At 49.3% G+C, this 70,251-nt stretch overlaps 2 protein-coding genes and 1 long non-coding RNA gene across 11 annotated transcripts; 1 reads left to right on the top strand and 2 right to left on the bottom strand.

Annotated features, from left to right (window-relative positions):
- Window positions 1–18,222: 18,222 nt before the first annotated feature.
- Window positions 18,223–34,509, bottom strand: SLC52A3 (solute carrier family 52 member 3). 6 transcript variants are annotated; one of them, XM_033839501.2, is made up of 5 exons: window positions 34,432–34,509; window positions 24,238–24,850; window positions 22,076–22,581; window positions 19,919–20,042; window positions 18,223–19,413 (listed from the first exon to the last, which is right to left on the bottom strand). In XM_033839501.2, exons 2-5 carry the CDS (start codon window positions 24,802–24,804, stop codon window positions 19,201–19,203), a joined length of 1,410 nt encoding a protein of 469 aa, XP_033695392.1. In that variant the 5' UTR covers window positions 24,805–24,850; window positions 34,432–34,509; the 3' UTR covers window positions 18,223–19,200. The 6 variants fall into 6 exon arrangements, with proteins under 6 accessions (XP_033695392.1, XP_033695391.1, XP_033695394.1 ...); XM_033839500.2 differs by lacking the exon at window positions 34,432–34,509 and adding an exon at window positions 33,846–34,407; XM_033839503.2 differs by lacking the exon at window positions 34,432–34,509 and adding an exon at window positions 33,696–33,827 and having other exon boundaries at window positions 22,076–22,422.
- Window positions 34,510–35,164: 655 nt separating this feature from the next.
- LOC117308033 (uncharacterized) lies at window positions 35,165–60,219 on the bottom strand. 2 transcript variants are annotated; one of them, XR_004521994.2, is made up of 4 exons: window positions 60,098–60,219; window positions 46,746–46,973; window positions 38,476–38,556; window positions 35,165–37,098 (listed from the first exon to the last, which is right to left on the bottom strand). It is a non-coding gene; the product is annotated as an uncharacterized lncRNA (long non-coding RNA). The 2 variants fall into 2 exon arrangements; XR_012326257.1 differs by having other exon boundaries at window positions 35,165–38,556.
- FAM110A (family with sequence similarity 110 member A) lies at window positions 53,279–64,905 on the top strand. Of its 3 annotated transcripts, none has more exons than XM_033839221.2 (2): window positions 53,279–53,467; window positions 63,341–64,905. In XM_033839221.2, exon 2 carries the CDS (start codon window positions 63,437–63,439, stop codon window positions 64,322–64,324), a length of 888 nt encoding a protein of 295 aa, XP_033695112.1. In that variant the 5' UTR covers window positions 53,279–53,467; window positions 63,341–63,436; the 3' UTR covers window positions 64,325–64,905. The 3 variants fall into 3 exon arrangements, with proteins under 3 accessions (XP_033695112.1, XP_033695114.1, XP_033695113.1); XM_033839223.2 differs by lacking the exon at window positions 53,279–53,467 and adding an exon at window positions 58,305–59,996; XM_033839222.2 differs by lacking the exon at window positions 53,279–53,467 and adding an exon at window positions 60,028–60,328.
- The last annotated feature ends 5,346 nt before the right edge of the window (window positions 64,906–70,251 follow it).

Below are 70,251 nucleotides of genomic sequence, written 5' to 3'. Positions count from 1 at the left end.
ACCCCACAAAGGTCCGAAATTCTAACCCTGAATTTCATAAATGTACCCTTATTTGGAAAAAGGATCTTTGCAGATGTGATTAAATTAGGGGTCTTGAATTGAAGATTACCCTGGATTATTTAGGCAGACCCTAAATGCCATCACATGTCCTTATAAGAGAGAGGCAAACATGCAGAGGAAGAGCTGATGTGACCACAGAGGCAGAGATTGGAGTGATGTGGCCCCAGGCCAAGGAATGAGCCACAGAAGCTGGAAGGGGCAGGAACAGCCTGTCCTTGGGAAACTGTGGAGGGAGTGCAGCCCTGCCAACACCTTCATTTCAGACTTCTGGACTTGGAACTATTAGAGAACAAGTTTCTGTTGTTTCAAGCCACCCAGTTTGTGGTACTTTGTATTGCAGTAGTCCTCGGAAATGAATACGCCTAATAACCATGACCTGTGGTCTCTCTGTATAGTTTTGCCTTTGCAAGAATGTTGGATAAATGGAATCTTACAGTATGTAGCCTTTTGAGCCTGGCTTCTTTCACTCAGCATAATGCATTCGAGATTCACCCGTGCGGTTCCATCTGTCAGAAGTCTGTTCCTTTTTATTGCCGAGTAGTATTTCATTGTATGGATACACCATGACTTATTTCTGCATTCACCAGTTGAAAGGCATTCGGGTCAATTCCAATTGTTGGTGATTACCCATAAGGCTGCTATGAACACGTACATGCAGGTCTTTGTGTGGACATGAGTTGTCATTCCTCTAAGGTAGATACCTAGGAGTGCAATTAGTGGGTCATATTATAACTGTATTTGTAATTCTATAAGAAATTGAGAAACTGTTTTCCAACATGACTGTACCATTTTGCATTCCCACCAGCACTTAGTATTGTCAATTTTTTTTAAAAAAATTTAACCTTTTTAATAAGTACCTAGTGATCTTAGGGTCACAGGTTTATTGTGAGGATTACATGAGTATATTGCTGAGAACAATGTCTAGAATGTGAGCACGTGGTCCCTGTCTTGGAAGCATCAGCTCCTCCTTTTGTTATCACTGTGGGGAGGCCAGGACACAACCAAGGATGGAGAACTCAAATGCCAGGTGGGCTGGGCCAGGGCCTTGGGGAGCAGGCAAGCACATGCTTTTCTTGAAGGTTAGGGTTCCCAGGAAACAGACCATGAGATGGAAATTTGGGTGCAGGTGGTTTTCCAGGGAACGCTCTTCAGATATTGGGGGAGTGAAGGTAGCAGGGTTAGGCAGTTGCAACAGAGGCCTTGGGCAGTCCCATCAGGAGCTCTAGAGCGGGGACAGCCCTTCAGAGATGTCACAGTCTGAAACAGGCAGGTCAGGCCTCTGTGCTCTGCACTGACCAGTCTTTGGAGTGAGTGCCCCTGGGAAAGGCGAGCCATCAGTAGCCAACACTGTGGGCATAGGTGGGGGCTGGTACCTTGATCCCGGTGATGTTGGCCAGGTGGGAAAGCAGGCCCAAGTGGTCAGAACTTCCAGTTTTTCAAGAGTAGCAATAAATCTACATTTTGATGTTGTCTCCCAATTTTTAAAAATGCTGGAAACTCTTTCAGACTTTTAGAACGTGTTATGAGGAGCTGACATGCCAGGCGTAAGGGTTGAAAGGGGCCTGGGGCTGCCTGCTGCTGTCCCCTGAAATAAAAGCCACTCTGTCACCAGCTGACATCTCATGAGTGCCTGGTTCCCCGTGGAGTGAGCTCCATGGGGCAGGAAGCTTCGGGTTCTGCTCCCCACAGCATCCCCATCATATAGGGCAGGGCTTGGCATGGACTGAGAGTGAGTGGAAAAAGGCAGAGCCAAAATGTGTGATTTGCTGCAGCGTCCAGGGTATATACTTGCCAAGAAAGGAGAAAACAACAACAGAAACCAAACAACCCAATGAAAAAATGTCCGAAAGACTTTATTAGACGTTTTTCCAAAGAAGATATACAAATGGTCAATAAGCGTGTGAAAAGATGCTCAAAATTACTGATAATTAGGGAAATGCAAATCAAAATCACAATCAGTGAGATACCACTTCACACCCATGAGGATGATTATTATTAAAAAAGAAAAACACAGAAAATAACAAGTGTTGGTGAGGATATGGAGAAAATGTAATCCTCGTGCATTGCTGGTTGGAATAGAAAATGGTGCAGCTGTTGCTGAAAACAGTATGGCAGTTCCTCAAAAATATTAAACATAAAATTACCATATGATCCAGCAATTACACTTCTGGGTACATAGCTAAAGGACTGGAAGCAGAGACCTGAACAGATATTTGTACACCCTGTTCATAGTAGCATTATTCGAAACAGCCAAAAGGTGGCAGCAACGACAGCATCTCTCGACAGATAAACGGGTAAATAAAACGTGGTATATATAATGGAATGTTATTCAGCCTTTAAAAGGAAGGAATTTCTGACATATGTTGCAATATAGGTGAACACTGATGATGTTAGGCTAAGGGAAATGTGTCACAGAAAAGGCCAAAGTTGTATAATTTCGTTTACTTGGGGTACCTAGAGTAATCAAATTCATAGATATGAAAAGTAGAATCGTGGTTGCCAGGAACTCGGGGGAAGGGGAAATGGGACATTACTTTTTATCAGGTACAGAATTTCAGTTTGGGAAGACGCTAAAGTTCTGGAGATGATTGGTAGTGATGGTTGCACCACAATGTAAATGTATTTAGTGCCACCGAACTGTATACTTAAAAATGGTTAAAATGATAAATTTTATGTTATATATATTTTACCACAATTTAAAAAAATAAGACAAAAAAAAAAAGGACAGGAGAACAATTTCCTTCTTATGTGGTAGCCAGCTGCAAGATGGTGCCCAGGGGTCCATGCCTGCTGCCGTTCCTGCCTTGATGGCCACCTGTGAAGCCAACAGGTAGTGCAGGAAGGAGAGAGCGTGACTTCTGAGGCTAGGTCATAAAAGGCCCTGCATCTTCCATCTTGTTCGCTCGGTCACTGGCTGGGGGGCCGGCAGCCATCATGTCATGAGGACGCTCGAGCTGTCCATGGAGGGGAACTGAGACCCTTTGGCAACAGCCAGCACCCTGTGAGTGACCTACCTCGGAAGTGAATCCTTCAGCACCAATGAGCCTTCAGAGGACGGCAGCCTCATGAAAAATTCTGAGCCAGAGCCACCCAGCTAAGCCATTCCCGAATTCCTGACCCACAGAAACGGTTTGATATATAAACGTTTATTGTCACCCTAAGCCACTAAGTTTTGAGTTCATTTGCTGTGCAGCGCTTGATAACTAATGCCGTATTACAAAATGTATGCAATATATTTTATTACATATCATAACAACTTCTCTCACACCCATATATCAGATTCATCAAATTCTGTGAGCTCGTCCTTCAAAACAAATCCCGACTCCAAATCCTTCCTCCCACCTCCAAAGCTGCCACCGGGGTCCACCGCCACCACCTGGGTCATTGCCACGGCCTCCTCACTGTTCTCCCTGCTTCACTCCTGCTCTTTGCCAGCCTGGGCTGTGGCAGCAGCGAGAGAGATCTTGCCTTCAGCATAAGTGGAGCTGCCACAGGAGGGGTGACCTCCTGGTGTCGGGGGTGGGGGGGCTGCAGGAAAATTTCGCGGAGGAGCCTCCCTTGGGGAAGTGGGAGCATTTAACAGAGTCCTTCCAAGGGGAGGTCTCCCCCTCACCACCACAGAGGAGTGGCTCCTGCTGTGGCCAGACAGGGGAGGTGGTGTCATGGCCAGGTGAGGGGTGCGTTGTGGCCCTGTTCACTTCACAGCACCCAGGGACCTTGCACTCTGTACAGTGTGGCGCCGCCCTGGCTGAGAATGTGAGTAGGAGAGGAGGGTGTGTCCGTGCATCCCCTAGGCCTCAGCAGGCCAAGGAGTGCAGTGGTTTAAAGCAGAGACTACGGAGTTGAAATCCCAGCTCTTTAGCTTTGGCTGCGTGGCCTTGGGCAAGTTGCCCAATCTCTCAGTGCCTCCATTTCCTCCTCTGTAACCTGAAACTAAAAATGCTAATGCCTACCTCATAGGGCTGTTATGAGGATTCAGTGAGTTAATGTGTACAGAAGGCCTTGGGACAGTATTAACACATGTAGAAGGGTTGGCTGTTAATATTATTATGGGCAAAGATCAAATCCCAGCTCTGCCATGGACTTGCTGTGTGACCTAGCACAGTTCAGTTTGCTTCTCTGGGCTCATTTTTTCTTACCTGTAAAATGGAATCACGTTGGCACTACCCATAAGGCCGTTGTGAGGATTCAAGGAGATCTTGTATGGGAAGGCCTCCTTCCCATGCAAGGTCGATCCTTGGTTATGCACATATGTGAGGTGCTGGGTATGTCTGCCTGTGCGGGCGTGGGAGGCACTCGTGTGGTCTGGACTACTACCTTCCCTCTGAATGCCCCCCCACCCCCCATCTGCAGGACCCCAGCTGATCAACCCTCCAGGCACACCCTTTTCCTGCCCTTTCTCCTGCTTCTTGGGCTGCAGCGCCACCTGCTGGTTCAAAGTCATGCATCCAGAGCCCACCATCTTTACGGAGGGAAGGGAGTAAACACGAGAGCCCTTGCTGCGTGCAGAATACATACATATAATGTATGTACCATATACACATGTTGACGTAGGTGTCAACCTCTATCTATAGAGACTGAGCCCCAGGGAGGTCACACAGATCCAGCTGTGAAGCCGGGATTCTAATCCACAGGCCCTTTCTCCCCATTCCAAACACCCTCCTCGGGTGAGTTCAAGCTCTGCAGATGAACCCGTCCTCCCCTCCACTCAGAAAGGAGCCAGAAGTGGAGGTCGGGGTCTTTGGGAGAACGTCACTGTTGTCCCCCAGGGCCCAGATTGAAGAAGAAAGAGCACTGGACTGTAAGTCCTCAAGCTGGGGTCTCGCTCCAGCTCTCCCAACCACCAGCTGAATAGCCTTTGGAAAGTCCCCACTGTTTATTCCAGCGCTTATCATTTTGAAACGATAGTTACTGCAGGGAGAGCATTTAACGTGGGTGTTAGGTTCTAATGTGAGGAGAAAATTATAAAAATAAACAGATTTTTTAAAACTCTGAAAAATTCTTTCAATCTCTCATAAAGAAAGGTATTGGCAGTCTTCTGAATATAGTCCTTTGCAGTAATAAATACACTCTGAACATAAAAAGTGGCAGTGTGTGGTAGCCATTGCATTGGTTTGCACACTGTAATTTTAGATTCGGCTCTCACTCAGATGTGTGGAATTCTCTCCATGCCCCCAGCCTCTTGCTCACAGCTGGGCTCACGTCCAGGCGGAATCGCCCACGCCATGTACTCATTCTCCCTTCTCTCTTTCTGGGCACACAGAGTTGCATTTCTGAAGTTACATAATAAAAACAGCTAACATTTATTGAGCATTTATTATGCAGCAGGCACTGTTCTGAGGCCTTTGTCTGCGTTACTTCATATCATCCTCCTAACAATGCTATGAGGTAGGTACCATTACTACAGATGAGTAAACTGAGGAGCTGAGAGATAAGTAACTAGCCCAAGATCACACAGCTAGTAAATGGTAAAGCCTGGACTTGAGACCAGGGAGTCTGGGACCAGAACCCACCATCTTAACTGTCATGCTACCCATTTGAAGGGAGGCCCCATGGGAGCCACGTGTATGCGTCTGTGTGTCTGTTGTCAGTCCACAAGCTCCGTTAGGCAGGCTAGAACCTGGTCTGGGTCATCTCTGCATCCCCAGTACTGGTCCCGTTCATCTGGGGCCCACTCAGAATGTATGCTCAGTGACTGTTGAACCAATGCATCAGGCTCACTGAGCCCCAGCTTCTTCATCTGTAAGACAAGAATAAGAGTCAGCACTTCAGATTGCTGGAGGACCCAACGAGCTCCTCCGTGGGAAAGCTCTTTAAAGATCCTCTGTCCTCCCTTGCCCACCGCCCGTTGACCCCCTCCTTGGGCTTTCAGTCTGCACCAGCCTGGGAGAGCTGACTGTGTGCATTCTTTTCCCAATGCTGCTTTCAGTAACATATTTGTAGCTTGAAATCGGCAACAGTGAGAGTAATTACACCATGGAAATTGGCAATGGTACAAACAGGGGGATTTCCCTTTAGAGATGTTAACCATTTACCACTGCCAGGAGGAAATGGATCCTCTAATGACTACTTTCAGGGAGCGGCACAGTGGAGCGATCTCACCTGTTGGCTCTGGAGCCACACTACCTGCGCTCAGACTCTAACTATTACTTATCAGCTATGCGACCTGGTTCAGTTACTTAACTTCTCTGAGCCTCAGTAGTCTCACCCGTAAGATGATTACCTATTTCATTAGGGGTTTCATGAGAGCATCCATGTTACTCCATAATTATTGCTCTCTTTGAACAATAAATGTTACTTATTAATATTATAAATCTACTTATTAATATTATAAATAAGCCTAGGAGGTGGAGGAACTTTCTTGTCTCCCCACTGTAGGAAAGGGAGTGATGGGAATGGGACTTGCAGTGTCAAAGAGGGAACTTGACAGAGACTTCCCTGGTGGCGCAGTGGTTAAGAATCTGCCTGCCAATGCAGGGGACACAGGTTCAAGCCCTGGCCCGGGAAGATCCCACATGCTGCAGAGCAGCTAAGCCCATGCACCACAACTACTGAGCCTGAGCTCTAGAGCCCGCGGGCCACAACTATTGAGCCTGCGTGCCACAACTACTGAAGCCCACGCACCTAGAGCCTGTGCTCCGCAAAAAAGAAGCCCGCGCATCGCAACGAAGAGTAGCCCCCCCTTCTTGCCGCAACTAGAGAAAGCCCGAGCGCAGCAACGAAGACCCAACGCAGCCAAATAAATAAATAAATTTATTTTTTTTAAAAAGTGGGTGGGGGGGGAACTTGACCAGGGCAACGTGTATCCTCAGGTCAAGGTCCCTGTGGGTGAACCACACTGATTCCATTTGGCAGTTCTATCTTAGACCTGCAGTCCTACTCCCTCCCCTTTTGTGTGACTGACCTTTAACCTACTCACAAAGAATGTGCCCAAGCCAGAAAAGTTCCTTATCAACTTTTACCCTTTCCTTCATCTGATATGAAAACTGAAAGAATGCCTTTTGCTGACACAGATGGTTAATGGTCTGCAAGGAATAATGGCCATGAGACCCCCGGGGGCGGGGGGGAAGAAATAACCCCGGTTCCCATCAGTGCAGACGTACTTTTCCCTTGGTAGTCAGATTCTATTTTTAACTTTGGCGCCTTTAAATCCTCCTGTATCCCTTTTAGCTGCGCAGAGTGCCTCTGGACTGTTGTCTGCTCAGTTTTGCCTGTCTGTAAGTTACCCACAGTAAACTTCATAATTGCACTTTATGGAGTTGCCTGCTTCATTTTTAGGTCTCAAAGTTCCTTCTCAGTTTGGGGGATATTATTTAATGTTCCTGCTATCCAACAGCCCTAATGGAGGGTGTCTTGAGGCACCAGCAGGCCAGATCTTTATGAACCTTGTTGGCTGTGTGCATGGCAGTTGGGGGATAAGGAGCCTCCTCGAGTTCCTTGGAAGGAAAGCTGCTATTAGCTTTGGAGCCTGGAACAGATTTTGGGGGGAGCAGGTGATCTAACCAAATATTCCCTCCTCTTGCCTCCCTTCTTGCTAGTGAACACTCCTAGAGGGAATGTTGTGGGCTTTTTAAACATGAGATGTAATGCATATAACAAGAATAGTACAAAAAGGGGTGAAAAGAAATAGAGCAATAGAGGAGTAACACTTCTATATCTCACTGTAATTAAGTTAGTGTCAATCTGACATAGATTCTGATAAGATGTATATAGTAAACCTAGAGCAGTCATTTTAAAAAAGTGAAAAAACTATTAAAGAAGATAAAATGTTATAATAAAAATTACTCATTTAATATAAAAGAAAGCAGTAAGGAAGAATAGAGGAACAAAAAAGACATGAGACATATAGAAAACATAAAGTCAAATGGCAGATGTAAATCTAGTTCTATTCTTAATAGCATTAAATATGAATGGATTCGATCAAAAGGCAGAGATATTCTGACTGGATAAAAATACCAAGCTCTAACTATATACTGTCTACTGGAGACACATTCTAGATTCAAAGATACAGATAGGTTGAGAGTTAAAGGATGGAAAAATATATATCATGCAAACAGCAATATCAGAGGGTCAACTCATCAGGATGATTTTATAAAAACTATAAACACATACGCACCTAACAACAGAGACCCAAAATATATGAAGCAAAAATGGGGACTTCCTTGGTAGTCCAGTGGTTGGGAATCCGTCTTGCAATTCAGAGGATGCCAGTCCGATCCCTAGTCAGGGAACTGAGATCTCACATGCTGTGGTGCAACTAAACCCACGTGCCACAACTACAGAGCCTGTGTGCCACAAGTAATGAGCCTGTGTGCCACAACTAGAGAGAAGCCCATGCACCACAATGAAAGATCCTGCATGCCACAACTAAGACTTGATGCAGCCAATAAATAAATAAAATATCAAAACAAACAAAAAACCAAAAACAAAAATGGACAGAATTAAAAGGAGAAATAGACAATTCAATAATAATAGGTGGACACTTTAATGCCCCACTTTCAATAGTGGATAGAACAACTAGGCAGAAGATCAACAAGGAAATAGAAGACTTGGACAACACTATAAACTACCTAGACCTAAAAGACATTTGTAGAACATTCCACCCAACAACAGCAGAATACATTCTTCTTAAATGCACATCAGAAGTTCTCTAGGATAAACCATATGTCAGGCCACAAAATGAATCTCAATAAATTTTAAAAGATTGAAATCATACAAATATCTTCTTTGACCACCAACTCTAAGAAGTCTCTGAAATGGTTCCACATGAAGATTTAGCCAGAGGATTTCATGGTGGTTGTCTGAAAGCTGGAAGATTCTAGAAAACTTTCAGGGCATCTGTCTAAGCATTACCTCATGTCACCCTATTGCGAGCATTAAATTAGTTAACTCTTGAGAAGCACTTAGGAAAGTGCCTGGCATGCAGTAAGCCGTGATACATTTTAGATATTATCCTCACAATAATGTTACAGAGCAAGCTTCCTTATTTCCCCTGTTTTACAGGTGAGAAGATAGAGACTCAGAGATGCACGGTATGTTGCCTGAGGTCACACAGTGAATAAGCAGGGGAGCCAGATAAGAAGCTTCAAAGCTCCATTCGGTGCAGAGAGGTAGGTCTCAAGACTTTCATCACTGTGTTGTTTTCAGTAGCTTAAAATTGGAAACTGCAGAGGTCCATCAACAGAGCTTTTCTGTAAACCTGGCATGCCCAGCCAGGGAGTGCTTTGTGCTGGTTACAAGAAACGAGGCCACCCTACACATAGAGACATGGAACCATCTCCAAGACATTTTGTTCAGTAAAAAGAACATCTGAAAAAAAGTTCCACAACCCACAGGAAACAAAGCCAAATATTCTGTAAAATCTTATGTCCGTGTGTGTGTGTGTGTGTGTGTGTGTGTGTGTGTGTGTGACCTATGAAGGCTCATATGAAGCAAATGAAGGTGATTTAAACAATGGGATCTATTTATAGGATGCTCCCTTCTTTAGGCTTTTCTTTATTTTTGTCGAGTTTTGAAATAACACATGCTCAAAGAAAAAAATTCAGATTACAGCAAAGTGTCAAGAAGAAAAAAGAAATCACCAAGAAATCCTTTCCTCCAGAATTAACTAGGCTAACATTTCAGTGTATATCTTTCCAGGTCCTCGCCTCTTTCTGTGTGACTAACTGTGAGTGTGTGAGTGGATGTATGCACACACACACACACACACACACACATGCACACACACACACACACACACACAGAGAAACATACATATACAAACATGAGAATTCCACTGCTGTAACAAAATGTCCCCCACATTATAGAAGCTTAAAAAACAGAAATTATTTCTCTGTCACGTTAGATCTGGGTTCCAGGCAGAATGGTAGCTCCACAATCATGGTTTCAGCCTCCTTCTATATTCTTGCTGTATTATCCTCAACCTGTGGCTTCCTCCTCTTGGTCTAAGATAGGTGCTGCAGATCCAGGCATCACATCTGCATTTCTGCCAGCAGGAAGGGGGAAATGGGAATTGGAGGTCCTGCTCTGCCTTTTAAGTACACAATCTGGAAGTTATAAGCATTATTCTTGTACCATTTGTCTAAACTTAGTCACGTGGTCATTCCCAGCCACAAGGAAGCCTGGGAAATGTGGCCTTTATTCTGGGCCTTTATTCTATGTGCCCAGCTAAAATCAGGAGTTCTATGGACTCCCCTGGTGGTGCACTGGTTAAGAATCTGCCTACCAATGCAGGGGACACGGGTTTGAACCCTGGTCCGGGAAGATCCCACATGCTGCAGAGCAACTAAGCCCGTGCGCCACAACTACTGAGCCTGCGCGCTGCAGCTACTGAAGCCCGCATGCCTAGAGCCCCATGCTCTGCAACAAGAGAAGCCACCACAATGAGAAGCCTGCATACCACAACGAAGAGTAGCCCCCGCTCACTGCAACTAGAGAAAGCCTGCGTGCAGCAACAAAGACCCAATGCAGCCAAAAACAAATAAAAAATAAAAATAAATAAATAAATAAAAATCAGGGGTTCTATGACTATGAAAGAGACAGGAGAATGGACATTGTAGCAACTAGCAGTGCTATTTGTTGCTTATCTTTGTTCTCTTAATAAGAGTATCTTTCCTATCAAGAGAGAAAGCTATGTATCTTACACTCTAACCACTGAGCCCTGTGAGAAGACAGGGGTCTGGGCCAAATTGCAAGTTGTAATAGAGCAGCCTTTCTTTCTTAAGGCACACCCAGAAGCCAGCTGATCACCCACCAGTTTCCAAATGAAAGGCAGAGTCCTGGAAACACCAAAAATTGTCATGGCGGTTTCCCCAGGTTTTACCTCTATAAACATCATGAAGTGAATCAGGACAAGCCATGCCACGGCCAAATCGGAATTTCAAGGCGTTGTATGTGACAAAACTCTGGCAACTTGTAGCGCCTCTGCTACTCATTCTTAAAGGGATACCACTAGTCTCTGCATGTGTAAATCACATCCTGCCTACAAAAGCACTAATTTCTTCTTTTCACTTCCAGAGGAGTTTGAATGTGTGCGTGTGTGTGCGTGTGTGTGTGTGTGTGTGTGTGTGTGTGTTGGGGGGTGATGAAGTTGGAGTTTTCTGTTTCTATTTCAAACCAGATGACCATGACACCGGGAGGCGCTGTATCTCTCTGACGAGGCCCAGTTTCCTCGTCTGAAGCCAAGGTTTTCCTGGCGAGTTCACGTGTTTTGAGACTCATGTCGCTGACACAGAAAGATCATGTGATACAGAGCCTAGGCATTCTGGGTCCAGGTCCTGGTTCTGCCACTCACTGGCTGTGTGACCTCATGTAACTTAACCTTTCTGTGCCTCAGTTTCTTCATGTGCAAAATAGGACTGATAATAATAGAAAGTATTTCATAGTGCTTCTGTGAGTTTTTTTTTTTTTTTTTTTTTTGCGGTACGCGGGCCTCTCACTGTTGTGGCCTCTCCCGTTGCGGAGCACAGGCTCCGGACGTGCAGGCTCAGTGGCTGTGGCTCACGGGCCCAGCTGCTCTGCGGCATGCGGGATCTTCCCGGACCGGGGCATGAACCCATGTCCCCTGCATCAGCCACTCTCAACCACTGCGCCACCAGGGAAGCCCTTCTGTGAGATTTAAATCAGTAAAGGCTCAGGAGGAGCCCGGGGCATGTGGAGTCCCTTGGCAATGGCCCTGTGCCCTGGCATCTGGCCCACCAGGAAGGGCAGCAGTGGGAAGCTCTTTATAGCCACAAAGTTAATGGTCACCATGGTGGACATGAGTGGGGGTGACACGGTGGATGCTTCTTTTTCGGGGATTCCAGTGCTGACCAACCCCGAGGAAGCATGTTGGAATGCCTCTCAATTCCCTTTTAGATGACTCTGTGGGTCTCTCCTCAGAGCAGCCCTGATTTTATGCTTCCAAGTTCTTGGGACCACCTTCCTCCAGGATAAAGCTGAAGTGTGATACCTCAGTATTTATGCCAACAGCTCATTAGAAAGAACCCTAGATTCAGAGCCAGTGTCTGTGCCCTGTCTCTGCAGCCCATTTTCTGGGGCACTCTGGCTCGGTCACTCCCCATTTGGACCTCTGCTTCCACATCTGCAGTGTGATGTCAGACTCTGGGGGTGACTGTCAATGCACGTGAATGCATCTTACAAGCTTAAAGGGGCTGTGAGAACAAGAGAGGGAACACCATTGTAGCCGTTTTCTGTTGCTGCCGTAACAAATTGCCTCAAACAGCAGCTTAAAACAATACCAATTTATTATCTCACAAGTCTTAGGTTAGAAGCCGGAAACAGATCTCACAGGGCTAAAATCAAGGTGTCCACGGGGGAGAATCTGCTTCCGTGCCATTCAGGTCACTGGCAGAATCAAGTTCCTTGCAGTTGCAGGATCCTGCTTCCTCGATGGCTGTCAGCCAGGGCTGCGCTTGGTTTCTCAGGGCCTCTCTTGGCCTTTGCATGTGTGTTTTTCCTGAATCTCAGAGCCAGGACACTTGGCATCTCTCTGACTTCTGCCAAGTCTTTGTTTTTTCCTTCCTCTTTTCCTTCCTTTCTTCCTTCCTTCCTTCCTCCTCCTCCTTTTTCTCCCTCTTCTTTCTCTTTCCTTTTTTTCTTTTTCTTCCTCTCTCTTTCTTTTCTCCTTTCTCTTCCTTCCTTCCCTCCCTCCCTCCCTTTCTCTCCCTCTCTCCCTCTCTCTCTTCCTTTCTCCCTTCCTTTCTTCCTCTTTCTTTCTTTCTTTCTTTCTTTCTTTCTTTCTTTCTTTCTTTCTTTCTTTCTTTCTTTCTTTCTTTCTCCATTCCTCTCTTTCTTTCTGCTTCAGCTTTATTGAGATATAATTGACATATAACACTGTGTAAGTTTAAGGTGTATATTCTGATGATCTGATACATGTATAATATACGGTTACCACAATGAGGTTACTTAACACATTCATCACCTCAGATAGTTACTATTTTGTGTGTGGTGAGAATATTTAACAACTACTCTCTTAGTGACTTTCAAGCATATAATACAGTTTTTAAAAAAATAAATTTATTTATTTATTTTTGGCTGCATTGGGTCTTCGTTGCTGCGCGCCGGCTTTCTCTAGCTGCGGCGAGCGGGGGCTACTCTTCGTTGCGTTGCGCGGACTTCTCATTGTGGTGGCTTTTCTTTTGCAGAGCTTGGGCTCTAGGCGCGCGGGCTTCAGTAGTTGTGGCAGGAGAGCTCTAGAGTGTAGGCTCAGTAGTTGTGGCTTAGTTGCTCCGCGGCATGAGGGATCTTCACAGAGCAGGGATCAAACCCGTGTCCCTTGCATTGGCAGGCGGATTCTTATCCACTGTGCCACCAGGGAAGTCCCAGTACAGTTTTGTTTGTTTGTTTGTTTGTTTTTGCTGCACCGTGTAGCGTTGGAAGCATGGAGTCTTAACCGCTGGACTGCCAGGGAAGTCCTCAAGTATACAATACAGTATTATTGTTAACTATAGTCATCATGCTGTATATGACTTCCCCAGGACTTATTCATCTTGTAACTGGAAGTCTGTACTCTTTGACTAACATTTCCTCATTTCCTCCACCCCCAGCCCCTGGTGAAACAGGGGTGAAGTGGGCAGGGCACAACCTTTAAAAGAACGACATAGCCATATGACAAGACATAAATGGTTAGAACCAACTAGGTCCAGGATGGCAGACAAGACTTCCACTAGACCTTAAGCCTCAGTATACGCTGAGGCTTATACACATCAACACGCTAAATGACACACCCACAGGTGCCATGACCGTTCCAAGGCTGACCATAAAGGTCAAAAAGTGGGCGGTGGCCCAATTCCTGGAAATCCCCGCCCCTTCCCCCAAATATCTGGAATACTCCTCCCACTCATTAGCCTATGAAATTACCCACCCCTATAAAAACTGACAACCCCATACCCTGGTGTCACTCTCACCTTCTGAGACGGCTCACACTCTGTCTGTGGAGTGTGTTTCTCTCTAAGTAAACCCGCTTCTTACCTATCACTTTGTCTCTCACTGAATTCATTCTGTGATGAGACATCAAGAACCTGAGCTTCATTAAGTCCTGAGACCAGGTGTGTGATCACAGTTAAAAGACTGGGTTCAAGTCCCACTCTGAGATGCATGGTTTCACCGGCAACCACCAATCTACTCTGTTTCTATCAGTTCAGTTTTTTTTAAGATTTTATAAGTGAGACTATACAGTATGTCTTTCTCTGTCTGACTTACTGCACTTAACATAGTGCCCCTCAAGGTCTGTCCATATTATCACAAATGGCAGGATTTCTTTATTTTATTTTATTTTCTTTCTTTCTTTCTTTATTTTTTAGATGTTGGGGGTAGGAGTTTATTAATTAATTAATTTATTTTTGGCTGTGTTGGGTCTTCGTTTCTGTGCGAGGGCTTTCTCTAGTTGTGGCGAGCGGGGGCCACTCTTCATCGCAGTGTGCGGGCCTCTCGCTGTCGCGGCCTCTCTTGTTACGGAGCACAGGCTCCAGATGTGCAGGCTCAGTAGCTGTGGCACACGGGCTTAGTTGCTCCGCGGCATGTGGGATCCTCCCAGACCAGGGCTCGAACCCGTGTTCCCTGCATTAGCAGGCAGATTCTCAACCACTGTGCCACCAGGGAAGCCCCATGGATTTCTTTATTTTTTATAGCTGATTATTATTCCACTGTGTATAAAAATACATTTCTTTATCCAGTCATCTGTTGATGGACACTTAGGTTGTTTCCATGTCTTGGCTATTGTAAACAAGGCTGCAATAAACATGAAGGTGCAGATATCTCTTTGAGATAGTTATTTTATTTCCTTCAGTTATATACCTAGAAGTGGGATTGCTGGATCGTATGGTAGTTCTATTTTTATTTTTTTGAGGAACCTCCATACCGTTCTCCATAGTGGCTGCGTGAATTTACACTCCCGCCAACAGTGCACGAGGATTGCCCTTCCTCCACATCCCCACGCACACTTAACTCTTGTCTTTTCGATAACAGCCATGTGGTAGATATCTCATTGTGGTTTTAATTTGCACTTCCCTGATGATTAGTGATGTTGAACACCTTTTCATGTACCTGTTGGTCATGTGTGTGTCTTTTTTTGAAAAACATATATTCAGGTCCTTTGGCCATTTTTAATAGGATTGTTTGGGTTTTCTGCTGTTGTAGTGTATGGTGCCGCATCTTTCTTCTCATTTCTTCAGCCGAATCTCTTCTGATTCTCTGTTTTTTAAAGATTCATGTGATTAGATTGGGCCCACTCAAGAAATCCAAAATAAACTCGCTATTTTAAGGTTGTAACCTTAATTCCATCAGTAAACCCCCTTTTGCCGTGTAAGGTAACATATTTACAGGTTTCAGGAATCAGGGCACGCACAGCTTTGGAGAGGCCGTTCTTCCCACCACTAAGTAATATTCGCTGAGCCCTTCTCAGGGCAAGGCATGGTGAGGCCTGTGGGTCCAGGATAAACAGTCCAGATGCAAGCCTTCCCTCGTGGAGCGCGGAGCCCTGAAGAGCGAGGACCACTGCTCGCACGTGACCCCATTTGCAGGGCCTGGGACCCACTCAGAGGCCCATGTGCCATCCGTCTAAAGCATTAGAAGGTATAAATCAAACCATACCGCCGTGCCCCCTGCTCTCTGCAGTTTCTCTGGAAGGTGGTTTGCAGGGTGTCTCCACTGCAGAAAATGACAGGACGGGGCGGAAGCTGGGTTCGGGCTCAGCGCTCTCGGGCAGAGGCTGGCTGGATTTGCCTAAACCTAGGGCAGCTCTGACCAGGTCAATCTCCCCAGAGCACCGGGGCCTGTGAGACTCCTGCCCCAGGTGTCACTTTTCAGGCTCTGTTTTCCAGACAGTGCTAAACATTTCTCAGAGTATACTACCAGCAAAAGGGTGGGAGGGAATGTCTCCTGGGGACCCCCACTCGGGATTTGGGTGGCCAGCTTCAAACCAGATCAGCCCTTCTTGCTCTGGTTTCTCGGGGCAGAGGCTGGGACCTTACCTGCTCTCCATACTCGGATCCCTTTAGCTCCCATCCATGGCCTGGGGTGGAAGGAGGGTCGTTCTGTCCTTTTTATTTAGAGACTCTTTGCTCAATCAGTCGTTGACTTCCAGGAAAATTTCTTAGGAGACCAAAAAGGACAAATCGTATATGTCAGCCTGTGTGATAAGCTGGCCTTTGCATGGCTCACCCAGCGCAGGGCCCTTTCTGCCCAGATGGCTGCAGTAGTTTCCAAGTCTGTTTGTATCTGCTGTGGTTCCCTGCAATATCACCACCTCCCCGCCGAAACCCACAGAGGCCAACACAACCCTCCACCCCTTCACAACCTTGGCCTCTCAGGCCCTTGCCCCTGTGCCTGCCCCTGGCCTCCCTAACCTGGCCTCCTTTTAGGTGCTTGAATGCGGCCTGCTGCCTCCTGCCCCACCGCTTTTGCAAGTGCAGTTTCTGCTACCCAGAAGGCTCCTTCCTCCTTGCTTTACCTCCTTCCCTCCAACCACCCTGAGATACCAGCTTGGGGAGCGGGGTCGTCCTCAGGGATGCCCACCCGCTGCCAACCCTAGGCAGAGTCCAGAGTTCTGCTCTCATTCTTCAGGGAAACTTCCTTGGTTGGACTGTAGAGACATCACGTGACGTGGGTCAACTGGACTTAAGTTCAGGGAGGGGGTGGGTGGGGGTGGGGTGGAAGGGGCATCCAGGGTCCATAGCAGATATTCTCTCAAAGTGGAAACTTTTTAATGACAGTTATTGAGCACTCACTGTTTGCAGGTGTGGGGCTGATTAACCCTCACAACCACCCTGAAAGGGAGGGGCTTTTATTATCTCCATTGTACAGAGGAGGAGGTGGAGGACAGCTGACTTGTGCCTGGTAACTAAAAGGTTGTCAAGGTCACAGGCTTCCAAGGGGGAGGGCGGAAGCAAAACCATAGAGAGGGCTGTCAGATGGAGGTGCCTTTTCCAAACAGCAAGTCACCCGCCCTCCCACCTAGTGCTCGACAGAGTGTATTAGCACGGCCAGCACCGCACTCTACACGTTCTTCTGCATCTGCTTCCCACGTGTGTAATTAATCTTGGAGCATATTCCCACGTCAGTAGAGAGATGGTCTTCTTGCTCATTATCTACTCCAATGTCTTTTCTGGGAGAGAAGACTGGAAACAACCCAAATGCCCTTGTAAGGGCAAATACAAATAAAAACATTTCTCTCTGGTGCCAAAAAGGGAAAGAGACATCCCCACTCCCTTTTCTTGAGCATTTAATTTAGAAAACGTAAATTCTTTCTCTGCTCCTTTTTGCATGTATGCGAGGCTTTTAGAAAAGCTGAATGAGCCTCTTGCCAGTTTTACCACACAAGGGAACCCTCTGTCTGCAATGTAAATATCAGAAAGCCACACCCCTATCACCCAGTCTCCGGAGTGTGGGAGCTTAACTCAGGGTTTGGCTCCAAGTTGCGAAGCCACCTCCTTTCATAAAGATATGAGTACTTCTTTCCTGTGGTTAAGGACAATTAGCTAACACAGAGAGCCACCCCAATCACTAGCTGAGTTCAGAATGACAAACCGTGTTATCTACTTCTCTTACTTGAGGTTATCATTTGAGAACCTGGATGTAATAGGTTGTGTCTACTGGACTATATAGAAGGGTAGAGTTTCTGCTTGTGCAATCTCTTTAGCAGACCGTCTGTGATGTGCACCACAATCAGGTTGAACATATATTCAATAGTAAAACTATTTTCTTTCTTTTCTACTTTTGTGGAGAGGTTTTTGGGGTTGGTGGGAGATTTAGTGTTTAATTTTGTCTCCAACACCTTCAAATGTCTTTCTACAGAGGGCTGGTTGAACAAATCTGGCACCTCCACACAGTGGAATACTATGCAGTCACGACAAAGAACAAGAAGGCTCTCTGCATTTTCACTGTTGCCTGAAAGTGCAAAGTACACAGCAGTTTACTACTTTTTATGTAAAAAGGCTCTATGTTTGAATTTGCTTATATTTGCATAATCTCTGGAAGAGTAAACAGGGAACAAATAAAAGTGCTCATGTATGTGTTAAGGGGAACTGGGCAGAGGGGGGAGTGGACAGGGATGGAATTTTTTTGCTGAACATCATTTTATATTTTCTGACTTTTGAAACATGTGACTGTATTATCTATTCAAAATTAAAAAGGAAGGGTGGTGGCAAGCAAACAAAACAAACCTCTAAAGCAAAGAAGTCCCAGGACCAGACATTCTCTAAGCCCTTGATTCTGTTTATTTCTGAGCTCAGCCTTGACCTTAGGACCAACTGAAAGCTGATTATATTGAAACTTTTTTTTTGGTGTTCATGCTGGACTTTTTCTTGGAAGGCTGACCTTAGTGTAAAAGCAAGGAATGTCTTTATTTAAAAAAAGAAAAACAAAAAGTAAAACCAAAAAACTATCAGGTAGCTAACATACTCTTCCCCCACTCTCCTCCTCCCCCCAGTTCAGAGGACTGCCTCCCAGTTCAGTGTCGGCCGGTGAATGGGGTGGGGGGGACTCACGTTCAGAGTCTTGCTGTGGCCCCTCTGCCCCAATCCTCTCTCTGCCTCTTAGGAGGTCACTTAATCTCCAAGGAGTGGGCCTTCCTGTGTCAGCAGGGGTGACAGGAAGGGGTGCATGGGGTGCAGTGTTCCTCCATACTGGGAATTGGGAAGCCAAGGTGCCTGAGATTCCACCGTTAGCCATCTGTCTTCTAGAAGCTTCTCTGAGACGATGGGGGAAAAAGGATATGGGGAAGGGGTCATCTCTCAACGCCTCTGGCCACTTCTAGGCTTTGTAGATTGTCACTCCTGTTAGTACTGTTGGGCGTCAGATCAGGATGTGCTGGGTGCTTCTGCATTTTATCCCTGTGCCAAACCTATGAAGTAGGTGTTATTTCTTATAATCCCCATTTTATGGATGAAGAAACAGAGGCATAGAGCAATCAAGTGACTTCCCCAAGGTCACATAGCTTATAATGGGCAGCTCAACCTCCCAGCTGTTCCGCTTCTATCATCCTCCAGCAGGGTGCTGCAAATCAGTTAAAGAGCTCTGCCTCCTAGCTCCCTACCACTGGCTCTGCGAACTTGGGCACACGCCTTGCCTCGAGGGGTCCCAGTTTCCGGGTGTTAGTCATGGGGGCGGGGCCTTGTGATGGACCACGCCACTTCAGTTGGCCTAGGTGGAGCACTGCAGGCTGCAGAAGTCAGCGGATGAGAAGAGCCTCAACACGTTGACCAGTGGGAACATGATAAGCGCTCCGAGGAGTGAGCCCAGCTGCACCGCCGCCCCGCACCACAAGAGGGCGCTGCGGCTACGGTCACGCAGGATCACGCCCAGCATCACCTTGACATAGCTCAGACAGCCAATGAACAGCACCCACGAAGCCACCTGCGGGGATTGGTTGGGAGAGACTCAGCAGTGAAGGTAACTTTGGGGCAAGCCCCAAGGGCGAAGGGCGCTTCTAGGGTGACCGAACAGGGCTAAGGGGACCCCATGGAATAACCCCTAAGTTCAAGGAGAGCCTTTTGCGGGTGACTGCTGGACTAACGGGGCCCCCTGAGTTGACCTCCCCAAGGACAAAGGAGAGCCCAATAGCTTTTCTGTCTCATGATCAAGTCAAGGGCAACTAAGAGAAGGCCACGCTGACATACACATAGTGGAAAGAGTGTGGCATTCAGGGGAGAAGCTGGACTGTCACCTTGGACCAGCCAGCTCACCTTCTTAAGCCTCTGTTTCCAAATAAGAAGCATCCCTCCCCCTCCCCCCAACCTTGGGCTTCCTGAGTGAGTAACCACAAAGACTTTGGTCAAGAGAAGGGGCTATACTCTCGACCTCCCAGGCCTTGGCTAGCTGGGGGGTGGGAGGCGGACAGCTCCACAGGCCAGATACTTACGATGAGGACTTCTCCACCCCAGTGGCCCTGCATGAGGGGGCAGGGGCTCATCACGGCCATGGCCATGTTGTAGGCCCCAAAGCCGGTCCCGAGCACTGTAAGGACCCCCAGGAATGGCAGAGACCTAGGACAGAGCGGGGGGTGGGACGTGAATAGAGGAGGTGAGTAGCCTGACCTCTGCCCCTACTCCCCCACCCTGCCCCAGCCCCAGGGGGCCACAGGGAGTGGTCAGAGTCTCCAGGCTTAGAGGTTAGACCCATGTGGAAACTTCCAGGCTACCCAGTTCAAGTGGGTCAGCGAGGTTCCTGGGGTCAAGGCTGGCCGAAGTCATCCTGAGTGTTAACAGCAGGGCCCAGCATCCCAGCAGGAAAAACAGAATAGACACTAGTGCTACATGAGCCTGGTTCAAATCTCAGTTCCACCCGCAGGACTGGTCCCTAAGCCTCAGTTTCCTCACCTGCGTAATGAGTCTTGTGGGGCTGGGGAGCAGAGTGTGCAGGGCCTGGCCCTGGCTGTGGGCCCACCTGCTACCATCTGCTGCCATTTCCTGCTGTGATACTCCCCAGCCCAGCCAGGAAACTGCGCTGATGAGCGGGAGGCTTGGATCATGTTACTGGCACTGCAGGGTGTGTGCTGTGCGACCTCAGGTGACCCTTCTCCCTCCAGCCTCAGCTGCCTTGTCTACAACGTGAGGTTTGCATGATCTGGGGGTCCTGGTGGCTGGCTTAGAGGCACTACACTGGTGGCCTTCCATGTAGGCCCTCGGTCTGACCACTGAGGACACCATCCTTCATTTGAGGCCTTTTCCCTGGGGTCTCCCTGGCCACATTCTTCAGAACACTGACAGGTATGCACCCATAGGTGACAGTGGAGGGGCTGCCCTGCCTCTAAGGACTCATTCTGCTCCAAAATTCTTGAATTCTGAGACTCTCAGACTCTGTATTTCTAACATTCTGGGCGTCTCAGCGTCCACAGGTCTGTGGCCTCTGGTCCTGCTCCCTGAGAAATCTCCAGCTTCCCTCCACAGTTTTTAAACCTCAAGGGAGAAAAATCAGCTTTCTGGCAAAGTGACATCTTCTGTCCAACTCTCCTGTCCTCATTACTCCTCCTTCCCGGGCTGGGGGGTGGGGGGTGGGCAGGGCTGAGAGGCTGTGAGGCCAGGCAGGGCAGAGGAGCACGTGGGAGGCAGGGACACCTAAAGTTTCACAACCCCAAGGTGGGTGTTTCTCCTGTGCGGATCCGAAGTCCCTACATCAGAACCACTTAGGCTGCTTATTAAAATATGAAATTGGGACTTCCCTGATGGCACAGTGGTTAAGAATCTGCTGCCAATGCAGGGGACACGGGTTCGAGCCCTGGTCTGGGAAGATCCCACATGCCGCGGAACAACTAAGCCCGTACGCCACAGCTACTGAGCCTGCGCTCTAGAGCCCTCGAGCCACAGCTACTGAAGCCCGCACGCCTAGAGCCCGTGCTCCGCAACAAGAGAAGCCACCGCAATGAGAAGCCCGCGCACACCGCAACGAAGAGCAGCCCCCGCTTCGCCGCAACTAGAGAAAGCCCGCGCGCAGCAACGAAGACCCAACACAGCCATAAATAAATAAATATTTATATTAAAAAAAATTTGAAATCTAGGCTGGATCAATCTGCGTTTTATCAATTTGCCCAGCCATTCTTCTAGAACTGCAGCTGTAAGGGAGCCGGCATGGGCCGGAGGCAGGAGGGCAGGGCTGAGATCCTGGGAATTAGACCACGGCAGACCCTTTCTCCAAGCCTCAGGGTTTCCATTTGTAAATGGGAACCTCACTTCCTGCTTGCTCCTCCACATGGGCCAATGGCGGTGACGGTGGACCTGACATGTGCCACTGCTATAAAAGCTTTACCAGATTAGCTCGTCTTATGCTCCCAGCAACCTAGGAAGAAGATCTATGATTATCCCCACTTTCTAGATTCCTGAGGCACAGAGAGGTGGAGTGACTTGTCCAGTATCACAAAGCTAGTAAGTGGCAGAGCCGGGCTTTGAACCCAGGCAGTTGAGCCCCAGAAACCATATTCTTAACCACTACACATGCAGCCTGATAGGTGGGTGTGGGATTCTGGGTTCTGACATGAAGTGTGCCCCCAACCAGAGTTCTCCAGGGCCAGGTGGGGGTAGACCTGTTAGGCAGAAACATGGAGAGGAAGCAGGCGAGAGGGTTGGCCATGGAGCTGAGGGTGGCGGACAGGTGGTAGGCCACGGGCCCATAGGACAGGCAGGAGTAGGTCTGCACGGAGGGTAGCACGCCGTTGGTGAGCGCGTTCACAAAGGCCACCAGGATGTAGATGAAGGTCAGGTGGGCCAGGTGCCGGGGGGCTGTCTTCTCCTCCAGAGGCTCCTGGCCCTTCCCGCTGTCCTCCGCGCCTGGGGGGCCCAGGTCCTTCCCTTCCTGCGGCCGGATGGAGTGGAGGGTGACCTGAGAGGTGAGGAGGTCTTCTATGGAAGCTTCCCAGCGCCTGGGTAGACGCTGGAGGAAAAAGAAAGCAATGAGGCAGCAGGCCATCATGAAGGAGAGCAGGAGGAAGAAGACGAAGGGCGAGAAGGTGGCGGGGAGGTAGTGGCTTTCCAGGTGGACCACGGAGGGTGCTGTCCTAGCGAGCTCAGACACCAAAGTGCTGCTAGCTCCCTGGGAAAGACAAAACAAGGGTCAGTCGGATCCCTGATGATGTCAGGGCACAGGTAACAACCTCATTAATGATGACAATACGGGCACACCTTGCTTCGTTGTGCTTCACTTTGTTACACTTCGTGGATGTCGCATTTTGTGTGTGTGTGTACACAAACTGAAGTTTTGTGGCAACCCTACATCGAGCGAGTCTATTGGTGCCATTTTCCCAACAGCATTTGTTCACTTTGTATCTCTGGGTCACATTTTGGTAATTCTCGAAATGTTTCAAACCCTCCACTAACAAAAAGATTACGACCTGCTGAAGGCTCAGATGATGGTTAGCATTTTTTAGCAATAAAGTATTTTTTAATGAAGGTATGTACATTGTTGTTTTAGACATAATGCTACTGTACACTTAATAGACTACATATAGTGGTAAACATAACTTTTATATGCACTGGGAAACCAAAAAAAATTTGTGTGACTCTCTTTATTGCAATATTGCTTTATTGCAGTGGTCCGGAACCAAACCCTCAATTATCTCCGAGGTCTGCCTGTATACAATAATATTAGGCATTATTATTAATAAGTAAGTGATGGATAATAAACGCTCACACTGACTGACTGCTCACTGCACGGCAGCACGCTGCACGTAGCAGCTCGCGTGCGCCTTCTGACGGCCCCGCGCAGTGGGGTCCGTCACCCCTGGTTTTAGAGGGCACAGAGGTGTCAGGACGGTTTGTCTTACCTGAGGGTTCCGGGGAGTACGTGGCGAAGCCAGCGCACTTGGTTCTTTCTGACCCAGAAGCTACAGCTGTCCCCCCGACTGCCCTCCAGGGCAGGTAACCACAAATATACATGTTCAGAGGAGGAGCTGGCTGGAGACAGGAGAGCGGCCCCACCCAAAGGCGCCCTGTGGCGACCTTTTTCCAAGAGATATCATGCCTCTAGATTTATGTATGTGACATTTCAAAAAATTTAAATGTTATCAACTAGTTCAAAGTCTCGAAAAAGAAAAACGCTTTCATGCTCTGGTGGCCCAGGCCACTGGTTCGCAAACGTGGCTGTACTGCGGTGGTTTGGATAGTGTTAGGTGTATATACTGTCCAAAATCCAGTGAGGAAGTTTGATGTTGTAACAGCACGAGGTATTGAAGCAACGTCTAAAGTCTATGGTTCTCAGCCCTGTCTGTACATTGCGACACCTGGGGAACTCTGAATACATACACGTTTACAATCCCTTATCTGCAATTCTGAAATCCGGAAAGCTCTAAAAGCCAGAATTTTTCTGTGACTCATTTGACAGCAACACTTGAGCTGGATATGAGTCTATTTACAGCCTTCATCTGCCTACTGGGCACGAACGCCCCAGGCTGTGGGCAGCGGGGGTCACTGTGCTGCATTGCTGAGTCACAGGCCCTGTCCCAGACTTGGGGCAAGTGTGTTCTAAAATCTGAAACTCCAGATTCCAAAACACACCTGACCCCAAGGATTTCAGGGCTGGGGGTGAGGGGGGTGCCCGCTGGCATATGTCTCAGCAGCTCCCCCAGGGGCTCTAAAGCGCTGCCAGGTCAAGAACACTGGTCTACCCAACATCTAGGGAACACCAGCCCTCCGCAGGATCTTGCTTATGACCAAGAACAGAGCTGCAACAGCTCTGGGTAATGCCAGGTACCTGTGGGCTGTCCATGCTCCTGGTGGTCTCGGGGATCGGGGTGGTGTCTGATGTCTCAGTGATGTTGACACAGGTGGTGAGACCCGAGCCCTGGGCGAGAGCCACCAGGGCAGGCAGGAGGCCGCTGAGTCCTTCACCCACAAAGAAGGTGGTGAGGTAGTGGGTGGGCAGCCTGCTCATGAAGGGCAGGAAGGTGACGGAGGAGGTGCAGTCCACCAGGGCCAGGAAGAAGGTGAGGACCAGAAAGGCGATGCTGTGGTGGCTGCCCAGCACCCAGGAGGTGACATTCCAGAGGAAGGCGAAGAGGGTGCAGGCGATGGTGCCCACCCCCAGCACAGTGAAGACGATAGGCACCTCGGAAAGGCAGCCGGGTTGGAAGTGATGGAGTAGGGTGACCAGCAGGGGGCCGACGTTGGCCAGCTGGATGATAACTGTGAGGTAGGAGGGCAGGTACCAGCCCTCAGGCAGCTCCGATACCAGCAGGGGCAGCTCTACCCAGAGCCCGTTGATGGCCACCCAGGAGCCCATCCCAAAGGTACAGACCAGCAGGTGTATCAGGAAGGCCATGGTGACGTCTGCCCTGGGCCGGAGGCTGCTGCCTCCACAGATCAGCCTGCAGTGTTGGATGGAGAAAAATACTAGGTGAGCAAAGTCAGGTTCACTGTCGAGCAAAAGACTGTGCTTCTGGGCCCTCCCCACGAACAAGGTGGCTTTTTATTAGCAGAAAACATGGACAAATTCCTTTATAAGCAAGCTTCCAGAGGGGAAGGCTTTCCTATCATGACTTGTAAATCCAGACCACAAAAGAAAAATTTGATACTTTCAACTGCATAAACCTTAGAACACACAAAAGCAAGAAAACCAACAAAACAGCCTCTGCAAAAAATGCCAAAAAATACCAACAACAAGATCAAAAGACAGATGACATCCTGGGTGAAAATACTGCAATGTAAATCACAGACAGAAGATTTATCTTCCTAATGTATAAAGAGTTTTTATAGATTAAGAACAAAAAGACCCAATAGAGAAGTAGATAAAGGATATGAAGAGTTCAGAGGAAAAAGTACAAAGAAGTCTTAGACATATGAAAAGATTACCTTCATTCACAATGGGAAATGTCAATTAACAATGACTCCAAGGTGCCACTTCGCACTGTGAGATTGTCCCAAAGCCAATGTTTACCTGCCCTGGACAAAATGATGTATGTACGAGGTTATTATTTCTTGCGGCCTTGTTGGTAATAGCAAAACATGGGAGAAAACCTCCCTGCCACCCACAGAAGAGGGGCTAGTGGAAGGGATGGCTGCCTCTTGGAACAGCACACACCTGTTACAAGGAGAGGGCTGCAGGAGAGCTCACTGGCTGATAGGATAACGACAGGACTCGAGGCCGAGCTGATAAGTGAACAACATCAAGGTAGGTAGACAGGAGAAAAGGAGGAAGAATATGTTCTCTTTGCTTGTATTTGCACAAAGCAGCCCTTGAAGGACACACAGAAACTGCTGGGATGTTCAGCACCTCAGTATAGAGCTTTTTATATAATTTAGATTTGTGAACCATGTAAACGTACTATCTGGGGACTTCCCTGGTGGTCCAGTGGTAAAGAATCCACCTTCCAACGCAGGGGACGTGGGTTTGATCCCTGGTCGGGGAGCTAAGATCCCACATGCCGTGGGGCAATTAAGCTAACGCGCTACAACTACTGAGCCCGCACACCTCAACTAGAGACAGAAAACCTGCATGCCACAACTAGAGAGAAGCCTACATGCTGCAACGAAGAGGCTGCACGCCACAAAAAGATCCCGCATGCTGCAACGAAGATGCTGCATCCCACGATGAAGACCCGATGCGGCCAAAACACAAAAATAAAATAAATATTAAAAAAAGTCAGGATCATTGTCAAAAAAACATTAAAAAAACATACTACCTGTTACAAAAATAAGGTTATCTGATATAAAATTGCAGTCTGGAGTTTTTCTCCTCAAATTATAGAGCTCCCTCTCTGGACAGGCCCTGGGAGACTGCCTGACTGGAGCCCCCCTGGAACCATTCTGTGATCTGTTTACCACCTTCCTAGTTACCTGTGTCATACCACCTGTGCAGTTACCCTCAGTCTAAGGAAAAATATTGGAGGGGCTTTGTCAACTGAAAAAAAAAAATCAGCACCGCACAACATAAGGGCAGTGAGTTTCAGTTTTTATTCATGGGTCTTACTGAGGACTACAGCCTCAGATAGCTCTGAGGAACTGCTCGGGAGAGGTAGGGGAGGAGCCAGGATATGTAGGAATTTCTCGGCTGGGAAATACACATAGTCGTGCATACATCTTGGTAAAAGGTCACACACAAACACACACAAACCCAGATAGCTCTAGCTAATGATTTTAGTGTTTTTCTAGGGACGGGAAGATGCAAGATTTCTGGGTCATTGAAATTCTTCCTTAGATATGCATCTTAACTGTCTAGGGGCTCTATATCCAAAACAGAATGCTTCATGCTGTTTTTCCATCCTGAATTCCCCCCAGGGAGCCCCGTCCGTGGTCAACTTCTGTGGGTTGCAGCTAGATCCTCGGAGAGCTGGAATGTCAGACAACATTCTTTGTTTACAGCTTCGAGTGAGACTCTGGAGCCAGCTGCCTGGACTTGAACACAGCTCTGCCTCTTAACTAACTGGATGATTTTGGACAACTGAGTTTGCCTCTGTGCCTCATTTCCCCCCTCTGTAAATAGAGGGCAATGATAGTCACGACCTCATGGTTTGTCATGAGATGCAATGCGTTAATGCGTCGTCTCAGTGCCTGCCGCACAGAGAACGCTCACTAAGGGTTAGCTGTTTTTGCTATGGTGCAACGCCAGGTTTGGTGACAATTATGTTTTTCTAATTTGCATGGAAATTAACATATGACTATTAAAATTAATAAAGGAAAAAAGTTCCCCATGAGGTACCACCTGAAATACTGGTGGCACATGCACCATTTTGGAAAGAGATGTTGATTGGGCCAATCACCTCCTTTTACCGATGGGAAAAGGGGTAGGGTCTGCAGGGGTGTAGGGGCTCTGCTGAGGCTGGTGATGGGATTTGGAGCTGGTCCCCTGCAGCACTTGGCTCCACCTACCTCTCCTCATGACGCTAATCTTGGTTCTGCTCAATTCACATGGTCAGCCTTTAACTCCTCGTCTCTCTTCTAGAACCCGCAGGGGCAGCCCTGTGGCTATGCCCCACCCAGGAAGCTCCCCTCCAGGTTCCCACATACAGAACTGACTCTCCAGTTCCAGACTCCTTTCCTCCTTCCGCCTTGGAGGGAACACAATCCTCGGGCTGCCACCTCTTCCTCTCTGGGAGGCAGAATGCAGAATGCAGCCCGACCTGCTTTCAGTCCCACTTCACCACCTCCTGTCTGGGAGCCTTAGGTGAGTCACTAAGCTCCATTTCCTCACCTGCGAAGCTGGCCCACTAATAGCCCAGGACAGGCCTGGTTCTGGGCATGCCCAGAGGACCCATGGAGAGAGGGCAAAATTCTGCCTTCGCCTGTGCAGTGCTCCTTGCCTGGGGCGCCATCTCCCTCCCGTCCATATCCCAGATTTCTGCAGGACCCTACCCCCCAGGAAACCTCATCTGGCTGCCCAGTCCTGGGACCCAGGACCCTCCATTTAGGGTTTTCCTGGTGTGGGTGTATGCTGGTACATTTCCCGGGGAGACTGAAGCCCCTGGAGGGCAGGGGCTACTTTGGAATCTGGCTTTTTTTTTTTTTTTTCCCGGTATGTGGGCCTCTCACTGTTGTGGCCTCTCCTGTTGCGGAGCACAGCCTCCGGACGCGCAGGCTCAGCGGCCATGGCTCACGGGCCCAGCCGCTCCGTGGCACGTGGGATCCTCCCGGACCGGGGCACGAACCCGTGTCCCCTGCATCGGCAGGCGGACCCTCAACCACTGCGCCACCAGGGAAGCCCTGGAATCTGGCATTTTGACGGCAGAAGAGCCTTTACAGATGACCTAGCTCAGGATTTGTAAACTGGTAACTCACTGGCCGCAGGAGAGCAGCAGATGTATTATTTTGATGTGTGGCATGTTGTAAATAATTAATTACTGAAATCCACAAGTCAGGAAGGAGGTGGCATACGAAACTCAGGATTTCTGGCTTCTTGGGAATATGCTGGAAGACCACACCAGGACAATGTGCCCACATGGCAACAATCACCCTTGGCCCTCTGTAACTTAGGGCACCTGCCTGGGCCCCTCCATGCCCGGTAGACACTGCAACCCCTGATCAAGCCTAGCCCTTCTTTCTGAGAGCAAGATGTGGCTTGCCCAGGATCCCCCACTAGTTGGGGGCAAAATGGGGGCTGGGATCGAACCTTGGGCCTCTCAGTACTGGACTCCGGGCACTGACTCCAGCCACCTGGAGGCAGACTCCTGGGCTGAAATTGCAGCTTCAACCCTGTGCAAACAACTTAACCTCTGTTTAACCTCTGCTTCAACCCCTGCGCAAACAACTTAACCTGATTCCTCTTGTGCAAAATGGGAGGGTCCCAGTACCAACATCAGAATTGTTAGGACCATGAACCTGCAAAATACTAGCATGATGCCTGACACATAGTAAGTGCTCAATAAACGTGAATGATCATGATTACGATTTCAGCAAACATGTCAATTGCATTTAAAAACACACAATTTTCCTGAGCACACTTCTAGATACCACAACACACATTCCTGATGGCAAAACTTTGTCATCACTTCCCCCTAAACAATCAACCCGGTATTATTAGTCACCTACTTTGTGCCCAGTGCTGTGAGGATGCAAGCAGAAAAGCCACAGGGGCTATGCCCAGAGAAAAGTGTGAGGAAGAGGTGTGTGGGCTGCAGGACCCAGATGCATCATGGGCCAAAGCGGGCAGAGTTGCAGGTAGAGGGGAGGGTGCAGTGGCTGGGACTGGATGGAAAGACAGGGTTTCCCACCTGCTGGGAAAACTAGTAAAGTAGTCTTGTTCAGGCTTCAGAGGCAGAAGTAGGCCTCTGACTGACTTGTGACCCTGCCTCGACTGTGCTGCCTGCCTGTTTACACACTTAACAATTGTTACTAACTAGTCAGGCAGCACTTACCATAAGAAAGGGAGTGGGTCTTGGAATTTCTTGAGCCCTGGGGACTTGGCCAGTCCCCTGCGGTCTGGAAAATCTTGTGACTCACATGGTGAAATCAACAGCATTGTTACAATTGAACCAGAGCTGCATTTTTGCACGCAAACAGATGATATCGGTTTGCGGCCACGCGCTGCCCGGGACCCTTCCCAACTGGGACTTCAGACTGCTGTTACTCGGGACTTCCCAGCTGCTGTTTGAACCTGGATGAAGGTGTTGGCCCAATCTGGTGATGTATGCTCGGTTATATCTCTCTAATACTTTTATTCATCCCCTTCTAATGACTGTATATTGAAATTATGTTAAATAATCTTCTATTAAAGAAATTAATTAAATCTGTTCAGTTGTGTGAGACGAGTGGTTATTTTGCCAGCGAATCCAACGAACCTTGAAACTGAAAGCAGGCTTTCGGCAATACACCACCCTACCTTGGCCAAGGCAGGTAACTCAATAGCTGCAAAACAGGGGCTGTCCCGCCCTGGAGGATCAGCGGAGTGGAGGAGGGAGAGAAACTTTCTCAAAAGCCAGCAATTCATTGCAGCTTCTCAGCTGCCCAAAGTACTGTCCAAGTAGACCCAGAAATAGGTGCTGCCTGCCACCCCCACCACCCCGGTTGCTGGCATTCAAAATAAAGCAAACTTTCCTTTCCACCAAGCTTGCCTCTTTATTGGCTTTTGAGCTGCGAGCAGCTGGACCCCACTTCTGGTTACAATAGTAGCCAAAAACTAATGAGTACATTTATCTCATTTACTATCAAAGCCCAGCCTCAGAAACTCAGGTCCTGCCACAACTAGGATCTGATCAAAAACCAAACTCAAACAAAATTAGTTGTTGAGACACACCTTAAAGAGATACCAAAAGGAAAAGGTTAGGAGTAAATGTGGGGGCAAAGGTCTTCCAGAAAAATGCAGGGTGGGGGGAGAGAGAGAGGGAGAGGTAGCTCTCAATATGGAATTTGATGGCAAAAGTCAAAAGTAGGAACTGAGACCCAGAGTCATTTCATATTGATAAAGACAAATTCATAATGGAGTCAAAACAGTGGTGAATATCTGTATTCTGAATAACATTCTCCAGAAGCCTCAGAAATGCTGGGAGAAAAGGACAGAAGCACAGTAAATGGTGGGGTTTTGACTCATTGTTTCAGGCCTTGAGAGCAGAAAAAGGTAAAAAATAAACAAGGATCTAGAAGAGGCAATAAACGATATGCAATAAATGATATGATAGGCATATGCCTATGTCTATTAAGGAATAAGTAAATAATTAAAGGGAGGAAGCGAATTTGCAGAAGATGGTTACCTTTTATCACTTGAACAGCTATTCAACTATGAGGTCAGCAAGGTGGCCAGTTACACATTGACAAATATGTAGTTTTCCTGAATAGAACCAGTTACAAAATAAGACTTCTATTGGGTTGTCATTTAGGAAAAATAAATAAAGTTGGACCTCTTTCTTATCTCTTACTCAGCCCCCACCCCCACCAAAAAAAACCTCAATTTTAGCTGTATCAAATGTTTAAATATTTTTTAAATTAAAAAAAATCATAAAAATACTCCAAAGAACATATAGGCAGAGGGAACAGCTTGTGCAAAGGTCCTGGGGCAGGAATGAACCTAGGCCAGTGTGGCTGAAACAGTGGGCTTAAAGGGGAGAAGAGGGCAGACAGGGGAGATAAGGAACCTAAATTTCATTTATGTGCAATGGGTCCCATGCACTGAGAACCTAAATCCCCACGGCCAACAGAGCTTTCTCTGGGTCCTTAGGAAGGTGCCACCACAGCTGCAAGGGAACTGATTTGGCTCTGCAAGTTTCTGTTTCTTCACCTGGAAAAAAGTCGCAGTGGTGTAAGGTCCAGCGCGACCCATCTCCTTTATGGTTCCCCTGCCTTGGCTCACTCCCAGCCAGCCACACCAAGTGCCATGTGCTCCTGGACCCCGGCGACACAGCCATCAACGGCAGTGGATGGGGGATGTCCTAGGCAGAGGGACTTGCCTGTGCAGAGGCCTCGTTTCTTCAGAGATCTAAGGAGTGGCTCAGAGTGTGTTGGGGATATTGTTTAAAAGTGCACATCTCTTTGGGCTTCCCTGGTGGCGCAGTGGTTGAGAGTCCGCCTGCCAATGCAGGGGACACGGGTTCGTGCCCCGGTCTGGGAAGATCCCACATACCGCGAAGCGGCTGGCTGGGCCCATGAGCCATGGCCGCTGAGTCTGCGCGTCCGGAGCCTGTGCTCCGCAATGGGAGAGGCCCCAACAGTGAGAGGCCCGCGTACCGCAAAAAAAAAAAAAAAAAGTGCACATCTCTGTTATCTGTTTTTCCACAGTGACCTTGCAGCTCTTGTTCATTCATTTATCCAGTATTTATTGGATACTTGGTGTGTGCTGGACACAACCTCTGCTCTCAGGAAAGTGTGGGAAGAAACAGTCACTAAGCAAAGTAGGAACACAGAGCAAGTCAGCTGGTGATAGGGCTGTGGAGGGAAGAAGCTGGCCGGGGGAGCAGGCAATCGGGAAGGGTGGCTGCAATCGTAAATGGGGTTGTCAGAGGGAACTTGAAGGAAGCCTGGGAGTGAGCCATGTCAGGGGAAAGAGTGGTGGTGGGGGAGGGGGCAGCAATTGCAAAGGCCCTGGGGCAGGGTCTCACCTGTCTTGCCCCAGCCAGAAACAGGTATTGGTGTTGGAAGAACAGCCAGGAGGCCAGCGTGGCTACAGCAATTCCCGTGGGGAGGAATGGGCAGGTCATGTAAGGGCCCTGTAGGCAAGAGTCTGGGGGTTTTCTCTGAGCTAAAATCTCCATTGCTGGACAGAGGTGGGACCAGCTCTAATTTCGTTTTTAACAGAACCATGCTGGCTGTTGTGAGGAGAATAATGGGGGGCCAGGGTGAAAGCAGGAGTGAAACTTGTTAACCCATTAGGAAGCTGGTGCAGTTCCCCAGGCAGAAAAGATAAAAACAATAACAGTAACAACAACTACAACAACGGCTGCTATTTCTCGCTGCTTGTCTTGCAGGCCTGGCGCTAAGCACTTCACACACGCTAACCATCAAATCCTCTCAACAATCCTGGGACAAGCATTATAATTGTCTCCATTTAAGAGATGAGGAAACTGAGGCTCAGAGAGGGAAAGTCATTTGCCCGAGGTCACACAGCTGGTCATCTGGGAGCTGAGGTTTGAGCCCAGGCATATCTGACTGTGGACCCAGCCCTCTTAACCAGCCTGAGCAGGGCCCTGTGGGTGAGGGGGTTAGGAAGCTGCTGCAGGGGCCAAGCTGAGCAGGATCCCTTTCCACTCACCTCCAGTCTCCCCAGCACTTGGGCTAGGAAAGGGAGAAATGGGGTTCAGGCCCTGGAGAACCTGGGAGAGACTCCAAGACATATCTGTTTCCCGGGCCCCTTCGGTGACTGTGGGAGACCAGAAACCTAAGGCTTTGAGTGAGACACTTGAGATGCCCCCACAACAGATGGGCAAACACAGGGAAGCCAGAAGGACAGCCTCAGGCAAAGGTGTCCCTTCCCTTCCCATTCTTGCACAGAGAGCTGAGTCCCAGGCCCAAGGGAGTGAAGGGAGTAGAGGGTGAGGGGCCCGCACACCCTCAATGTGTGGGCTGGGCCATCTCCTCCCCCACCAGGCAGGAAGGGCCTTGTCCAGCCTTGCTCATCAGAGCCCGAGCCTCCAACCCTGCGCTCGGTCCTGCTCTCTGCTTTCTTCCTTTACAGCATCGCTGGGCATCAGCTTGGGGACGGGAGCTTCTCTGTGTGCTGCTCTCTCCCACGTGAGCCCGGCCCTGTCCTCTCTCCCAGTGTCCAGATGGCCACCTGGTTTGCTAAGGGCTGGGCCACCTGATCGAGCCTGCCTCAACCATGTGTGCTAAGTCGGCCAGGGCAGCCCGGGCAGTGCCAGGTGACGGCATGGGCACTGGCCACACACTGCTCCCAGACAAGGGTCTGAGTCAATGTTGTCCCAGGTTCCAGACTCCTAGTAAGACTAGAGGGGTGGGGATGTGGTCCAGGCAGGAGCAAGATGGCTCTCAGTGGACAGAAGAGGGAGACAGAGAGGGGCAAAAACAAAAAACCTAGAAGAAGAGATGGAGAGATAAAGACAGAGACTGAGACACAGAGGGACACAAAGAACCAAAAGCTAGAAGCAGAAATGGGCAGGAAGGCAGAGGCACAGAGGCAGGGCAAAAGGAGGGGCTGAGATGAACAGGAGGTAGAAGCAGAGGGGAGAGTCTGTGTGTGCTGGAGGCCCGGCCCAGGTAAGCCACCGCCCTCGTGGCTCACATCCATGTGTATCAAGAGGGCTTCACCTCTCCTTGCCATAAGCTTGGCGTTACCTTGGGCCGCATCCCATCTCAATGTTCCCATCTCACAGATGTGGGGAATCCAGGCCCAGAGAGGAAGCAGTGCTTGCCCACACCCTGTCCAACCCCTGGTCGACCAGGCCTGTGCTCACTTGGCTGTGCACCCTCAAGCCAGCTGCTCACCTTCTCTGGGTCTCTGTGTCTCCAAAGGGTCTGAGGATGCCCAGGCTTTTAGCGCTCGGCTGCCGGGGAGGAAGCAAGGAGATAACAGGACCCCAGCCAGCCAGTGGGGACTGTGAGTTCCCTTTCTCCCTCTCGCCTCTCCCAGGGCCTGGAAGGGCTTCAGGCCTCCCAAGGGGCTGACCTTGGCTGGGTTCCTCTCCCCTCAGGGCCCATCCCAACCCTCGGTCTCCGTGCCAGGCTGGTGAGATTCCGGCCCCCACCTGGTAGGAACAGCTGTCCCAATGGTGTGGAGATGCAGCCGGATAGAGGTCGGGGCGGGGGGCGCAGTCTTTTGGCCTGGGGAGGAGGGGTCTGGAGTCCACCCAGCCGGCTCAGGGTGCCCCAACTCCAGCCGGACCTGCGGGCCAGCGGAGGAGGAGACCCTTCTTCCCCGCTATCCCTCGGCCTCCAACCCAGCAGCTGAAATTTCCTTTCTCCACGGCCAAGGGAAAGGCCATGGGCCACCTGCTGTCCCCGGACTAGACTGGCCCCTGGTACCTGCAGCTGTGCACTTACAGGCCTGAGTCGCCCAGGTCGGCTGGCTTACCTGCTGGTCGTGTTCCCAAATGGCTCTGCAGGGGAGGGGCCAGAGGCAGCCGGTTAGTATTAACCTGTCCCCGCCCCAAGGAGGGGGAAAGGCGCGGGCAGGGTGGGCGGGGCTCACTGAAAGCCTAACTGTGTGTCTGAATCAGCCCAAGCAGCCCAATCCAGAGGATCCTGATGATTCAACTTAACAATAAAGGGCTCTTTACTCAGCGCTTTAACCCCCAGAAGACAAAAGAGCCGGCCAGGCATTGGCTCCGGCCCCACCTTCGGGCCACCGTAATTCCCTTCGTGCAGAAATGGCGCCCCCTGGAGCAGAAACTCTTGGTTCAAATAGTGGTGCTTAAATAAGTCACTTGGAAAGTGGGGATAATAATAACGCCCTCCTTGTGGAGCAGAAGTCAAAACAGCCAGTGTGTGCTGAGCGGACTCTGTGCCAGGCCCTGAGCTTGAGGTGCACTGATACGTTTAATCTACCACAGACTTTTTTTTTTTTTTTTTGCGGTACGCGGGCCTCTGTTGTGGCCTCTCCCCTTGCGGAGCACAGGCTCCGGACGCGCAGGCTCAGCGGCCATGACTCACGGGCCCAGCCGCTCCGCGGCATGTGGGATCTTCCCAGACCGGAGCACGAACCCGTGTCCCCTGCATCGGCAGGCGGACTCTCAACCACTGCGCCACCAGGGAAGCCCACAGGCTTTTTAAAAAGATTTATTTTTTATTATTTATTTATTTTTGGCTGCGTTGGGTCTTCGTTGCTGCACGTGGGCTTTCTATAGTTGCGGTGCACGGGCTTCTCGTTGCGGTGGCTTCTCTTGTTGTGCAGCACAGGCTCTAGGCGCGCAGGCTTCAGTAGTTGTGGCACGTGGGCTCAGTAGTTGTGGCACATGGGCTCAGTAGTTGTGGCTCGTGGGCTCTAGAGCACAGGCTCAGTAGTTGTGGCCCATGGGCTTAGTTGCTCCGCGGCATGTGGGATCTTCCCAGACCAGGGCTCGAACCTGTGTCCCCTGCATTGGCAGGAGGATTCTTAACCACTATGCCACCAGGGAAGCCCTACCACAGGCTTCTGGGGAGATACAACTACTATCCCCATTTTACGAACGAGGAACCGGAGGCCTAGAGAAGTCAAGAGTCTGGCAGAGCTGGTCTCTGATATCCACTGACGAATACTACTCTGCCGCATAGTAATAGTTCGTATCCAGTGAACTATAATAGTCCAATATCCAATGAAATCTGTTAATCCTAGGCAGGTGCTACTTTTATTCCCTACTTTGTAGATGGGGAAACTGAGGCTCAAAGAGGTTAAGTGACTCCCTCAAGGTGCTATAGCCGGTAAGTGCGGGTCAGGATTCGAACCCAGACTCAAACTTGTGCACACACGGTGTGAAATGAATCTCACAGGGCCTGGCTCACTGTGTGTTGAGGTCTACGAATAATTCTGGCTTGCTTTTTGTCTTATTCTCTGAGACAGTCATTTACTTGATAAGCAGTCACTCCCCTGGCAAATGCTTGGGGTGAGAGGTAAGCAGACCCCAGGGGTGGAGACCGGGCCCCTCTCTCAGCTGCCAGGGGCTCAGGAAGTGATGAACCCAACACTTTGGGTTGTAGGGACACAAGAATTTGCTCGTCCTCTACCAGGATGCAGTGTGAGGCTGCTGCCCCCCCAAATCTCTCCTTCCCAGTGATGCCCCCTCCCGACTCTCAGGAAGTTCTGTCTAAGGTGTGACCCACATCCATCTCATGGGTGCTCCTTATATCATTTTTACTTTTAACTTAAAAAATATATCTTTGGGGAATTCCCTGGCTGTCCAGTGGTTAGGGCTCCGAGCTTCCACTGCAGGGGGCGTGTGTTCGATCCCTGGTTGGGGAACTAAGATCCCGCATGCCAGTGACGCGGCAAAAAAAAAAGAAAAAAAAATCTATATCTATCTATATATCTTTATTGTCAACCTTCAAAGACTCCCCCGTTGCTCACCAAATGAAGAGAAATGTCCAAGCCTCGCATTTACATCCTTCCTCAGCTGGGACCAATAAATCTTGACAACTTTATCACTTCCTCTTTCTTACATGTAGCCTTTGCTACTTACAGCCAGAACTGCTCACAATTCTCTAAGTGTTTACAGTACTTTTAAGCCACCGAAATTTCCGTACTGATCCTTCTATTAGAATATCCGTTCTGCCCCATCTTTTTCTGCGACAATCCTACACGTGTTTCAAAGCCAATCTCAAATACCACCTCCTCTAAAGAAACCTTTCTTGACATGTGTCTAATATAACCAGTATACCCTGGGAATTTAATGTTTGTTGCATATGTGAATGAATGAACCCCCGCCAAAAGGTTCCCCACTTCCTTGTCATCTCCAGATACTTGTATAGTATTTGTTGTTTAATTGACATTAATTAATTAAAAGTTGTTAGCAGTTTTAGGTTGATGGGAAAACATTCTTTATACAGTGGGGCACATCCACCACGTCATTCTGAAGCTTGCTTTTTCTGCTTAATATCTTAGAGATCTTTCTATATTCCCAGCATTGAGACCTTCATTCATTGGCTTCATTCATTCAACAAACTTTTATGAAGTGTCAGTTGTATGTCAGGCACTGTGAGAGAAGCTTCGGATATAAAACTGAACAAAACAGACAAAGCTGTTGTCCTTGGAGAGCTGATATTCTTTCTGGTGGAGCAAGATGAACAATAAATGGTAAAGAATAAGGAAATTATTCAGTACGTTAGAGGATGTTCTCTGTAGAAAAAAGAGAGAGCAGGGTGAGGGGAAGGTGGAGTGGGGAAGGACCCAGCGGGGGCAGGTTGCAGAGTGCAGGGAGCCTGTAGAGCCACCTTGAGGGAGTCCCAGGACGGTAACGGCAGGACCTAGCAGTGTCCCATCACCCAAAAGCACAGGGGTGAATTTAGCCTGCCCCCATTGCTGGGTGCCTGTCATTTACCATCAAGAACAACGCTGCAACAAATACCGTGGCAATCTGTCTTTTTGCCCAGGTGTGAAATACCTGTAGAATCAATCCCTGGCCGTGAACTACAACATACTTGAGAGCGATCACTCAGTTGCTCTCCAAGGACGCTGCACCAGGACCACGAGTCCTCCACAAAGCGCTGCCCCGGGCGCTCTCAAACACGTAGACTCTTCTGGCCGGTCAGGAGGTCGCTCATATTCCACCAGGAGAGTTTCCAGGGCAGACATCAGCTGATCCGTGGCGGGTCCCCCAGGGCAGGCACCGGAGGTTCACTCGCAGTTGCGGAGATGTGCTGCGCTTTCTGAACGGGTTGATGGGCAATTGGATTAGGGGCTGAAGGCGCCACTGCCGTTACTCAGAGAAGCCACCAGGGGGTGCAGGAAGCCCCAAACTCCGGGGAGATGGACCTTGCAAAGGGCATCTGGACTCTTAGAACCTTCTCACTGGGGTTGTGTGGGGCCTAAGTGCCAAGGTGAGAAAAGGTGGAAGGTGGGAGGAAGGAGGAAAGAGAGCAGGAGAAAATAAGACGCGGGAAAAGAGGATTAGGGAGAGGGGCTTCCAAGGGTGCCTCCAGACCAGTTTCAGTACTTGTTTGCTCCCTGATCAGGGCTCCCAGCATGGTGCAGACCCCACCAAAGGGAATACAATCTCATATCCATGAATTGAATTCAAGAGTCCAGAACAGACTGGAGAAAAAATTCACAAGATAAATATGTACAGTATGATGATTCCATTTGTGTAAATAAATTATATTCTCCACAAATAAAAGCTACATATTCTTTAGGGCTGCATGTGTGTTTACCACATATACATCTATATGAAAAAATCTGGAAAGATGAATTTCAAATTGGCAACAGTGGTTACCTTTGGGACTGTGTGTGTGGAGGTGGTCAGGGAATAGGAAGTGGAATGAAGAGGACTTTAGACTTAAATGAAATATCTTTCTTTTCCAGGAGTCTATAACCCTGTTAGTTGTGTAACCTAAAATTAAAAATTGCTGAAAAAAAGAAAAAAATGAAGAAAAAGAAATAAAAGAAACATCAAATGCCATCCTACTGTCGCATCAATAGAAGTCTTACCTGCAGCTCAAGGGGGGTGACAGCCTCCTCTGCTCTGCTGAGAGCGTACCTAGGACCTCCTTTCCTCTCCTGGTCTCTGTCCTGTGTGAAGAACAATGACAGCTCAAGGCATGCCAAGAGTTGAAGGTGGGGGGAATTATGGTGCCACCTGAATGGGGTGTGCTGATGGGGGAGAACGCCCCTTACCCAAGTTGGAAAAACTGGGCTGGAATGGGAACCACTTTCAGGTTTGTATGTAGCAAATGGGTCCGTGCTGACAGACCTCTGCTGGGCAGGGTCCTGCCCTGGGGCAGGATTCCAAGAGTGAAGCATGGTGGAAATTCCAGCGCAGATGGGGTAGAGATTTCCCATCTAGCTAAGTAGGGAAGGTGTGGGCTAATCTGGGGATTTGGAATGTATGCAAGATGAGGCAGCATGATGCTTCCTAGGAATGTAGGAGTGCCAAGGATGGACTCCCAGCATCCTATGGGAGGTTGTGGGGGATTTCGTGAAATGCCCACTCAGCTCTGGAAAACAACAGCTGGGAGGCCAGAAGGAGCAGCCATTGAGATGGAGATCAGACCTCAACCGTAGGTGGGCCTCAGTATCTTCATCTGTAAAATGGGTGAGGGCTGGGGTATGGTCTCTGATTTTTTTCCAGTCAAGTATGTTCCAGGGTTCATACTCTTCCTTATGGCCCTCAACCTGAGGATTTGCAGCTCCAATCATTGGCCACCAGAGGTCGCCTCTGACAGGCTTGAAGAAGAAAAAAGCCAGCCTGGTCTGAAGAGGAACCTGAGGCTGGGAGTCTATTTCTTCCTTTCTATCTCTTTAACGTGACTATTGATTGAGATTAACTCTGTCCCTGCACCGGGGATACAGCAAGGAACACGGTCTCTGAAATGGAGCTGCTCTCTCCTCTCCGAACTCCTGTTTTTCTCGCACACCCCACATCTAATCTCTTAGCAGATCCTTCGGGACCAAGAATCGGGCCACTCGGTACCCTTCCACTGCCACCTCCCTGTCCAGCCTCCTTCATGTGCTGCCTGGACTTCTGCGGTCATCTCTTCACTGGCCATCCTACTTCTCGCCCTTCTGCCCTTCACAGCACGACTCAGAGCCTGTCCTGCCTCTGCTCAGAACCCTCCCAGCCCTGCTGGGTTCCTCCCCATGGACTGGCCCCGTGGGGTTCTGCTCCCATCACACTGAGCACGGCTTCCTCCCTCCCCCCTCACTCTCCACTCCAGCCACACTGACCTCCCTGCTGTCTCTCACGTGGCAAACTCTTGCCCTGCCTCAGGGCCTTTGCCCTTGCTGTTCCCTCTACCTGGGGCTCTTTCTCCAGGCAACCCCGTGGCCCCTCCCTCACTTTATTAAGGTCTCTGCTCAAACTCACCCTTCAGAGGTGACCCCTTATTAAAGTAGCCTGGTCGCCGACTCTGTCTCCCTGCACATGCCGCTCCCGTTTTCTTCACTGTGCCCTTGATGCTGTGTTACGTGTTCTCTCATGTACCTTGTTTGGTGTCTGACTCCCACCAGCATCAGCTCGACAAGGGTGGGGACCATGTCTGATTTGTTCCTGGCTGAGGCCCTGGTACCTAGTTTGTACCTGGCACACAGATAAGCTCAGGAAATATTTGTTGACTGATGAGTGACGAGGGGACCTTGAGAAGGGACAGCTGGGCGTGAGGGTAAGAGTGACTTTCAGTGAGTGACAGGTGGAGGGGAGCTGGGCTGCACTGATGGAGGGGGGATCCTCTCTTGTTGGGGGGCACCGTGCCCTCATCTCAGCCTCCTCACACTTCTGTCCCCCACCCTCCTGCAATGACCCTGACTTGCTGGGGGCCAGAGGCAGGCTTCTGACCCTTTTGGCACCACAGGCCTTCTCTTCACCTCTTCCCTCTGCAGGACTGTGTGTCCTGGGCCCTCAGGAAGCACCCAGACCCTGGAGACAGGGCATCTGAGTCAGGCCTGGGCCTGTTTCCCCATCTGTCTAGTGAGGTAGCCAGGCCCAGGTCCAAAGTGGGGGGATGGGCTGATGTGAAGGGCTGTGCCCTCTGCCCCTCCCCACTCCAGACACTGGCAGTGTGGCCGGGCCCCTCGAGGACAGCTAAGCTGTTGGCTTCCTGCCTGGCTCCAAACCTGAGAGCAGATATACCGGGGAGGGGACAGTCAGCGGCAAGGCCTGCGGAGCTGCTCAGAGCACCAGAAGCCAGCCCTGAGGAGAGAATCAGGGGGGCCCAGGGGAAGGAGCCCCAAGCTTCTGGTTTTCCCAACCCAGAATGTTCTTCCCACCTCGCCCAGGCTTCCTTCACTCTCATGGCATGTTCACAATTTTGACCACGCCCAGAGTCTGCCATTAATGATTGTTTCTTAACGTGTTTTCTTCAAATCAACTGGCTAACATTGAATTCGAATAATTTTAGACACACAGAAAAATACAGAATACATTATGAACTACATACCCAATACCCATATTTAACATTGGCATTTTCCATATTTGCTTCATCTATTTCTTTCTGAAATATCTTAATGTGAATTATAGATAGCATCCATTTTTGTCCCCAAATACTTTAGTTTGCATGTCCAAAAAGTAAGGCTATTTCCAGGGCCACTGTTTCACTTAATAATATCAACATTTCTCTGATATCTAATATTTAGTCCACAACTGACTTCCTTAATTTTCTCCAAAATGTGTTTTACAGTTGACCATGGATTCATTGTAAAAGGAAACTTGACACACGAAATGAAAAGCAAGTATCTTCTGCCATGAACAGAATGTACCTCTGGAAATGGAGACAGTGTTTCAGGCTGATGCGGTGCCCAGGCTGCAGCTGAGGCCTGCTCTCCACTTGTTATGCAGGAGACTCGTGGGCACTGGTGTCAAACACAGAGCAGCAGAGAAGACTTTCTCACTGATGTAAGGAGACTTGAAAAGGACTCAGAAAGGGAATCACCTTTTCCACGTTGGGGTCAGAGTTATTTAATGTGGGACTGGTCTGCAGGGACAGGGAGGTGTGGGCGGGCCAGGAAAGTGGCCCATTCCCAAGACTCCAGAAGGTTCTGGGGAAGGACCTGGGATTCCTGGAAGACCATGCTGCAGTGGGAAGAACACTGGAGGGGAGTTGGGAAGGGGTGGATCTGTCCCTGCTCTGATTTGGGCCTCTGTGTTTCTGTCTGTAAAGCTGGGGAAATAGTGATGCCAGGACAGGCCTTCCACCCCACCCCTCCCCCGCTCCTGCCAGGGATCCTGAGGACCTGCGTGCCCTTCGTGCCCTGGCTTCCCATCTCTTCCAGCTCCATACCTCTTTCTCTGTTCCCCTCCTGTGCTCTGGCTCGGTCTTCCTGCTCACTCTCTGGGCTGCAGCCCAGACATGACTTCCTTCTAGAAGCCTGCCCTGCCCCCTCGTCTGGATCCCACAGCTGCCGTGATCACTCACAACTGTAATCCCTGTGCCTTCTCTGTCTCCCCCACTGGCTATGGGCATGGAAAGCAGAGAGCTTCTGTCTTGTTCACCACTGTATTCCCAGCCGCCACCTCAGTGCCTGGCACATAGTAGGATCTCAGTAAATTTGTTGAATGAACAAATGATTATCATTGCATTTCTCATACCAATCTCTTTGCCTCTTCAGGGGTTTCAGAATGGGCATTTGGTCCTTCATTCATTCATGTACATATATATATATATTTTTACATTTTCTTTCTCCATTAATCTGTTGATAGACACATTGTTTCCATGTTTTGGCTATTGTAAATAATGCTACAATGAATATGGGGGTGCAGAAATCTCCTTGAGATAGTGATTTCATTTCCTTTGGGGCTCTACTTGGGAGTGGAATTGCTGGCATGGTAGTTCTATTTTTAATTTTTTGAGAAACTTCCATACTGCTTTCCAGAGTGGTTGTGCCAGTTTACCTTCCCACCAGTAGTGCACAATGGTTTCCCTTTCTCCACATCCTCACCAACACTTGTTATCTCTTGTCTTTTTTTTTTTTTTAAATCTCTTGTCTTTTTGATGACAATCATTCTGACACGTGTGAGGTGATATCTCTGTGGTTTTGACTTGCATTTCCCTGATGATTAGTGATGTTGAGTACCTTTTCATGTACCTGTTGGCCATTTGTATGTCTTCCTTGGAGAAATGTCTATTCAGGGATCAATCCCTTGAAGCCCGTGCACCGCAATGAAGAGTGGCCCCCCTGCTCAACGCAACTAGAGGAAGCCTGTGAGCAGCAATGAAGACGCAACACAGTCAAAAAAAAAAAAAAAAGTACTTTAAAGGATCAATCACTTATCAGATATATGATTTGCAAATATTTTCTCCTATCCTTTAGGTTGCCTTTTTATTTTGTTAATTGTTTCTTCTTTTTTAAAAAATAAATTTATTTATTTAATTTTTGGCTACATTGGGTCTTGGTTGCTGCATGCAGGCTTTCTCTAGTTGCAGCCAGCAGGGGCTTCTCTTGTTGCAGAGCATGGGCTCTAGGTGCGCAGGCTTCAGTAGTTGTGGCATGTGGGCTCAGTAGTTGTGGCTTGCGGGCTCTAGAGCACAGGCTCAGTAGTTGTGGTATACGAGCTAAGTTGCTCTGTGGTATGTGGGATCTTCCTGGACCAGGGCTCAAACCCGTGTCCCCTGCATTGGCAGGTGGATTCTTAACCACTGCGCCACCAGGAAGTCCTGTTAATTGTTTCTTTTGCTGTACAGAAGCTTTTTGGTTTGATGTAGTCCTAGTTGTTGATTTTTGCTTTTGTTGTGTGCTTTTGGTGTCATATCTAAAATATTGCCAAAACCAGTGTCGAGGCATTTTATACTCATGTTTTCTTGTAGGAGTTTTACAGTTTCAGATCTTAGGTTTAAGTTTTTAATCCATTTCCAGTTAATATTTTGAGTGTTGTAAGATAGGGGTCCAATTGCATTGTTTGCATGTGGATATCCACTTTTCCAAACACTATTTATTGAAGAGACTATCTTTTCCTCATTGAGCATTCTTGGTTCCTTTGTCGAGTATTAGTTGACCATATATGCATGGGTTTATTTCTGGGCCCTCGATTGTTTTTATACCAGTAACATACTGTTTTGATTGCTATAGTTTTGTAATATTGATTGATATTTTTAAAAGATCTGCCTGCACTTGGTGGAAGATGGATGTGGGGAGAGAGGGCAGGAGTGGCCCAGAGTCTGAAGCAGGGTCCAGGCATAGATGGGACAGATGAGCCCATTTTGTTCCCATCCTCAGGGTGAGGAGTCTGAGGAATCTGTGCTGAGAATGGGCCTGGGGCTTGCAGTGTCTGGACCTGAGAGTTGGGCCCCAGCAATAGAGAAAGGGAGGTGGGGGTAGCACCGCAGGCTCATTTGCATCTGATTTGCATATAGAATAGAGAGGTCAAGTTGAAAGCTGAAAAGGCCTGCTCCAGGCCCTTAGGTGGAGGGTCTTGGGTGTTAAGTTTCCACAAAGATTCTGTCTCTGGGGCCACGACCTTCCAGTTCTAGAGGGGCTCTACTCCCCCCCAGCTGCACTCTGGCCTGGCCCTGCCATCTGGGGTTGGAACACTAGGAGGACAAAGGCCCCTCACTCTCAGAACACTCTTCCCCTGCAAAATCCCATCTGTCAGGCCCAGCCTCTGACCTTCCGGGCTCACAGGCTGTAGGGTTGGGGAGGGGAGACCCCCGAGCCCTGAGGGGACGCAAGCCTCCCCTCCCAGCCTCCACCATCTGTCCTGGTCCGCACAGGCGTCCTCTTGCTTCTGTCGCCTGATCAGTGTGATCTGGGCTAGTCACCTCCCCTTTCTGGGCCTTGGTTTCCCCCACATTGCAGAGGTGGGATTGGGTGGAGTATCATTTGTCACAATTAGAAAAATACGGGGGAAAATATAATGGAATAGGAACAAAACGGTGTTATTAAATTCTAGTCTACCTTCAAGTAAAAGAAGCCAGGCACATTTACTTCCTTGAGGTAACCAGACTTGGTGCAAGGGAGGAGAAGAGGAGTAACTTTGACTCTAGAGCTATGCTATTGAGTACAATAGCCGCTAGCCTTGTGTGGTTATTTTCATTTAAATTAATTAAAGTTCAATAAAATGTAAAATTCAGTTCCTCAGTTGTGCTTAATAACATTTCAAGGTCTCAATATCCATGTGTGGCTAGTGGCTACTCTACAGGACAAATATAGAACATTTCACCCACATAGAACGTTCTAGCAGACAGTGCTGCCCTAGAGGATTTATTGGGTACATCTAATTAAAAATAGTTATCCCTCTTTTCTCCTACTGTGGGAAACATTGGGTTTGATTTTTAACCTCACAGTGAAAACCACCATCTCTTTCTTTCTCTTTTATTTTTTAGGGTATTGTACTTTTTAAAATATTTTTTATTGAAGTATAGTTGATTTACAAGATTGTGTTGGTTTCAGGTGTAACACAAAGTGATTCAGTTTTATATATATATATATATATATATATTCCTTTTTAGGCTCTTTCCTATTATAGGTTATTACATGATATTGAGTATAGTTCCCTGTGCTATATAGTAGGACCCTGACTATCATCTCTTTCCACTCTGACTTGCCCTGGTGTCAGCTGATGGCCTAAGGACCATTTCACTATCACAGTCTAAGGGATGAACATGATGGGCGTCTAGGGTTTTAGACTGAAGGGATTCTAAGGATTTGATGACCTCAGGATTTAAAAATTCTGGGATTTTCAGGTTCAGAACTTGTCCGCACTCCTGAAACCCGAAGGATTTGGGAGTGGAGAGCTGATGGAGCTCAGCTGGGACCAAATCCCCCCTGATCCTCAGGTTTGTCTGCCCCCTCCCCTACTTCCCTCAGCGGCCCACCTCCCCCCTCCCCCCAGAAGACTGTTGGATGCCCTAGTTGTTTGTGCCGGCACCTGGTGCAGCTGGCTTCCTGGCTCCAGGACCCAAGCCCGTGTGCTCTCTGCCAGGATTTGAGGAGATCTATCGGGAGCCCCCGTGACTGTGCTGTATAATCTCTGGTATTGTCATTAGCATAGCATCCTTTTATTGAGCCACACTCTGGCCAGGTTTTGCTGTCATCATCTTGGGTACTCAAGGTAACACCTTACAATGTAGGTGAAATTATTCTTCTGATTACAGATGAGGAAACGGAAAGTTCAGAGTTTAAGGAACTTTCCCAAGTCAGGTAGCTAGTGGGTGGTAGAGCTGGGATTGGAACCATGCCTGGCTGACCCCAGAATTCCCAGTCTTGACCTTAAACTGCTGCTCTTTATGTTTAAAATAGAAACTCCCCTCTGTGGCCTACAGACTCTCAGCAATTTAACATCAGTCTCTTTCTCTGCCTGCACTCTAGCCACTGGCTTTTTGGCTCAAAGGCACTAAGCTCATTCTTACCCCAGGCCCTTTGCACATGCTGCTCCCTCTCATCCTTCCTCTTGATTTCCACGTGGCTGCCTCTTTCTTACCCTTTGTGTCTCACCTCGGAGGAGAGGCCTCCCTGACCATGCTATATAAAGCAGCCTCTTCTCTTTCGTGCCTGTTTCCTTACTTTGCTTTATTTTTATTTATAACATTTCTCATTTCTTGGTTCACTTGCTCATCTATTGTTCTGTCTCCCTCACTAGCATGTAACTCCTTGTGTTTTCATCTCTCTTCCTAGTAATTGGCACAGACCAGGGGCTCAGATAATATTTGTTGAATGAGTGAATACATCTTGAAACAAGACAAGAGGAAGTCAAGGAGGGAGGTCTGCAGGGGCCTCCAAACAAGGAGCTGCCATCTCCTAATTGTCCAGACAGAAAGCTGAGCCTCAGAAAGATGGAGAGGCAGAGGCACGCTCAGCCCCAGCAGCAGCTCAGTGATAACAGTCCCACCTGGACAGCTCAGCCCTGTCGTTATACTTGCCAAGCCCTTTCTCAGATGCTATGTCCTGGGAGCTATCATCATCTCCATTTACCTGATAAAAGCCCGAAGCCTGCAAGGTCAGGAGACTCCCAGCTGGGAGGGTCACTGTAGTGTCAGAGCAGGGGTCCCAGGTTTCCTATCTCTGTGCAGGTGCTGGCTTCACTCTCAACCCTTGCTGGGGCAAGGGGTTGAAAAGAACAGACTCTGCGTCCAATCTCCCTCCCCGACACAATAGAAAGGGGCCACAGACCTGTCCACAGTGAGCTTTCCTCACTGTTGGGTTTTACTCTGATGGAACAGCCCAGGATGCAAGCCAGAAACTTTTTAGTGGAACCAGAATTTCACTCTGACCCATAACAGTAATTCCAATAGTAGTAGTGGTAGTAATCATGAGGTTTGTTGATCACTTACCATATGTGACAAGTCCCGTGCAGAATGCTTGGTTCCCATTATCTCATTTGACTTTCATAACATCCTTGTGAAGCGATATCACCATTCCCAGTTTGTAGTGGTGGAGATGTAGCTCAGAGAGGTGGAGCCACTTTTCCAGGATCACACAGCCAAGAGAATGTGGAACCAGCATTTGAACACATGTCCATCAGGGCCCCCGACCTGCACCGGTCACCCCTCTGGAAGGCCCTTGGGAGGAGAGAAGCAGAGAGGATGGGAGATGTACGGGAGCAGTGGACAGGCTGTTTCTCAGTTCTGTTCTCAAATATTAATTGAGTGCCTGCTGTGTACACTGGGCTGGATCCTGGGGTGTGGGAGAGGAGCAGGCCAGTCCCTGCCACCCCTAGCGCTCACTGTTGCCTTCGTGGGGAGAGTGGACCTGTAAATGGACATGCAACACAATCTGATACACAACCTGATACATCGGGAAAAATCCAGGAGACTCGGAAAAAGGTCTCCCAGCTCAGCCGGGGAGGGGGTCAGGAAAAGCTCCAGGAAGTGACTTCCACGGGACAAGGCGGAGTGAGCCAGGAAGAGCATTGCAGGTGTTGGGCACACAGGGGAACATCAGGGTGGCTGGTGGGCACAGCTCCAAGCAGCCGATGTTGCTAGGTTGGGCTGCACAGGGCTGGGGGTGGGAGAGTAGAGGCTGCGAGGGCTGGGCTCTCCGGGTGTTCCTCCTGAGCTGAGCTCTCCCCTGCTGCGTCTCCTGGCTGTTTCTTCCTGGGAATCCAGGGGCACTGGGGCCCCATGGTCTCATGGCTCTGTGGTTGCTCTGATCCTGCCTAGTTTAGAATCAAATCCTTTCTAAGGACAGAAACCCAGAATCTCGCTTGGGTTGTGTATTCAGGGCACCTTTCTGAGTCCACTCAAGTTGAATGTTACTACCTCCATTGTACAGATGGAGAAATTGAGGCTCAGAGATAGGAAGGGCCAGCAGGATGTGTCCTGGAATATCCCCACTGGCAGCTGGGCCTGATTCTTTGGCAGGTGGAACCTGGCCCCCTGGAGGCACTGCGGTAGTTGAGAGGCATGTGTGGTGGGGACTGGAGACTGAGGACAGTTCCTGGGTCTGGGAAATCTGGTCCCAGGGGAAGCAGCCTGTACTTTAAGCGAGGCACTGGCAGAGGAGGAAGGGCCCCTTGTCACATCCTGGAGACGCACCTTCTATAGATGGTGTTTTCACTGTTCCTGTGGGCTGTTTAGGAAGTGTTCTGAGGACATAGGACTTCAGGGTTGAGTATGTTTGGGAAACAATGGAGGAAGCAAAGAGAAAGAGGAGTTTCTGCTCCAGGCCTTCTCAGAGTCTTTACTATGGTTAAGTGCGTTGCCAATCTCTAACTGCAGGAAAAGTGGGCAAAGAAGTGTGGACCCTGCCTTCTGGGAGCTCACAGTTGGTAGAGGAGACCCAGACACAGGAACACACTGAATGTCAGGAGGTTGGAGAGCTATGAAAAGAAATGTGAATGATGGGGTGGGGGGAGGATGAGGGTTTTCCCTGGGAGGATGACACTGAGCAGAGACTGGAAGGACGTGAGGAGGCAGCTGTGTCTTGGGGAAGAGATGCCCAGGCAGTGGGAACAGCATGTGCAAAGGCCCTGAGGCAGGAGGGTGCTTGGTGTATTTGAGAAACAACAGGAGGGTCAGTGGCTGGAGCAAGATGGGCTGAGGGGGAAGGTGGTAGGACATGGGGTTGACAGGGATCAGCTTCCCAAGGCCCCCGTATTCAAAGCTTGTTGGGGAGCCTTTGGAGGGTTTGGGCACGGAGTGATGATGCCTGGGGACACGCTGCCTCAAGAGCTTGTACTATCAAACAACCTCATAAGAACAGTAGCAGAAACAACAGCCATAGGGTATAGAGGGTCAGTCAGGGTATCATGCCTCTGATAAACCTGGGAGGTAGGCATGGTTAACACCTGTTTTCCAGGTGAGGAAACTTAGGCTTAGAAAGAAGTGCTTGCATCTACATAGTAGGTGCTCAAAAATATTTCTGCAACAAATAAATTAATTGAGAGAATATTTTAAAAATCTTTCCATATCACTTAATATCCTTCAAAAACATCATTTTGAATGGCTGTATGGTATTCTGGTCCAGTCCCATTCACCATGCATTGCCCTGTGGCCAGAAAATTAGGTTATTTTTTGGGGGGGAGGGGCATTAATAGCAATGCTATAGTAAATATTATTGTTGTTAAATCTTTCTGAATCTCTTTCGTTATTTGGTTAGGGTCAGTTTCTTTTTAGAAACAGTTGCTAGATCAGAATACAGGACTATTGACACAGCACAAAATTTCTCAAAATTTTTTGAGAAAAGCGACTCTTGCCCTCCAGAAAGAACATCTCAATTGACTCTCTCAGCTGCCGTGTTGGGAGGGACATATTTGGGCTGAGTTTTCTTTTAATTCACTACCTTATTCTGTTCTCTCATAGAATATCCTTAAAAGTGTTGTTTATTTTTTTAAATAGATAATATGTTTATAAGGTACAAAATCCAAAAGGTTTAAAAAATACTTTCTAAAAAGCTTTTCTCTTTCCCCTGTTCCCCAGTCAGCCCAGTAGCCACCACTAGGACCAGTTTCTGGTGAGTCCTTCCAGAGGAATTCAGATACAAGGAAATGTGTATGAAGAGAACACCCTTTGAATTAAATGAAACAAAACAAAATACAGCCATGGGGTGCACAGAAGATAGGGAATTGACATCTGAGGCTGATTTCATCTTGGTTTCAAGCTGAGTGAAGAAAACACTGCCAAGCATACACCCTGAGAAAACCATAATTCAGAAAGACACATGCACCCCAATGTTCATTGCAGCACTATTTACAATAGGCAGATCATTGGAGGCAACATAAATGTCCATCAACAGATGAATGGATAAAGAAGATGGGGTACATATATACAATGGAATATTACTCAGCCATAAAAAGGAATGAAATTGGGTCATTTATAGAGACGTGGATGGACCTAGAGACTGTCATACACAGTGAAGTAAGGCAGAAAAAGAAAAACAAATATTGTATATTAACACATATATGTGAAATCTAGAAAAATGGTACAGATTTGCCATTTGCCTGTTTGCAAGGCAGAAATAGAGACACAGATATAGAGAACAAACATATGGACACCAAGGGGGGAAAAGGGGGCATGGAATGAGATTGGGAGATTGGGATTGACATGTATACACTAATATGCATAAAATAGATAACTAATGAGAACCTGCTGTATAGCACAGGGAGCTCTACTCAGTGCTCTGTGGTGACCTAAATGGGGAGGAAAACCAAAAAAGAAGGAATATATGTATACATATAGCTGCTTCACTTCGCTGTACAGCAGAAACTAACAACATTGTAAAGCAACTATCCCCAATTAAAAAAAAAAAAAACACTGCCAAGGTCTGGTTGCTGGAGGAGGCAACAAAGCCGCCACAGGCCTGTGTACAGGGCAAGATGTTACTGTTGCTCACGTACTGGGTCAAGATAAGGCATAAGGGGGCTTCCCTGGTGGCGCAGTGGTTGAGAGTCCGCCTGACGATGCAGGGGACACGGGTTGAAATACAGGTTGTTACCAGTATGTTGTTGGCACGTGAAGATGCTCAGCGTCCTGGAATCTGAGTGTGTCCAAATAATCTCTCTTTGTGTGGCCTAATTTGGAATCCGGGGGAAGTTCCTTCTGCCCTCTGTTTGCCTCACTTTCTTAATCTGGGAATGAGGCTCAGGGTTTTGGTGTTGTTTGTTTTAAGCTCCAGGGCATACAGGGCAGAGGCAAGCTTTGAAGATGCAAGGGTCAGCAGGGCCTTTATCCAGGCATCTCAAATATCTCCCAGCTCCTGATTAAAACTATACCTTTCAGAGAAAAATTAGACCATGACACCATTGTTGTCATTCCTGTTTTAATGACAGGGAAGCCGACGTCTGAGAGGCACTCTAGCAATGTGTTCATATGGTCATATGCTTTTTAAAATTTTCCAAAGTGAGGTAATTTAACCTCATTCTGTTTATACCACCGTCTCCTTCCATTCCGACTTCCCCTTGTGTCAGCTGATGTTGGAGTGAGTGTGAGCATTTTGGGGATCTGGCTAAGAGGACCTTGACATTTAATTTGGGTTTAGTGGTTTTATTTATGTTGTTTCCAGTCACTTTTGTGAGTAGATAATTATTGCCAACTGCCCTAGTAGAGGAATGGCTTCCAGGAATACCCCTACCTGGCACACTGAGCTGACTCACCTGGCACTGTGACATGAAAGTGCAGAGTCAGACGTCGTAGCTCCATATACATGGATGGTCCTACAGTGTCCAATACCACCAGTATGAGGTAGTAGAGGAGAAGTTTGGAATGTATACATGGAACCGGAAGCTTGTTTATGGAAAGTTTTATGGAGGTATGTCAAACAGGTAATTCACAAAAATAATGTTATTTTTCTGGACTTTGTAATCTTTGTAGAATTTGTCATTTGTTGAGGTTTCTTTTATCTTTATAACCAAATCACCACTTTATTACCTAATTTTATATCTGTAATTTTGTAGTCCTTTTCTTAAATAACACTCCCTAAATTGTTTAAGCCCCAGGAAGTACAAAGTCTGGACCTGCTCCTACTCAGTTTTCTCTCTGTCTTTTAGGATCACAGACCCTCTCCTCACTGCAACTGTCAAACTGCAGTTACACGGTAATATAACAGAATGGCTGAGAGGACTCCTGCTGGATCCAGACAGACCTTAGTCTTCTCATCTATAAAATAGGCATATTAATAGAATCTCTCTCCTCAGACAGTAATGAAGGCAAATGAGAAAATGTGGGTACATTTGAGCACAATCTAGCAGAGGGCATAGTTAGTGCCAGATTCGATATTTAGCTGGTCCTCACAGACTCCCTGTTTATGATAGTATCTGTTCTGATATGGTTAGTTGGTGCCCATGCCGGAACATGCAGTCATTGTTAGCTATTGGTTTATTATTAGGCCTCCTCCCCCACCTGTCCAAGGCATGTACACAGTCAGTGCTCAGTCACTGACAATTCAATCAGAGAATGAAAAACACCATCTGGGATAGAAAGAGGCTGAGTCCAAACTGAGCAATGCCCTACACCCAAACAGTGACTCACACCTAAAACTTTTGCTCATCTGGAAGGGGTGTGAGAGTTAATTTTTCTAATCCTCTTTAAAAACATGTATTTTTTTTCTCTTGACTGGTTTAACTATTGGAAACTTGGAAAATTCATACAAGCAGAAAGAAGAAATTAACTGCTGTTATTTATAATGCATTCATACATTGTATAATTGTATAATACATTACACAGTGTATAATACATTGTATAATACATTGTATAATTGTATAATACATAATACATTGTATAATTGTATAATACATTATACATTGTATAATACATTTATACAATGGTAATACACATTTATACAATGGTAATATCACATTGTGATATTACCATTATGTATTTAATGCATATTTATGTTGTACATAGTTCTTTGAAACATACTTTTAAAAAATTTAATACTTTCTTAGTGTTTTCCCCATACTTTAAGTGTATATATATATATATATATATATATATATATATATATATATTTTGCGGTACGCGGGCCTCTCACTGTTGTGGCCTCTCTCGTTGTGGAGCACAGGCTCCGGACACGCAGGCTCAGTGGCCATGGCTCACGGGCCCAGCCGCTCCACGGCATGTGGGATCTTCCCGGACCGGGGCATGAACCCGTGTCCCCTGCATCGGCAGGTGGACTCTCAACCACTGTGCCACCAGGGAAGCCCTTTAAGTGTATTTTAACCGCATCATTTTTAATGACTGCATAATATTCCTCATCAGAAAGTGGGGATAATTAAAGGTACCTATCTCAGAGGGTTATGCCATGAGCACTGACAAGAGTTTTGTCATGCAAAGCTAACTGGTATGTAAAAAACTCAGTTCTTCTGCAGGATGGATTTATATAACCAATCTCCTTTCACTGAGCACTGAATTTATTTCCATTATTTTGCTATGATAAATAACGCTGGACTATATTAATCTTTGCTCACATTTTTGGTTATTTCCTTAGTAAATTTCGGGACTGCTGGGCATGCACATCTTAACGCTAACCCACTCATCATTGTGCAGTGAGGGGAACAGAGAGGGAAATGGGCTTGCACTGCCTCACACAGCGCGTTAGCTGAAGTCGGGACTAGGAACCAGCTGGGGACCAAGAGAAAGTCCCGGGTGAGCAAGGAAAAGAATTAGGTGCCTGAGCTGAAAAGGCTGCCGGAAGAATCTGAGGCCACGGGGGAGGTGAGCGGCCGGGAGGGGCTGCGGAGCCGGGGTGCTTCCTTGCCCTGCCGAAGCTAAGCGGTCGCCTGGCAACGCGGGCCGCGCGGCGTTCGAACGGAAGAGAGAAACCAATCAGGATTTCCAGGGCAAACCATTCCGGTGTCGGGGGTGGGAGTGGGGCGGCGCGCTCACTTCCCCTTCCCCTGCGCCCCAGGACCTTCGCTCTGTTGGGGGCCTTGGGACAGTCAGGTCCCCCGGCTTATCTCAGTTAAGGAGGACAGCTCCGAAGAGGCCCCGCGGGTCCTCACGTGGGGCTGAGGCCTCCCGAGCCGCGTTGGGCGCGGCCATTCCCCGCCTGGGTCCGAGCTGTCAGCCTCCTCAAGACCCGCTCTGGAGGAGCCGGACTCGCCTAGCGTGGGCTCCAGGTGAGGGCACGGGTGGTCCGGGGCGCGAGCCCGGGACTAGGGGGTCTCCATTCACCGGGCGCCTGCGGTGCGCGTCCTCCCTGAGTGGTACCAGCGGAGAGGTTGTGGTACCCCATTTCACAGATGAGAACGCTGAGGCTCAGGAAGGCAAGTGTCCTGCTCAGGCGAAGTCTGGCAGAGAAGCCGATTCAGGTCCTTCTGCTCCATCTCTCAGCCTCTAGTCTAGGTAGATCTAGATTTACCTTGAGAAACCCAGACGGGTAACCGGTGGTCACTTTCTTAGCCTCTGATCAACCGGAACATGGCCAGTAGAGCTCAGGCAGCATCCCCTCCCGGCTGCCTCTTCGCCACAGCGTCCTGGGGTCTCCTGCAGGGCATCTGTCTTCACTTCCCCGGAAAGCCAGCGGGTGGATTTAGGGCTTACTTGGGATCCTTCCGCTTACGGGGCTCTGAATTACAGTGCTGTCCCTCTCAGAAAGAAGAGCTGGGGGGATCGGGCAGGACTGACATTTCTGAGCTAGGTGCCAGGTGAGCAGCTGATGGTTTGGCCCTGGACTCTTGGACCTTTGGCTGTAGGACTCTTGGGAATCTACCCCAGGTTGGGGGAAAGGGTAGAGGCACACCCTCAACGGAAGATACTAGTCACCAGAGACTTTGGAGTTGGGGGTGGGCCCGGGACCCCTCCTGGTAGAGCATCTGACCTACACCAGGCCTTGCTTCCTGGGGAGCGCCCACCCACAGGTTGCTATTGTTGTTTTCATTTTGTAGGTGGGGAAACTGAGGTTCTAAGAAGTTAAGCCCCTTGCTCAAAGTCACATGGTCAGACTTGGCAACTCTGGGGCTGGTTCCCAGTCTATCTGGCTTCCATCTTAGAATTCTAGACACTCAGAATTGTAGCATCTGGGAGTCTTGAATCTCTTCAAGGGGAGTTACTTACCCTCTCTCCTCCAAAGCCGTCTCCTGGCTTTGGGTAGACGAGCTCTGGGAGATCAGAAAGAAAACAAGTCTTTTCTTCATTCTTTCAACAGATATTTACTGCCTTCATATGCCCTGCCCTCCACCTTGTCTATTTTGTTTTTCTCAGTAGCATTTACCCCATCTGATGTCGTATAATTTCACTTATTAGCGAGTTTATTATCTTCCCTGACTGGAATGTGATACAGGGAGGGGCTAGGGTGAGGCAAGTGAGGTAGTTGCCTCCAGTGCAAAATTGAGGGGTACCCAAAGCCCCAGTAATCAAATGACTAAAGCTAACATTGATCATTTGCTCTGTGTTCTGCTGGTGGGAGACCAACTGGTATGGCCTCCATGGAGCACAGTCCCCATCTCTGTCACAATTACACATGCATCCCCCTGACCTAGCTGTCCCACTTCTAGGCAGAATGACGTAGGCACAGTGAGGCTGCAGTGTGGTTTGTAATAGAGACTAGATACACACGCTCAGTGGCCATCGGTAGGGGCTGATGGGCTCTTTATGTACTCATGTACTGATGTAGCACAACATATATTAAGTTTATTAATAACATAATATATGTTAATAACACGTATTATTAAGAACAACATATATTATTCAGTGAAAGACGAAAACAGTGCACAGAGCATGTTGCTATATGCATAAAAAATAGAAAGAATATATGTCCATTATTGCTTGCATGTGCCTAAAATCTCCGTGGAAGGACATACAACTGTTTGATCACAACGATTCCTGCAGGGAGGGGAACTGGGTGGCTGGGGATAGGAATGGAGGGAGTTTTTTTTTTTTTTTAAACTTCATTCCCTTTATAGCTTTTGAACTTTGAGCCATGCACATGTATCATCTGGTTGAAAAAAATATATATGTATGTATTTTAGATTATTTATCTAATCATGAGACCACTGCCCTGTCTGTGATCTGTCATTAACTTGCTCGTGACTTTGGGCTAGTTTCTTCATTTCCCTGGGCCGAGAAAAGAAGCCATGATGGTGAGCTCAGGCCTAGGCAGGGGGCAATCTGGGCCAGGAAGTGGGCTAGGTTGTGGGTCTGTCCCAACCCCACCTTCCCTACCTTATCCTGTGTGCCAGGCCCTTCCCTAAGGCTTTGCATGTGGTATCTCTCTTAGTTTCCACTGCAAGTCCCTTTGTCCTCATTTTGCAAGCTCAGGTGCAAACCTGAGGCCCAGCGGATTGAGTTGGTGGAGGTGTGAGGTCGTGGGCCAAACAGTAGATCCCTGCCTTAGGTGGCTGCACCCACACCCCTCGCACAGCCTGTTTGCCTCTCCCTTCCTAAGGTCTGTGCAAGGTTGACCCGGGCAAGGCTGACTCCAGGCAAGCCAGGGCACGAGCATCTGGGAAAATTCTAGAAATAGTGTGGGGTCTGGTGTGGCCCTGGAGGATGCCCAGCTGGGTGTCTCTGACCCTGACAGCTGGGCTGAAATCGAGCTGGGTTGTCCTACTGGCTGGCTGTCTCTGCTGCCAGGAGCCTTCCTGAATCCCTCTGGGGCAGGAGAGGGCCTCCCTGTCTCTGCCCAAGTCTGGGCTGAGCTCCTGCTGAATAGAATGAGAAGCAGGTGGAAGGGAGGGGTGAGGTGGGAGAGCACAATGTCATGAAAATGAAAAACATCAGAAACCACACCTCCTGCCCCCTTAGCAAAAAATAGAAATCCCCGACACCTCTTGAGCCCTTACCGTGTGCTAAGTACTTTACAAGTATGAACTCCTTTAATTCTCTCAATTCTATGATGTATGGTGGTTATTAATGCCGTTATTTCCTCCTTATGAAGGGAAACTGAGCACAAGAGATGTTTAATAACTTGCACCTAGAGCTGGAATTGGAATCCAGGGAATCTGGCTCTAGACTCTGTACCCTCTTTTTTTTCTTTTTTTTTAATGTATATAAAATACAATTTACCATTTTAACCATTTTTAAGTGTACAGTCTAGTGGCATGAAGTTCATTCACATTGTTGTGCAACCATCACTAATGGAAACTCCATACCCATTGAACAGTAGTAATTCCTCATTCTCTTCTCCCTCCAGCCCCTGGCAATCACCTTTCTACCTTCTGCCTCTATGAATTTGACCACTCGAGGTACATCATATAAGTGGAATCATACAGTATTTGTTCTTTTGTGACTGGCTTATTTCACTTAGCATAATGACTTTAAGTTTCATCCATGTTTGTTTATTTATCTGTCAGTGGACACTTGGGTTGTTTCCACCTTTTGGCTATTGTGAATAATGCTACTATGAACACTGGTGTACAAATATCTGTTCAAGTCCCTGCTTTCAGTTCTTTGGGGCATATACCCAGAAGTAGAATTGCTGGATCCTATAGTAATTCTATTAAAAAATTTTGCCTAACCGCCACACTGTTTCCACAGTGGCTGCGCCATTTTATATTCCCAACAGTGCACAAGGTTTCTAATTTCTCCTCATCCTCATCAACACTTGTTATTTTCTGGTTTTGTTTGTATTTTTTTTTTTTTTTTTTTTTTGCGGTACGCGGGCCTGGCTCCGGACGCGCAGGCTCAGCAGCCATGGCTCACGGGCCCAGCCTCTTGGCGGCATGTGGGATCCTCCCGGACCGGGGCGCGAACTCGTGTCCCCTGCATCGGCAGGCGGACTCTCAACCACTGCGCCACCAGGGAAGCCCCATTTGTATGTTTGATAATGGCTGTCTTATGGGTGTGATATGGTATCTCATTCTGGTTTTGATTTGCATTTCCCTAATGATAAGTGATGCTGAGCACCTTTTCTTGTACTTATTGGCCATTTGTATACCTTCTTTTGGAGAAATATCTACTCAAGTGAGTCTGCATTCTTAGATTTGTAACCTCTGAGAGAAGGGGTCAACATTCAGTCTGGGCTGATGACGAGCTCACCCAGGAGCTGGGCATTGGAGCATCTGTTTGGTTGAATAGTTATCACAGCGCACATTTTGGTGGCGCTTGTCATGTACAGGCCTCACACTGGGAGGGAGGCACTGTTAGGGATCCTGTTTTACAGCTGGGGAAACCAAAGCATGGAGAAGTTAAGTATCTTACCCAAGTTTCAGAGCTAATCACTGGTGGAGCTGGGTTTGAACTCACTCAGGTTGGTCCTAGAGTCCATGCTACAGGGGTGGCCAGGGCGCTGGAGTGGAAAAGGGCATTGCCAGCCGTGGACCCAGTGTGTGCTGGCAGCTTTGGAGGACGGACAGGGCTCAGCTAGAGCTGTGTGGATTCCAGCTTGAATAGGGGCTCCTGGAGGCTGGAGGAGGAGTGGGACAGGTCGGGGAAGGCCTGCGTCAGGGTTGGGGGTTGGGAGGAGGCTTGGTGCTGAGGGGCCTTGGTCTTTGAGGTGGGCTCAAAGTCCAAGGGTTTTAGTCCTGCCCCTTGGTCAATGGCATCTCCTCCTGTGCTTTGTCACTGGTGGAAGGAAATATGGAAGAGTGCGATGGAGTTCTTAGCCCAATGGGCGAGATAGGAAACAAGTGATAGTGAATATCTAAAATGACAGGGTGGGATGAATGTTTGGAAGGGAAAAAACTGGGTAAAAGAGTTGGCAGGAGCCTCAGGGTGGTCAGGGAAGCCTCTCTGAAGTGGCGAAGAGGGAAGAGGTTCCAGGCAGAGAAAGGATGGTGCAAAGGCCCTGAGGCAGGAAAGACCTTGGTGTGCTCAGGAACAGCAGGGAGGACTCTATGGCTGGAGCAGGAAAAGCTGGAGATGAGGTGGGAGAGGAGGGCGGGGACTGGATCTTGGAGGGCCTGAGGGCCAAGTGGAGAGTTTGGATTTTATTCTAAGGAGATGGGGAGCCTTGGGGGCTGGGGCTGGGGTGGTTTAAGCAGAGCTGTGATGACATCTGATTTCTGTTGGGAAGACATTGCCATTATTGCCCTCATTTTATAGCTGAGGAAACAAGACCCAGAACCATAGCCAGGGAGTGATTCCTAAGGTGGCTTCTCCCTCTGGGGCCCAGAGAGAGAGGCTATAGATTCCTTAGGAGTTCCCCGGTGAGTGGCCAAAGCCCAACACTGAGGACTATCTTCTCCACACCCCTGCTCCCCAGACCCGGGCCCGCGTTCAAGTTCTGGCTCTGCCATTTACCAGCTGTGACCTCAGGCAAGTGGCCCCACCTCTCCATGCCTCAGTTTTCTCAGCTGTAAAATGGTCATAATAGTAGTATCTACCTTATAGTGTAGGTGTGAGGATTAAATGTGTTAGCACATACAAAGAGCTTAGAACAAATGCCAGGTACAAAGAAAGCACTTGGAAGAGGTCTTACCCATTTAATAAAAATTGTCACTGTTGTCTTGCTTTTACTACTGTTAGACCCTAACGGAGCACAACCACTCCCCCTAATGCTTCCCCATTGTTGCCTTAGTAGAGGGCTAGGCAGGGACCCAGCAGGCTGCCTTATCCCCCTAAAATCAGGGCCCAGGGGCTGGAAGTGGCTTCAGGGCTGACTCACTCCCAGGTGGAGGAGAGCTGTTCCTTGAGTCGCTTCCTGTCCCCTCATGCCCTCCACCCCAACCCTGGTGCAGCCCCTACCAGGCACAGACATGGAAATGGGCCCTCTTTGACCTCCCTGGGGCTCAGGTCGGAGCCCAGTGCGCAATTACTTCTCTGGGCCTCAGAATCCCAGTGGAAACTGGCTTAATCAAATGTCCCACCTGAAGTGACATAATAGAGCTTGGGCTGGCAGAAGAGACAATCACCTCCCCCCCAGGAGTTCCTTCCTGCAGGGCTACAGTCTCCTCATCTGTAAAATGGGGATGAAATAGTTCCTCCCTCCCAGGGCGGTCCAGAGATTTAAATAAGTACAGTGTCTGGCACTCAAAAATTCTAGTTATTATTATTTCTGTTATTGCTGTCCTTACTAATGTTCACAGCTTGCACAAAGCTTCTGCAGGCACTCTCAAGCTCTAAGAACTCACACTGACCTGGCCTGGAAGGTAGGACTTTCCTTTATTGACAGAATGGAAGGCCAGAGAGGTCCAGCAACCTGCCTGGGGACACACAGCTAGAAAGGAGTGGCATTAATTAAGGCTTGATCTGGGGGGTAAGTGCCCAGGTTGGACTCTCCAGGGTGACTTTGGCAACTGACTCAGCCTGTCCTAGCCTCAGTTTTCCATTAGTCAAATGGGGATAATAATAGAGCTCCCCTTGTAGGGGTTGTTGGGAAGATTAAAATGGGTTAATTAACACCAGGAAAAGTTAATACATTAACTGCTGGTCATTGTGGCTGTGGGAAGGGGGACTCAGTTTTTCCATCTCCAAGATGGGTCCGGTTGCCTGAGCTGTCCACTAAGACTCTGTGTGCCAGATGTGCGGGCCAGTGCAGCTGTGGGATAGGTGGGCCTGGCTCTCGGAAGAACTTCCTGGGGTCGGTCGGGGGCGGCTGGGATCGGGTCCCGGCCGCTGCCTGGCTTTCGTTCTCCCTTTTCGAGTAATACCTGGGCCGGCGTGTTCACCTGCCCGGGGCCGGCCGCCGGAAGTTGCGCAAACGCGTGTTACCTGAGCCCAGGTGGGCCGGGCCGGAGCAGCGCAGAGCGGCGGCAAGGGCGCAGCCAGGTACGTGCGGGCCGGAGCCGGGGGCACGGGGCCGGGGTCGGGGGCTGCCCGGGCACCTCTCCCTCCTCCTCAGGGAAGGCGGGGACCGGGCAGGGACTCACCTTCAGGGCTGGACGAGGCTGTAGGAATCGGCCATCAGCTCCCTCATTTAAGAGCCAGAACAACCCGGGCTCAGAGAGGGGAGGCGAGCAGACAGAATCACAGAGCACGCCGCCGCTGGGAATCTCCAGGATTGCCCCCAGTTGGGAAGGGCAAAAGCCAGACCAGGGATCCGTGCTCCCCCTACTCCCCCTCGAGGCTGACGCCAGGGAAGCCGGTGGGGAGTGAGCAAGGTGAGGCTGCATGCCCCGGGGATGCCAATGAGAAGGGCCCGGGACCGGCGCTTCTGCGGTCATTTGTGGGTAATGTTTGAAATCCGTGGGTGGGGCGTTGGGCGATGAGAGGAGGCCTCAGAGAGGACACGAGTCCCACGCGGGGACCGGGACCCTGGCTTTAACTTTCAGGAGCCACCGCACATCGTGCTTTGCCCACCGGTGAAATGAGTCTTGTTCACTGATTAGCCTCCTTTGTCCGCCGCTTAGGCTCGGGCAGACGCTTCTGGAGAATGCTTAGAGACCCCTGCGAGAGGGGCGGTCTCAGGAGTTGGGTCAAATTCATAATAAAAACAAGGAGCCCAGTTCATGCAGCGCCGCCTTTTTAACAGGTGCTGAGGAAAGTCCTCGACTTGTTTTTATCGCTCGATCCTCACGGTGACCTGGAGGATCAGGAAGGTGTATTTTTAACAGCATTTCACACATAAGGAAACCAAGTCTGGAAGAGGCGCAGCTGCTTGCGCAAGGCGCACAGCGGGCGAGGGGGCCAGCTCCGGGCGAGACGGCCAGCGGCCCTAAAGCCGGGTTTGGCTTCTAGCATCTGTCCGGGTGCCGCCGGAAGAGCCCCTGGGGTCCGCACGTCCGGCCCGAGGGGGTGGGGGCCCGAGCCGGGTGGGGGGTGGAGGGGGGGTGTCGCAGAACGTTTGCCCTAGCCCTGCCCATCTGACCTCCTTCCTCCTTCTGTTTCCCGGGATGGTGCCCGGGAGGAAACCAATGCCACCAACGGGTTGGACTGGTTTGGGAGGCGGGGGCCCGGGGGTAGGGCAGAGTCTAGCTACGTTGACAGGGCTCAGCAAGGCTGCCTTTCCTGTGACCCTTCCCTCCTGACGTCTCCTTGGGGGTGGGCCCTGAGTGGGGCAGCCTTTCTCTCCCACCTACTCCATCCCTTCTAACTCGGGAGCAGCTCTGGCTCTGGGCCAACAGCCCCCAAGGTTCTATTGTCAACTTGCCTTTGCTGCAGAGATCTCAGACTGGGGGCTGGGGGCCAGACTGGGGCGGGGGGCAGATATGTTTGCAGGTATGTTTTGTTTGCCCTGTCCATGCACTGTTTTTAAAATTATTATTATCAAATATGCTAAGAATCTAGAGTTTCCATGCAATTCTGGGTTCCCAGCTTCCTAGAACATCCTATACCTACCATCTTGGACCCATATGCCTACAGTAGGGTGGGTATGCCCCTCTCTATTTTATCCCTGGTCTGCCTGCTTACATTTGGTCCCCATAGGTATTTCAGGTCAGTAAATATTTATTGACTGCCTATTATGTGTAAAGAGCAATACCTTGAAACTGAGATACAGTGAACAAAACGGACACCCCCCCACCCCCACCCCCTTCATGGAGCTGTTTTAGGAGAATGTGAGCAACAATGAGTAAAACTATTCGTTTTTTTTTAGATAAGTGAATCAGGCTTCATATGAATTTGTGTCTTATGTATTGTCTCTGGGACCTAGGTTGGTTACTTCTTTGAATCCCAGTTTCTCCATCTGTAAAAATGAGGTGACAATGACCTGTATCACAGACTTGTTGGAAGATTACAGGAGAGGATGGTGTCAAATGTCTAGAAGACAGATTCCTCTCTCCCCTCCCCCATCCAGACTCTTCCCTCCTGGCATTCTGGATGTCTAGGTGGGGCTGTCCAACATAGCTTTCTGCTACGGCTGGAAATGCTCTAATCTGTGCTGTCTAGTATAGTGACCACTGGCCACATGTGACTATTGAGCCCTTAAAATGTGGCTAGTGTGATTCAGGAACTGAATTGTGTGTATTTACTATAAATTTAAAGTTAAGGCTGAGTAGCCGTATGTGGCTAGTGGCTGTTGAATTAGACAATACAGGTTTAGACGGCCTGAGCTACAGGTCCTCTTGAGGATCGCCTAGACAGAGTCCCTTTCCCCCATTTTACACAAGAAAGGGTTCAGGACTTGGTCTATGGGTTTTCTTCTGGCCCATCTCCAGGGGACTGCGGGGGGCACTTTGTGGCTCTAGCCCTTCCTTGGAAAAAAGGTCAGGGGTGGCCTGAGGTCTGGGGTACTGGGCCCTGATGCTTAGGTGATCACGTGGAGACCTGTGCATCCGGATGTGGGCCCTCCTGCCTATGCGTGTCCGTCCTACTGCTGCTGGCAGATCCGGAGTCTGCTGGTTGCTCCTAAGCAGGGCTGTGTGATCTTGGGCATTTCCAGCTTCTCTCAGAGCAGCATAGCTCAGGGCTGACGTTTCCACCTGACAGGCATCCGTGGATTGCTGTGGGCCTGGCATTGGAATTTCATACTGGAAGCTAATGGGTGTCTGGACTCCATTGGGGCAGGGGTGGGGACTTTCTACACTCCTCCTCCACAAGCTCTGCTGCTATGCCTGGGGCCTGGCATGTCTAGGCGGGTGGCACAGGGCAGCTTCCTGCCTGGGTGAGTGTGGGGTGGAGGTGGTACCAGGCTTCCTGTGGGCATTCCAGGTGGGGTGTGGGGTTGGAGCCCTTTCTCTCGGTTACTCAACCCCAAGACCCCTGCGCAAGCACCTCCCTGCTTGGAGGCAAGGGGCAGAGCCACCAACTTGCTGAATTAGCTTAATCAAGCTCACCTCCCTGGGCTTCAGTTTACGCATTTGCAAGATGGAACTGTGAAGAGGACCCACTCTTCACAGTTGAGCCGGCTGGTGCCCAGCACTCAGCCTGGAACCCCCTTTGCTTCCTTTAAAATGTGACATGTCCCATCTTTTCTGCACAGGCTGCCCGTGTCTTTCTTCTTTGGCACCTTTTTTTTCTCTCTGCCTCAGCTGGGCTGGGCCCTCGGAGAAGGAGGGGGGGTGGGCGGAGTCACAGGCCCGTGAGCGGGTGCTTTCTGCCTGCTTATTGGCTCTCTGTGAATCAGAGGCGTGGCCTTTACCTTTTAATGGGGAAGGCGTCTTCAGCTTTTCTCAGTCTTTGCTGAGCCTTTGTCTGAGTGTGCTCTGCCCCTTTCTTTCTTTCCTCCGCCGCAGCCGTTGCGGTGTCCAGCTGCCAGCTTTCCGCCTGGATCTCTGTCTCCTCATTTCTCCAGTCTCCTCAGACAGAAGCCCTCGGGGTATGTAACAGCCATGCCTGTGGACACGCTGACTCCGGGAGCCCGAGACACCCCCGCCCTACCTTTCCGCCTACAGACCAAGGTCCCCGGCTACCAGCTACAGCGGCCAGCAGACTGTGGAGCCCGGAAACCTAGTGCTGTAGAGCGCCTGGAGGCCGACAAGGCCAAGTATGTCAAGAGCCTGCATGTGGCCAATACCCGCCAGGAACCTGTGCAGCCCCTGCTGTGCAAACAACCACTCTTCAGCCCTGGAACTCGCCGCACGGTGCTCACGCCTTGCCGCCGAGTCCTGCCTGGCCCCGGCCGCCGGCCCCAGCTGGACCTGGACATCCTGAGCAGCCTCATCAACTTGTGTGATAGTCCTGTGTCCCCTGCTGAGGCCAGCCGTACCCCCGGACGGTCAGAGGGGGCCCGCCAGGCTCCCCCAGCCACCCCCCCACGCCCACCACCCAGTATTGCTGCAGTCCGCCGAGTGGATGTCCTTCCCCTGCCGGCGTCACCTGCCCAGCCCTGCCCATCACCAGGCACTGCCGCCACCTCTAGCCCGGCCCGGCCTCCAGGTTTGCAACGCTCCAAGTCAGACCTGAGTGAGCGCTTCTCCCGGGCAGCAGCTGACCTGGAGAGATTTTTTAACTTTTGCGGCCTGGACCAGGAGGAGGCACGGGGATTGGGTGTGGCCCACCTAGCCCGGGCCAACTCAGACATCGTGTCCCTGGCTGGGCCCAGTGCTGGGCCGGCTAGCTCCGAGGGGGGCTGCTCCCGCCGCAGCTCTGCCACCATCGAGGAGCTGGCTCGGGAGCGCGTCCCCTATGGTGTGTCAGTGATAGAGCGCAACGCCCGGGTGATCAAATGGCTGTATGGGTTGCGACAAGCGCGGGAGACTCCAGCAGCTGAGGGCTAGGCCTCCATGGGACTCGACATTCGCCACGGGACAGATCTTAGAGAAGCCATAGGCCCCTTGACCTCTCCTGCATCCATTCCCTGGCTTGGGGCAGACCAGAAGCTGCTGCCTCATGTGAACTTGCTATAGAGGCAAAGCCTCAGAGTCTGGACCAGCATCCGTCTGACAAGGACTGACCCGGAGAGAGTTGGCTCTTGACCTTGGACTACCGCCTACGCCTCACATGTGGGGTTTTGACGTGGATGGACCCCTGCTTGTAGGTTTGGATTTGGGGCACTTAGCCCTTCCCACTGAGAGTGAGGGACCAAGGGATCTCACCAGAGCTGTCTACCCAGCAGCTCTGTTTCTTTCTTCCTTCCTTGGCCTCTGTCCTTTACTGACTTCCTCTTCCTTACCCAGTGGGCCTTGGTTCCCTGGGAACTCACCCTGGGGTGGGGGTAGGAAGGAGTGGCCTATCCACATTTTTCAAGGGGCGTACCAGCCTGGGCCTAGGTGGGTAGACTACAGAAAGGACTGGTAGGAGTCTGCACTGCTCTGACTTCCCTCCTCTTGGTTAATAAACACAAATGCTTGTTTTTCAAGGGCTGGGTCATCAGACTCTTCTGTGTACACAAGGAGGGGTGGGGGAAGTCTTGGGGTGGGGCCTTCAAAACTCAGTGATTGCCCACCCCAGGATCGGGGGGGTAGGAGGCCAGTGGCTGGCTCTGCCTGAGACTCGCCTCACAGGGCACCCTCATAACCCCTCTGGGAGGCTAGCTGATGGGCCTCCTTCATAGTGGAGGACGCTGGGTCTGGCCACAGAGTGAATCAGGAAAGAACTGAGAAGAGGACTGGAGACTTTCCCCTGCACCAGGAAGGGTACCTGCCTGGGAAAGGCTGACAGGTACATGGACCCTCCCCAACCGTAAGTATTCTGCCCTTTCCCACCCCAGCCCAGTTCCCAAGAGGGCAGGAAGCTCAGAGGGGGCAAGCCCTGAACTTGAGGTCACACAGGCCATCGATTGGAGGTTGGAAGTGGAAGTTCTTAGAGGAAGAGGGACTTGAGGTGTATAGCAAAAATGAGCGGCCTTGCCTCCAACTCTAGGTGACCCTGGGAAAGCCAGTCCTCCCTCTCTGGGCCTCCGTGGGAGAGTTGGAGGCATGGTCCTGCTTGGGTTGGGGGAAGGGGAAGGAGGTGGCTGGCACTGGGCTGTGAGGTCTCGGCTCCTTTCCATCTCCCTCCAGGTTAGTTACCTGCTAGGAGACCCCCGCCCCCCACCCTTGGCTGGTGAAGCAGCCAGGGCCGGGCACACAAAGGGTGAGAGCCTGGGTGGCCTCTGTATCCCCTCTTCCCGTGGGGGGGTGGCAGGGCTGGGTGGTGCTTCCTCTCCCGCAGGCTGCCTGGGCTGCAGCGCTCAGAAACAGGAAGCTCTAATGGGGGCCCTGGTGACAGGTTTGATGTAGGTTTTATTTTAAGCATAAAGAGGAGATTTCCGTTGGGCTGTTGACAAACATCCAGGTCAGCCCAGCTGTCTGTCTGTCTGACAGTCCACAACCAGTCCCCAGGCTTGGCTGGGCCTGGGCCATTTGGGGAAACAAGGGGAAATCGGGTTATAGAAGAGGATGGTGTTCAAATTCATGAGAATGGAGTTCACCCCTCATGATACAGATGGGGAGACTGAGGCATAGGAGGGGGATGACCCACCATAGGCTCCCAGCAAGTTTGGCAACTCAGGAGTGGCGCCTTCTGGTCCCCAGGTTAAAGGAGTGATGGGGTCGGGGGGATAATCTGGGTAAGCTCTGCAGAGGTCGTGTCCTTTGAGGTGTCAAAGACCTTTCCCTCCAAGGCCACCCAGACAGAAGTCGGTGCTAAGGGTTGCCCCTTGCCATGAGCTGCCAGACCCCCAGAAACACAAGAAGGTGGGAGTGTTGGCTGCATTTTACGTGTGAAGAAATTGAGGTTTGGGTCACAGGACTGTTGGTGATGGGCTGGGAGACCCCTTGTTCCTGGAGGAAGTTTCAGTACTGGGCTCAGACCTTTCATACTAAACCTGTCACTGAGTCCTCAAGGTGGCTTCTTTATGGTCACCTGAGAAGGTCACCTCTTGTCTTAGAGCAGGGAGGGGTAGTGGCTTGCGGGCTGTCACAGAGCGGGCCTGCACTCCAGCCTGGGGTCACACCCGGGGCTGCTGGACACCCCAGTCACCAGCACTCTGGCTCCTTGATTCTCCCGACACACGCCTCACCTCTCTTCCCCATTCTGGCGGCCTTTCCTCCTAGTCACTATTGAGCACCTACTGGATGCCCAGCGGTTGACAAGACAGCCATGGGCCCTGCCAAGTCTAGGGGGAGGGAAGGGGCAGCTAAGCAGAAACTAGTCATTTACACTCAGGGACTTCTGCCCTAAGACCAGAGCTGTTCCTAGGAGCTGGGCCAGGGGGAGCCGAGAGGAGCATTGGGAGGGTCTGTTGGAAGAAAGCAGGGAGGGATTCTTGGAAGTGGGGAAAGTGCCACATTGAGCCTTGATTTCTCTGACAGGGGCTGCCTCGTTCTGGGAGGGCTTCCCCTCCTCCAGGATTCTGTGGAGGGAGCGGCTAGGGGCTTCTGCCACTCCCCTTACCCACCGGTCTACCAGCCTCGGGGATCTGCAGAAACAGGCCCTCTATTGTTTTGCCTCCAGTTGGAGTGTGAGGGACAGTGAGTGGCAGCCCCTGTGTTTCAGGCCCTCTGAGGGCCTGCAGCTGCTGCCCTGTCCCCTGGGGCCGCCTGGCCTCCATAGTAACTTCCCCAGGCCAGATTGGCCCCAGCTGCCTAGCCCCTAATTAGGCAGAGATGAGATATCTGCTCCCTGATCTATTTCCCACCAGCTAATTATACACATGTGGGCTTGGGAGACTGGCAACCTGGCTGGCTACTTCTGTCATGAAGGTGTGATGGGCCCACTGGGAAATGTACCCATCCCTACCTGCCGGACCTCAGTTTATCCTTTTGGCAGAGGATGGGATATAGCAAGGGGCATTGTTCCTGTCCCTGATGAAATGGTTCTGGCTTTGTTAATGAGTTGCTGAAGGGGACCAGGGGGAGGAGACCCCCATCCTGCCTGACATCCTGTGTCCAGGGGGAGTATGCAGGTCCATCCAGGCCCAAGACAGAAGTGCCCCATCCAGTTTTTTTTTTAATTTAATATTATTTTTCATAAAATATATTCATATATTTCCCCCAAAATTTTATTAAGAAAAATTTCAAAGTTGAAAGTATTATATAGTGAACACTGATATATCACCTACTAGATGCACAATTGTTAATATTTTGCTGTATTTCCTCTATCAGACATCTATCCATCTATCCACCCATTAAAACAACTTGTTATTTTTTGAAGCTTTTCAAAGTAGGCTGCAAACATCAGTACCCTTCCCCTTAAAGGCGCTTCAGCATGCATATCATTAGCTAGAGTTCTGTATCTGTTTATGGTTATTCTTGGGAGTGGGAGGTAAAATTTATATACAGTGAAATGCGTAGATCTTAAAGGACCATTTGCTGAGTTTAGACAAGTACATACTGTACTCCAAACCCTAGTCAGGATATAGAGCCGTGAAAAGTTCCCTCACGTTCCTTCCGTCAGTTCCTGTCCCCAACTCATGGATGAATCTATATAAATACTACTAATAAAAACATTCCCTTGCCCTGTACTTCCCACTCCCAGCCCTGCTGCCCAAAGCAACCACAGTCAACTTTTTAAACTATTTCTTCTGGTACTTTCCTCTGTATTTCTAAGTAACATTCTTTTCCTGCTATTTTCTTTTTTTTTTTGGTACGCGGGCCTCTCACTGCCATGGCCTCTCACTGCCATGGCCTCTCACTGCCATGGCCTCTCCCGTTGCGGAGCACAGGCTCCGGACACGCAGGCTCAGCGGCCATGGCTCACGGGCCCAGCTGCTCCGCGGCACGTGGGATCCTCCCGGACCGGGGCACGAACCCCGCGCCCCCTGCATCGGCAGGCGGACTCTCAACCACTGCGCCACCAGGGAAGCCCTCCTGCTATTTTCTTGATTATTTTAGGCAAATATTGACTTTCAGGTCTGATGTTCCCACAGTGTGGCTTCTGCAGCCTGTCTGGGTTTGAATTCCAGCCCTTCTCCTTACTGGCCAGATGACCTTGGGCAAGTGACTTAACCACCTGATGCCTCAGTTTCCTCATTTGTAAAATGAGAGTAATAAGAATATTGAAGTTATTGGACTGTTATGAGGATTCAACATGTGAAGTGCCTAGAATAAGGCACACCACCCAGTAAGTGGTCAAAACTCTTTCTTTTTGTAGTTTTCATTATCAAGGAAGACAATTTTTCTCTACCTCCTTTCCTTTCAAAATCTACATTTATCACAATTTTTCATTAAATGATTAATTAATGTTATTTATATTGTGACCATATAAATATTGTTTCTTGCCAAGCTGCATATTACTGTTACATTTCCCTTTTTGTGCAACTCTGTTCTTCCTGGAGTTACTACCTGCTTTGGTTTTTCATTTGCTTAGTTTCTTCTTTACTCATCCTTAATTCTCTGACATCCTCAATTTCCCCATAGTTACACATAGAAGATACTTTATTGTTCCAATTTTCTTCCTGAAACCCTTCATATGCTTTTTAACAATCCCACCCCCCCTTTCAAAAACAACAATGGGACCAATTTAAAAACTAGAATCTCAAGCACAAGTACAATTTGTAAGATAAGCCTTTGTGAGCATCCACGCTCTGTCCCTGCTCACGTGGGTCTCTAAGAGGAATAAAAACTGAGGCTGTGACACCCCTGCCAGGCCTCTCCATTTATCCACAGGAACCCCTCAGCACTGTCTGCTCACAGCTGCCAACCTCTGGCTTGTCCTGTGCCCTTCGCTTTATTCATCGATTCATTCAGCAAAAGTCTACTGGGTCCTTCTTCACCCCTGGAACTGTACTGGGCAGTGCCAGCAACATAGAGCTTGGGCAGTATCAACCCATCTGTTCCCAGATTGGCATTTACATTGACATTACATTACATTGGCAGCCAGGAGAGTGGTCTGGATAGAGGTGTGTGTGGGGTTGGGTGATGGCTCTGTGTGTGTGTGTGAGACTTGTAGGGGCTAGTGAGTGTCTGTATGGGTGCCAACAGATTTTATATGAAAAGTTATCTGTGTGCATTTATGCGCATATGTGCATAGATGTTGTCTGCACAGTGTGTGTTCACCAGGTATATGTATCAGATAGCCCTTGCTGTGTAACAGGCCACCCTAGACCCAGTGGCCTAAAACAACAAATTATTAGTTTATGATTCTACGAATTGGCAATCTGGTCTGGGATCAGCTGGGCAGTTCTGGTTTTACCTAGGCTCACCGATGTAGCTGCAGTCAGCTGGGGCTTGGTGATCTTGGAGGGCCTCACTCACATGTCTGGCAGTTGGCGGGCTGTTTGCTGGGGTGCTTCAGTTCACCTCCAGGAGGCTAGCACGGGCTCATTCACATGGTGATCTTGAGGTTTCGTGTTCAGCTCCAATGCACCAGTGCTTTTTAAAGCCTCTTCTTGAGTTATGATTACTAATGTTCCATTGGCCAAAGTGACATGGTCAAGTCAGATTCAAGGGGTAAAGAAATAGATTCCATTTCTTAGTCATACTGCAAAGGGCATGAGTACAGGCATGGAGGAATTTTTGCAGCTGGCTTTCAATTTATCACAGCCTATGTGTGCTGGGTAAAGAACTGGGGAAAGTTCCCACCTTTGGAATCAGAAGAAGCTGGATTTTTTTGGTGCCGCCACTTGTCTGATCTTCGCCAAGTTGCCTCGCCTCTCTGAGCTCTGTAAACTGGATAAAATTGAATGACATGAGATGGTCTTTGTAAGAGCTTATTCCATTCATTTGTTCATTCATGCAACACATATTTATTAGGGCCTACTACATGCCAAGCCCTTGGCACG

The sequence above is a fragment of the Tursiops truncatus genome, chromosome 15, assembly GCF_011762595.2.
Source record: "Tursiops truncatus isolate mTurTru1 chromosome 15, mTurTru1.mat.Y, whole genome shotgun sequence".
In the NCBI taxonomy this organism is placed as follows: domain Eukaryota; kingdom Metazoa; phylum Chordata; class Mammalia; order Artiodactyla; family Delphinidae; genus Tursiops; species Tursiops truncatus.
This window is presented reverse-complemented; position numbering and strand designations above follow the sequence as displayed.

Bases quoted from the DNA above. Each gene is read 5' to 3' on its own strand.
- SLC52A3 (XM_033839499.2), bottom strand. The intron at 22,582-24,237 runs GTACCTGGCATT...TGTCTTTCCCAG, and splicing joins GGAGCATGGACAGCCCACAG to GGAGCTAGCAGCACTTTGGT. The intron at 20,043-22,075 runs GTCTACCCCCAC...GCTCTGTCCTAG, and splicing joins TCCATGTTTCTGCCTAACAG to GTCTCTGCCATTCCTGGGGG.
- FAM110A (XM_033839221.2), top strand. From the start codon at position 63,437: ATGCCTGTGGACACGCTGACTCCGGGAGCCCGAGACACCCCCGCCCTA.